Below are 65,318 nucleotides of genomic sequence, written 5' to 3'. Positions count from 1 at the left end.
TCCATCATTGGTGGCTCATTTTGAGGCTTTGTCTGACCTTTAGGGGGAATGTATGCTTCTTTCTTTTGCTGGTTGTTTAAGTACTTTCCTCTTTTTCACTATGCCTTATAGGGGATGTCCTTTTATTTTTTAGTGCATGTCAGTTAGGTGTGTACGCCGATATGACAATATTTCCAATTTGCATTTTTACCAAGAGTGGCCTCACCAGACTTTATTGGATTTATGGCCAAATAAGAGTTTGTGGTAAATTGATGATTGAGCAGTAACAAACATTTAAACTCTACTCAAATTTTGAATGGGATGAACTTCTAAGGGTGTGTTTGGATTGGCAGTGGACAAAATTGATTCTAGAAGAATTGAGTTTGATATAATTGATTTTATTAGAATTGAGTTTAGCATAATTGATTTATGTTTGAATACATTTATGTAAAAGTGAGTGGAACAATAAATTTCAGTATAAAAATCATCCAGAATCAATTCTGGAGTCAAAAGATAAAATTCAATATCAATTTGTGAGGCAAAGAATAATAGCAACCAAAATAAATGGTCTACAATAATAATAATAATCCATACACAGATAATATAACAGAATAAGGCGAGAAAAAGACGAAGGTTTGTTTACCTAGTTCGATCAAACGATCTACTCCGGGGGAGAGAGCAACTCTCTAATTTACTATACTCAAAAAGTTGTTACAAGAGATTACAACTGAGTTACAAGAAAATAACCTTCCCAGCTCCCAAAGAACAAACCCTATTTTTTACCCAAGTGTTTCCCAACCTCTTCAACTCTCAATATAAGAATCACTCAAACCCAAAGTGTTTAGAAGTATTTCTCAATCCCCTTAAATAACTCTCAATATAAGAATCACTGAAATTGGAGAAATTGAAGATGAAGCTTGGAGCTCAGAGAAGGAATAATATGCAGCTTAAGATAGCATTTGTGATGTGTTGTTTGATTGTTGGTCAATTTTATAATTTCATGTAATTTTTAGTGGTCAATAGTTGTATTTTTTGGTTAGCAGTACAATGTATTTTGAATCATCTTGTTATTAATGGAAAGAATTTTTTTTCTGTCAAACAACATTAACTTGTTAATAGCACATACAAAGTGCATAATTCAGACATTACAAGATAGCACCAAAAGTGTGCACAACACTTGACATTACAATAAAAGCACCAAAAGTGTGCATTTTACTTTAGTGTCAAAATAGTACCAAATAGTGTGCATAATTCATTGTCATAACAGGAAACATTACAAAAGACTTTTGCACATCAGAAACAACACTAAGCATAACAAAAAATATTACAAATCATAAATAAATTTCTTCTTTGGAGCCTTCTTAGGTGTACTATTTGGAGTATTCTTAGGAGTAATTTTTGGAGACTTCTTAGCAGTAATCTTTGGAGCCCTACTTGTAGTTTGTGAGGCATTTCCATCTTCTTCTTCTGTCAAGCATAGAGGTTGGTCTGGGTCAGAACCAGGACCTTTGAAAGGTTTTGGTTTTTTAAACCAATTGATTTAGATTCTCTCACTTGACCTCTTTCTCAATGGTTTGATATCATGTTTGATTTGAGCCTTGCCCTTATTTTTGGTAAATGTTGATCCAACACTTGTAGTTGTTTGTATGCTTGTATTCAAGGTTGTCAGAATCGAGTTTTTACCTTGACTCGTTTTACCTAGGTAAAATCGAAACGTAAAATCATAGAGTTTACCTCATATTAAAATTATATTAAATTTATATATACGACATGTATATACTTATATAATATTCTAAATACATTAATTATTTAAAATATTAACTTAATTATAAAGTAAAAATATACTATATCATCATAATAAAGTGTAATATTTACAAACTTGTATCAAATTACAAAAATGGTTCACCAACATAAAATGTAACATCCAAGAGATTATAAAAAAAACAATAGTTTCATAAATTTTTTAAGTTCAAAAAAACAAATATTTTCATCTTCAACTTAATAAAAAGTTTAATCCTTCTACAATGTCATCTTCATTAGAACATTCATATTCGACTTGATCAAATCAATCTCCAAATGTTACAGATTCTTTAATATTATAACCAAGATATGAATGTGAATAAAATTAAAAATCCATAGAGAAAATTTTATGGGTCAAAATATAAAATGTGATTTATAAATTTTGACAAAAAAAGAAAGAAAGTAAAATCAGATCAAAGAGTAAAATCCAATGATTTTACATGATTTTACACGATTTCACCGATTTTAGAAAGATTTAAATCACTTAAAATCATTCCGGAATACGATTTTACATAAAAAGGTTTTTACCTGCGATTTAACACGAAATGTTAACCTAGAAACGTAAAATCTATAGAGTTTAGGTTTTAAATCGAGATTTTAACAACCTTGCTTGTATTGATGTCAGGTACACCAGTTGCCTCATTAACTTCAGCAGTTGCCTCATTAACTGCAACAGTTGCTTCATTCATTGCAACATTTGCATCAGAAGCTGCACATCATCTCAACCTTTTTTGCAACATAGATCAAATTGCAAAATAATATACTAGTTACATTCAAATCCAATCTAATTAACATTACATGAATATTGTAAAATAACATACTAGTCACATACCTTTATTTTCAAGGCATTTGGATCTCGTATATTGCTCTCGCATGACTTTACATCATGTCGAATCTTGTCACACTTAGTGCATCTGTAAGACACATCAGGTAACCTTCTCCTAGCACCTTCCTCACCAGTCTCCCTAATTCTCAATTTCCTTGGTCTACTAGGTCCCTTTTTGTAGCTAGGAGGTATGAGCTATTCACTTTCAACCTCAGGCCACATGTCTTGTCCATTTATATGACTAAGAGCAAAACCATAGCACAAAGCATACTTTTCCATCCATGTCTTCTTCTTCGCTGTTCGCTTCATCTTCTCCAAAACAATAATTTGCAATTTTGAACCCTAACTATTCACGGGGGCAAACATGAATGAGGCTTATACTTATTCCAATGTTTTTTTTTAAAATTCATATAACAATACAGAGCCAGAGCTATTTTTGCCACATAGGCTAATAAGTCAAAACCCATCATCAAATTGAGTAAAAGGATGTGGTGAAAGTAGATTATTTATTTTATAAGGGGGCCTTCATAAAAAAAAACTTCAGAGGGCCAAAATCGAATCTCACTCTAATAACAGAGGGTCGTGTATTTAACGTTTTTTTTCATGATATGCTTCATCGTAGCTGGTTTGTGGAAGAAATAGGTGTTTCTATCACCATTTTTATGCTATTTGATTATGGACTTTTCTTGCCAATATATCTCCTCTTAAGAAAATGTGTTGCAAAAATAAATTAAAGTGTATTATTTTATCGTCATTAATTTAGATAAGAAAATTTGCTCAGAAGTAAAAAATTCATTTATTTTTAGGTACATATATTATAAATATACATTTTTATAGATATGTTTTGAATTTTTTTCTTATAGAGGAAACATTTAAAATGTTAATGGATAATAACTTTAATCACATAAAGTCAATTTGCCAACACTGTACAAAAAAATATTTTATTGTATAAATTTTGTTATAAATATTTTTTATAACTAAATAAACCTTTATTTTGGTCAAGCTAACAAAAAAAATATTAATATTTATAATTTAATTTACAATATTTTTTCTCTTTAACAACAATTGAAAAATGTTGTCAAAACTCTAAAAAATGTTGTATAAAAAAATATTGCTAGAGATAATAAATATTGTAGTGCATATTTTTAAGAGTTAAATATATATCAGGAGTTAAAAACAAAACTCGTTAACATCACAGAGGATTTGAATATTCAACCCTACTTTTAATATATATATATATATATATATATATATATATATATATATATATATATATATATAATTTTTGTAAGTTATAAAAAACATATTCTTGTTTTTTTAGCTCAATTTTTATGAAATTTATATTAATTCTTGGCAGGTAAAGATGGAAGGAAGTAAGACCATCTCCAATGGTGCAACCTATTCTTGAGTTCTTTATGGGTCCCACCAACCATATCATTTCAAAATATTTTATTTAATTTTTATTTTATTGGTGTAATTATAATGGGTCCCACAACTTTACCTCATAAAGTAATTTAATTGGGTACCACAATTTTTTACTAGTTACATTGCAATGCAACTGTACTATGACATGACCAATTGTTTAAGTATTTAATTATTATATTTATGTACAGTTGGAGAACTCAATGGAAAGTACTACCATTGGAGATGCTCTAACAGTAAGAGTAGAGAAAAATGATGACATAAGGAAGAAATGATTGATTGAGTCATGCAAGCAAAACGCATGCGTCAGCATCAATAAGCTAAACAGATAGATACAGACAAGACAACTAGGAGTAGTTTTCTTTATTGATAGTTCTTTCTTCTCTCCCCAAAATCACTTTTACTTACATTTTTAATTATTTGTTGTTTTTGTGTTCCAATTCAATTTTAAAAGTCTGTCTCTTCCATTTGGAGTACATATTTAACTAAAAGAAGAAATTATATTATAATTATGCAATTAGACAATAATATAAAAATTAAATCAAATATTTTTTAAAAGGGAAAATATTTTTTTAAAGGATTATTATAGACAAATATAAAATGTATGAATGAACTGAAAAAAAAAAAAAATTGAACTTTTTGAAAATAAAACATTGAGCCCTTATTAAAACTGGTTAGTTAAATTTTTTAAAAGAGATAACTCATACGGTACACCATCATATACATTATTAACGGTTAATCTCAATAACATGGTTATATGAAAATTTTGTGAATATATATATATATATATATATATATATATATATATATATATATATATATATATATATATATATATATATAATAAAAATTTTACGTGGACTATTATTTTTATTTTTAATTATAATTTTATTTAGATATCATAGAAAGATGAAAAAAAAATTAAAATTTTGCACTAAGCAAGAGTTGAACCAAGGACCCCTCTGGTTAATAAACAATTTACTGGACCATTATATCAATGTATTTGTCTTGATTCATCTTATAGGTAACACTTATATCAATATATTGTTTCATTATTTTTAAATTATTAACAATATTTTATACATTTTGATCTTTAACAAAAAAAAAACCTTTAAGTTAGTCTCATATGTTCAAAATTTAATTGGGCCTAACATTTTGATCTCCTAGGCTATGTTTGGGAGTTTGGAGGGGAGGGGAAGACTTTCGAAAACGATTTTTTAAAAAAATATAGAAAAATATTTGACATTTAAAAAAAAAAAAATTTTGTTTAGAATGATAAAAGAGTCACTATCATTACCAAATTTTTAATTTTCAAAATAGTATAACAACCTAAAAGATATTTGGAAAATTTATGTAAGCCCTCCAAAACCCTTCTTCAATACAATTTTTGAGTTCCCCTATTTTATGGGGTTTTTGGTATTATGAAAAAAATCAAACCCTCCAAAACCCTCCTACCCAAAATCTTTTTATTCTTTTCACTCAATTCTTCATATTTTTCAAAGTCCTTCCCTCTCTTCCCCTCCAAACTCCCAAACATAACCTTACAAAATTTAATTGAGTCATGTTAGTTTTACACGTTCAATCATACATTATAGTACCATCACATTGAAACTAGGCAGCAAAAATTCTACATTACCATCACATACGTTATAGATGTACCATCAAATTTAAAATATTATATTACCTTCAAGATTCATGTCCTACTCCTGAATTTACATAATGGCGGTCAAGATGATATTTTCTTCTACTTTATTTAGTTTGTCTTTAGAATTTTATGGCATCATCATATTATTTTGTTTTAAAATTGTAATTGTTGATACAACGTTCTTTGCAGTTTTATGATACTTTGTTTGTTTTGTTGGTTTTATTTTGGTGATACTAAATGTTTTAGATTTTGAAGTTCTATTTGTTGGTACAATATTTTGGAATTTGATGGTACTATAATATTTTGAATTTGATGGCACATCTATAACGTATGTGATGATAATGTCGAGTTTTTGCTCCATGGTTTCAATGTGATGGTACTATAATATATGATTGAGCGTATGAAACTAACATGACCCAATTAAATTTTGTAAGAGATCAAAATGTTAACCCCAATTAAATTTTGAACACATGGAACTAACTTATGGGTCTTTTGTTTTTGTTAGAGATCAAAATGTATAAAGTATTGTTAATAATAAAAAAATGTATTGATATAAGTGTTATTTGCAAGATAAACCAAGAAAAATATAAGTGGTAGAGCAAACTACTTATTTACTAGGACATATCATATGAGAATGTCATTTTTGTGTGAGAACAAGATAACGAATCTAAAAGTGTTATTTGCGTAAATATTATATGTAATTTAAAAGGGGTTAAATTAGAACTTTTTGGATTTTTCTCGTTCTAACGTAAAAAATTTTAGAAAGTAAATTTGTCGGAAGTGATGATCTGTTTATGTAATATGTTCAAAAATTATAGTGCATAGATTTAAAGAGCATAAAGTAAATAACAAGAATTATCCTGATTCACTTTTTTTAAATGAAGACTAGTTCAATCCCTCTACCGTCTTACATGATTTTCCATTATATTTAGAATTCGTGTACAAGTCACACACCAAGACCTCTCTTACAAACTTTTAACACATACACAAAAAAGTACACCACTTTCTCAATACAAATACTTTCCACCACACACTATGATAAACAAGTAATATACCATAATTTGTTGAGAATCTTGAAGAATTTTGTAGATTGCTTGATTTCTGAAGTCAAACTTGAAATGTGGAATTTTCTTTTGCAATATCACAACTCAAATCAATACCATTTGAATGCTCAAATTATGTTTTTAAACTTTAATGATATTTGAAAATTTGTCAAGTTTCAAAATATTTAAATAATTGACGAATACTTGAAAAGATTGTTTGAATTTCGTAAAATAGAATTTGAAAATTTTAGATTCATTTTCTGATGTAAAATGCTATATATACACTCATACAACCCTTTGTGAATAGAGGCAACTCTTTGAAAATATTCGATGAAGCATTATTATACCTTATACTACTACTGGTTCACAAAAAAGTATATTTTTACTTGTGGTAATCGACTACATATATGTGGCAATCAATTACCACAATTCAACTTTAATTTTTTTTTGAAACTTTTACAATGGTAATCAATTACCAAGGTGTAGTAATTGATTACCACACCATGTTTTTGAAAAATCACACTGTTAACAACTTGTGTCAATGGCTTTTGTGTACAGTCTTTTGAAAATATTTTAGATAAGTTTGTGTGATATTTTTCTGAACTTTAAAGTGGTATAGAATATAATTAAAATATAGAAAAGATAAATATTTTAATTAGCTTTTATGATGATCATTGCAAATCTTCCATTGGTCTTCCATTTTATCAACCTTAATGATGTCTTCTTCTTTTTATTCTTTAATAATTAATTATCTTAATCAAAATCCAGTCAAGTTAGAAGAGATCTTATTCACAACCTCTCCCTTTTTGATAATGACAAATACTATATTTTGACATTTTTGGTTTAAATTGAAAATCTCCTTTTTAATTATATATCTCCTCCTTAATTTCACAATCTTGTAATCTTTGCCATTATGAAAACCAAGTAGATTTAAAAAAACATAAGGCTAACACAATCTTTTCCCCCTTTTAACATTATCAAAAAGAAGAAAAAAAGGCACAACGAGTAGAAAGCAGAGATACAGACAAGAAAGCCAATCGAGTATAACCAACATACAATTTAACATAACACCAACCAAATACCATAAAAATCGTACTCTAGTACCACAAAGTCACAAGTACATGATGATACTATAACAAATGCAACCTAAGATGGGGGTGAACTAGGTGTTTTGGATTTTTTTTGTTTTAACAAAAAATTATTCCCTTTTAATATTTCAGAAATCAAGTTATCAAACTTAGAATAAAAATTGCACGAAATTAAAAGGCAAGAAAGTAGATAACACAAGGATATATCCCACACACACACACACACACACACTGTAACATCCCGATATTTTATATGCAATAGATTTATCGTTTTACTAATTTTATTTTGTAAATAATTTATTTTATGTGTATAGTTATATTTTAATTAATTATTATTATCAATCTATTTTAATTATTTGTTTCCATCCCCTAGTATAATTATTCTGATAACTTAGAAATATTAAAATTATTTTATTTATTTATTTTTATATCTTCTTTATTTAGTTAATTTTATAAATATATTGATTATATTTAATAATTAATATTGTTATATATATGATTCTATTATTGTTATAGTTAAATAATTTTAATGTTAATATTTTAAATAAATATATTTTATATAATAATAAGAGTGGTGAGGTGGAGTTAAAAAAAAAAGAAAAAAAAAAGAAAGAGTAAAAAGAATGAAACGTGGGGTTTATAAAAGTATGATTTAGTTATTAATTTTTTTATAATAATTATAATAATAATAAATAAAGGTAATTAGGTTAAGTAATTTCCTCCATTCCTATAATTAAGTTGACTAGTTCCTCAACTATTTTACTACGTGTAGTTATTCAGTTTCCCCACTTTCTCTCAACTCCCATCTTTAAACTCTCCTAGGCTTCACGTACAAACCCTTACAGAATCAAAAATCTCAGAAAATATTTTCTAATCGCCGGTGAGCCTTGTAACATCAATAATTCTTCAATTTTGTTCCGGTATCGTTCCTGAGAGTGCTTTTTAAAGTTGTTGTTGGAGTAATCATATCGTAGGGCTATTTTCAATTCAGAGGGACACACGTTAAGGTAAGGGCTTTTTCTCATTCAACTCTAAACTAGACTCGAGTTAGGAATTAGCTAAATATTATATGCATAATTTTCATGTTTTATAGACTAATATATACTTTGTTAGGGTTATTGTATAATCAAAATCGAGTATGTAGGACTAAGAAATAATATTGTATATAAGTTTTATAATTAATATACGATTATGTTCGGTTTCTCTTTAATTATATAATTTTCATTACATAATCCCTGGCTATTTGGTGGCTGTACATTGTGGATCTAAAATTGCCCATAACTAATTGTGAGTTGTGTCATATGAGCTTATGATGTGTGTGTTAAATTGGCTATGATGATTTACTTGCGGTGTGGCGTATGCGTACATGCAATAGGATGAAGCTGTATTGGATTAAAGTTATAAAATCATAGTGTAGGAGTAATAATAATACAATATATGAAGTTGATGTATAGTGTATTACAGTATCTAATAAGTTAGAGAGTTAGAGCAAATAGGTTATATATATAGTATGACATATGTAAGTGTGCCTGTTATTAGCGATGGATGTTATCTCTATATGATATTTGGTTATGGTGTATTTTCTATTTTGTGAAAAGGCATAATAAATATTATTTTGAATTTGTGGTGCCTTAGTGGCGGGTAGAACTTCTGTGTGGATGCCTCAGTGGCGGGTAATTATATTATTCATCATGTTTGGCATGACATATGCATTTCTGTGTGGTGCCTTAGTGGCGGGTTATTTTCCTCATTGATATGAGATGAATTCTGTGTGGTGCCTTAGTGGCGGGCTGAATATATCCGGATCATATAGTTTAAGGGCATGCATATTTTGCATCTAATTCTTTGTGGTTGTTGTTGTCGGTGCTGTTAATCTTGAGTTAATTACTTTGTATGCTTTCGGTTATGGTTATACTTCTATATTAATAACTTTGGTGAATTTTTCGTTTATTTATGTCTCTTAGACATGAGATGTGTATCCGTATTTTTCTGATTTGTAACTCTTGTTTAGTTTATTTTTGACGTGGGTAACTGACCCTTACAACAACATTTTAGGTACGAATGTGGAGTTCCAAAGTTATTGATGCTTGCTTGATGCGTGATTGCGGCGGGGAAGGATGGGTTTTCAAAATAAAAATATTGTAGTATTTTATAGTTTGATCATTTTATATTTCAAATTCTTTATTTATTTACTTTCCTTCCAAAGAACTAGAAATGCGGTGATTTTTTTCCGCTTATGAATTCGAACGGTCACAAAGTTTGATTGATTTTATAACCTTTTATTTGATTTAAACAAGTATTTTAATCATTTCTAAGCCATATCTTGGATGAAAATCCGGGGCGTTACAATTGGTATCAGAGCAATAATCCTCGGACAAATATTTTGGGTTGGGATGAGTGTGTGTGACGTTTGCTTTGAATTATATGCGAATGTTTTGATGTCCTTGTTTTTAGACTTGCTATTATTTTTCTCGCTGTTACTAGGAAGATCAATAGTTATTTATTTATAGTCATAATATGTTTTGATTTGTAATTTTGTAATCTATGTGCTTGATAATGTGTTTATTTTTTTAGTTTAAATATAAAAATGTTTGTTATTGTGGACTTGTTTTCATATTTTAGAAAATGTAATTTTGATTTTAACGAAAAAAATATTTTAGTTTACTTGAAGTATATATTTAGGAAAAGTGTGACATTATATTATTTGATTAGTGTTAAGAGCTTAAATGAACCGTTTGCATAAATTTATACAAAAAAAAATATATATAGTTTTCAATTGTGTATTTATATAAAAGGAGTTGAATAATTCTACGGGAGGTTTTTTCAAATGTTTTCTTGATTTAACTCAACCTTCTAATTTTGAGGATATATAGGAAGTAAGAATGTAAAGTCTAAGACTTATATTCTATTATAACAATTTTATTTATGTGGTATAATATTTTAATTTTGCATTATATAAATATTGATTTTATTATCGCTTGACTTTATGTGTTGAAGAAGTTATATTCAAATATTTTAGAATTTTCAGTTTCGAGGACGAAACTATTTTAAGGGGGTAAGAATGTAACATCCCGATATTTTATATGCAATAGATTTATCGTTTTACTAATTTTATTTTGTAAATAATTTATTTTATGTGTATAGTTATATTTTAATTAATTATTATTATCAATCTATTTTAATTATTTGTTTCCATCCCCTAGTATAATTATTCTGATAACTTAGAAATATTAAAATTATTTTATTTATTTATTTTTATATCTTCTTTATTTAGTTAATTTTATAAATATATTGATTATATTTAATAATTAATATTGTTATATATATGATTCTATTATTGTTATAGTTAAATAATTTTAATGTTAATATTTTAAATAAATATATTTTATATAATAATAAGAGTGGTGAGGTGGAGTTAAAAAAAAAAGAAAAAAAAAAGAAAGAGTAAAAAGAATGAAACGTGGGGTTTATAAAAGTATGATTTAGTTATTAATTTTTTTATAATAATTATAATAATAATAAATAAAGGTAATTAGGTTAAGTAATTTCCTCCATTCCTATAATTAAGTTGACTAGTTCCTCAACTATTTTACTACGTGTAGTTATTCAGTTTCCCCACTTTCTCTCAACTCCCATCTTTAAACTCTCCTAGGCTTCACGTACAAACCCTTACAGAATCAAAAATCTCAGAAAATATTTTCTAATCGCCGGTGAGCCTTGTAACATCAATAATTCTTCAATTTTGTTCCGGTATCGTTCCTGAGAGTGCTTTTTAAAGTTGTTGTTGGAGTAATCATATCGTAGGGCTATTTTCAATTCAGAGGGACACACGTTAAGGTAAGGGCTTTTTCTCATTCAACTCTAAACTAGACTCGAGTTAGGAATTAGCTAAATATTATATGCATAATTTTCATGTTTTATAGACTAATATATACTTTGTTAGGGTTATTGTATAATCAAAATCGAGTATGTAGGACTAAGAAATAATATTGTATATAAGTTTTATAATTAATATACGATTATGTTCGGTTTCTCTTTAATTATATAATTTTCATTACATAATCCCTGGCTATTTGGTGGCTGTACATTGTGGATCTAAAATTGCCCATAACTAATTGTGAGTTGTGTCATATGAGCTTATGATGTGTGTGTTAAATTGGCTATGATGATTTACTTGCGGTGTGGCGTATGCGTACATGCAATAGGATGAAGCTGTATTGGATTAAAGTTATAAAATCATAGTGTAGGAGTAATAATAATACAATATATGAAGTTGATGTATAGTGTATTACAGTATCTAATAAGTTAGAGAGTTAGAGCAAATAGGTTATATATATAGTATGACATATGTAAGTGTGCCTGTTATTAGTGATGGATGTTATCTCTATATGATATTTGGTTATGGTGTATTTTCTATTTTGTGAAAAGGCATAATAAATATTATTTTGAATTTGTGGTGCCTTAGTGGCGGGTAGAACTTCTGTGTGGATGCCTCAGTGGCGGGTAATTATATTATTCATCATGTTTGGCATGACATATGCATTTCTGTGTGGTGCCTTAGTGGCGGGTTATTTTCCTCATTGATATGAGATGAATTCTGTGTGGTGCCTTAGTGGCGGGCTGAATATATCCGGATCATATAGTTTAAGGGCATGCATATTTTGCATCTAATTCTTTGTGGTTGTTGTTGTCGGTGCTGTTAATCTTGAGTTAATTACTTTGTATGCTTTCGGTTATGGTTATACTTCTATATTAATAACTTTGGTGAATTTTTCGTTTATTTATGTCTCTTAGACATGAGATGTGTATCCGTATTTTTCTGATTTGTAACTCTTGTTTAGTTTATTTTTGACGTGGGTAACTGACCCTTACAACAACATTTTAGGTACGAATGTGGAGTTCCAAAGTTATTGATGCTTGCTTGATGCGTGATTGCGGCGGGGAAGGATGGGTTTTCAAAATAAAAATATTGTAGTATTTTATAGTTTGATCATTTTATATTTCAAATTCTTTATTTATTTACTTTCCTTCCAAAGAACTAGAAATGCGGTGATTTTTTTCCGCTTATGAATTCGAACGGTCACAAAGTTTGATTGATTTTATAACCTTTTATTTGATTTAAACAAGTATTTTAATCATTTCTAAGCCATATCTTGGATGAAAATCCGGGGCGTTACAATTGGTATCAGAGCAATAATCCTCGGACAAATATTTTGGGTTGGGATGAGTGTGTGTGACGTTTGCTTTGAATTATATGCGAATGTTTTGATGTCCTTGTTTTTAGACTTGCTATTATTTTTCTCGCTGTTACTAGGAAGATCAATAGTTATTTATTTATAGTCATAATATGTTTTGATTTGTAATTTTGTAATCTATGTGCTTGATAATGTGTTTATTTTTTTAGTTTAAATATAAAAATGTTTGTTATTGTGGACTTGTTTTCATATTTTAGAAAATGTAATTTTGATTTTAACGAAAAAAATATTTTAGTTTACTTGAAGTATATATTTAGGAAAAGTGTGACATTATATTATTTGATTAGTGTTAAGAGCTTAAATGAACCGTTTGCATAAATTTATACAAAAAAAAATATATATAGTTTTCAATTGTGTATTTATATAAAAGGAGTTGAATAATTCTACGGGAGGTTTTTTCAAATGTTTTCTTGATTTAACTCAACCTTCTAATTTTGAGGATATATAGGAAGTAAGAATGTAAAGTCTAAGACTTATATTCTATTATAACAATTTTATTTATGTGGTATAATATTTTAATTTTGCATTATATAAATATTGATTTTATTATCGCTTGACTTTATGTGTTGAAGAAGTTATATTCAAATATTTTAGAATTTTCAGTTTCGAGGACGAAACTATTTTAAGGGGGTAAGAATGTAACATCCCGATATTTTATATGCAATAGATTTATCGTTTTACTAATTTTATTTTGTAAATAATTTATTTTATGTGTATAGTTATATTTTAATTAATTATTATTATCAATCTATTTTAATTATTTGTTTCCATCCCCTAGTATAATTATTCTGATAACTTAGAAATATTAAAATTATTTTATTTATTTATTTTTATATCTTCTTTATTTAGTTAATTTTATAAATATATTGATTATATTTAATAATTAATATTGTTATATATATGATTCTATTATTGTTATAGTTAAATAATTTTAATGTTAATATTTTAAATAAATATATTTTATATAATAATAAGAGTGGTGAGGTGGAGTTAAAAAAAAAAGAAAAAAAAAAGAAAGAGTAAAAAGAATGAAACGTGGGGTTTATAAAAGTATGATTTAGTTATTAATTTTTTTATAATAATTATAATAATAATAAATAAAGGTAATTAGGTTAAGTAATTTCCTCCATTCCTATAATTAAGTTGACTAGTTCCTCAACTATTTTACTACGTGTAGTTATTCAGTTTCCCCACTTTCTCTCAACTCCCATCTTTAAACTCTCCTAGGCTTCACGTACAAACCCTTACAGAATCAAAAATCTCAGAAAATATTTTCTAATCGCCGGTGAGCCTTGTAACATCAATAATTCTTCAATTTTGTTCCGGTATCGTTCCTGAGAGTGCTTTTTAAAGTTGTTGTTGGAGTAATCATATCGTAGGGCTATTTTCAATTCAGAGGGACACACGTTAAGGTAAGGGCTTTTTCTCATTCAACTCTAAACTAGACTCGAGTTAGGAATTAGCTAAATATTATATGCATAATTTTCATGTTTTATAGACTAATATATACTTTGTTAGGGTTATTGTATAATCAAAATCGAGTATGTAGGACTAAGAAATAATATTGTATATAAGTTTTATAATTAATATACGATTATGTTCGGTTTCTCTTTAATTATATAATTTTCATTACATAATCCCTGGCTATTTGGTGGCTGTACATTGTGGATCTAAAATTGCCCATAACTAATTGTGAGTTGTGTCATATGAGCTTATGATGTGTGTGTTAAATTGGCTATGATGATTTACTTGCGGTGTGGCGTATGCGTACATGCAATAGGATGAAGCTGTATTGGATTAAAGTTATAAAATCATAGTGTAGGAGTAATAATAATACAATATATGAAGTTGATGTATAGTGTATTACAGTATCTAATAAGTTAGAGAGTTAGAGCAAATATGTTATATATATAGTATGACATATGTAAGTGTGCCTGTTATTAGCGATGGATGTTATCTCTATATGATATTTGGTTATGGTGTATTTTCTATTTTGTGAAAAGGCATAATAAATATTATTTTGAATTTGTGGTGCCTTAGTGGTGGGTAGAACTTCTGTGTGGATGCCTCAGTGGCGGGTAATTATATTATTCATCATGTTTGGCATGACATATGCATTTCTGTGTGGTGCCTTAGTGGCGGGTTATTTTCCTCATTGATATGAGATGAATTCTGTGTGGTGCCTTAGTGGCGGGCTGAATATATCCGGATCATATAGTTTAAGGGCATGCATATTTTGCATCTAATTCTTTGTGGTTGTTGTTGTCGGTGCTGTTAATCTTGAGTTAATTACTTTGTATGCTTTCGGTTATGGTTATACTTCTATATTAATAACTTTGGTGAATTTTTCGTTTATTTATGTCTCTTAGACATGAGATGTGTATCCGTATTTTTCTGATTTGTAACTCTTGTTTAGTTTATTTTTGACGTGGGTAACTGACCCTTACAACAACATTTTAGGTACGAATGTGGAGTTCCAAAGTTATTGATGCTTGCTTGATGCGTGATTGCGGCGGGGAAGGATGGGTTTTCAAAATAAAAATATTGTAGTATTTTATAGTTTGATCATTTTATATTTCAAATTCTTTATTTATTTACTTTCCTTCCAAAGAACTAGAAATGCGGTGATTTTTTTCCGCTTATGAATTCGAACGGTCACAAAGTTTGATTGATTTTATAACCTTTTATTTGATTTAAACAAGTATTTTAATCATTTCTAAGCCATATCTTGGATGAAAATCCGGGGCGTTACACACACTTTATATGATCTTGAATAAATTTGATTTTGACTTGATTCCAAGTAAAACAATTTGTTCTTTTATTTCTCAAAATTACAATCCAAACTAATGTGCATTAAGTAATCAAAATATGGTATGAAAATTTTGAATGATTTAAAAGACATGCACAAATTTTTATAATTTTTAAAGTGTTCTTTCATGCATTTGAATGAAATATGTTTAGGAAGATTATAGATGAAGTTTGATACATATTTCTGAGCATTCAATGTGATATAATGTGAATTATAATGAACCTTTAATCATGATTATTTAGTTGGTTCTTCACTGGGTTATCTTCATCATTGATAATCCTTTGACATCCCACTTTTATTTTTTATCTTCTTTGATAATTTTTTTGTCTTCATTAAAACCAAACTAAGATAGATGATGAACATCTACTTCACACGTATGAACATACAAAAAAATACTAAACTTTTGAAAGAAATGTGAAAAATAAATCTAAGTATTACCAACAAATCGAAATGAACCAACATCAGGACCAAGAATCCCTTCGTATAAATGGTTCCTAGAGGAAGGAAAGACTTCAACCCACTGGACTTATCACGATTGGATGCAACCCTCTAAGAAAGGAGCGCTTCATAAACAAATTTCTATACATAAGAGAGGTAGAAATAGGGCAAGGGTAGAAATATGAGAAATATTATGAAGTTTTTATGATTGTTCTTTCCTTTGAAGATGAAGATTTGAGGATTTGAATACATAGGTTAAAGAGGACTAAGGAAAGAGTAATCGGTTACCAAGAGAATGAAAAATATGAAATGAAAATAAATAAGGGATGAAACTTTAAATATGAGGCCAAAAGTCGTGTTGGTAATCAATTACAAGATGAGTGTAATTGATTACCATTGGGGGTTATGGTAAAAAAAACTCGAAATTTTGCAATTTTTTGGCTATAGTAAATAGTAATCGATTACTAGGCTAATATAATCAATTACCACCCCTCAATTTTCGAAATTTGATTTAGTTTTTCACATTTTCAACCCACATACACATATAAAACTAAATTTTATCATATTTTAATTCCACATAACACATAGTAAGACATATCTAAACATATGTTTGCATGCATAAACACTTTACCATTTTAGAACATATGTGAGAATCAGGATCAATGTAAGTTAATTAAGTTAATGAATTATAAGAATCAAGACTCGTGTATTAATGTCAACAATTATTCAACATATATGAATTATATATCATTTTCATTTAAAATTCCTAATTCTCTTATAGTTTTGTAAAATTGGTTTTTAGCCAAATATTTTGTTAAAATATTTGCTAGTTGGTCATGAGTGTAATTTCTACATCCCCTTTAAGGATATGGTATCTTAATGGTGTTAGATGTCTATGTGTTTGCTCACATGAACACACGAGAAGGATTCCTGAAATCTTCAAAACTCAGGGGATTTACTCACATATACTTCTTCATATATGTATCCGTGGAGAGAAAAAATTACATATGTTTGTAACCCATGCTAAATACATTAATTTTGAAAAAAACACTATATCCAATAATGTAATTATGAAATGTTAAATTATATATTCAAAATATAATGAAACTAACATACTGGAAAAAATATATGTAATACTGAAATGCACTACTGTAACTCTATAAATAGGGCCTGATTTTCCTTATTCCATTACCTTATAACAAATAATTTACATGTTTCCTAAGCTTTCCATAACCATGGAAGAATAGCCTACAATAACGTGAAATTACTAAGAAATCTATCAATCAGTATTTTAAAAACCGGACCGGTCATCGAACCGGTGAGGGTACTGGGTCACTGGTTTATCGATCGAACCACTGGGTCACTGGTCGAACCGCACGACCAAATCGGATTAAACCGGATAACTCGGTTGAATAGACCTGTCATTACATAGGTATAAAACCGGTCGAACCGGATGATTCAGTCTCTAAAAAAATATAACTAGCTTTTAACTTTCTTAAAAATATCATATCATAAATTCACAATTTCATAACTTAAATTCAAATTTTAAACAAAGGTATCACACATAACAAAATAGTAAAAAATTATAAAGTCTAATTACAACATAATCTAAACAAAGTCTAATTACAACATAATCTAATTGAATAGTTTATAACAAAATAACTCCAATATGTACCAAAATTAATTCAAAATAGGATCCTCCTAAAAAGAAAATCAAATAAAATTCAATATGTTTATGCTATTTAAGAAAATTTATTAGCAAAGATAACAAATAGACAATAAAGTTTTTAATTTGTCACTAACGAAAAAAAACTATGTGAGAATGTTATTTAAGTAATACACTACTAAATATATTAAAAAAAAGTTAAAAAAAAAAGTTTAAAAGAAATGTTAAAAAAAAGTTTAAAAAAAAAATTAAAAAAAAATTAAAAAAAAAGCAATTAAACCGCCGGTTTTCCCGATTTTCACCGGTTCCCACCGGTTTGATGGTATACCCGATCTGACTATTGAACCAGACTGGTTACCTGGCCAGTTCCCGGTTCAACCGGTCCGACCGGCCGGTCCGGTTTTTAAAACACTGCTATCAATCCTTTTTATCTCTAGATGTAGGAACATTATTAAATAAACATTTATCTATTTTTGAGGTATGAAGAAAATTTCATAACCTACTAGGCAAGACAACAAACAAATTCATTCTATATCCGAAAATTTCCACTTATTCAATCAATCAAAGTGGACTAATGCAAGATACTTACTACTGTATGTTTATAATGAAAAATACAAAGATGAATATACTTTTTTTAGGGTTAAGTATGTATTTGGTCCCTATAAATATCTTAAATTTTATTTCTAGTCCTTATTAAAAAATAATATATTTTGGTCCCCATAAAATTATTATGCACGTAGTTTTATTTCTTACTGTTAAACCGATGTGTATTTTTGAATAGTTATTTTACAGACAAAAAAGAAACTCAAAATTTGATTTCTAAGTCGAAATTTGCATTACTTTTATCATTATCTTTTGAAATTTAAAATATTCATATTTAATTCTTTTCATTATAAAAATTCTATAATTTGGTAAAAGAATATTTTATAATATTCTAAACACATATATGAAAAAAGTATTCAAAAATTTAAAATTTTAAGAGTAATTAAACAGTTTTTAAAATTTTAAAAAATAGTAGAGACTAAAAGTGCATGCAAAGAAATTTTATAGGACTACAATATGTCATTTTTTTTAATAGAAACTAAAAATGAAATTTAAAATATTTATAGAGATCAAAAGCATACTTAACCCTCCTTTTTAAACATTGGATAATTAAGCCTTAACAAATCACACCAACTATGAAAATAGTGCTTTAAGCACATAAGTGCACAACAAAGTCAGAGGAACAAGATCTAGAAACACAATAAAAAATATTTTAATGTACGTAAGTCGAATAAGAAGGGAAATATAAGTAGGTGAGAACTCCAATAGTAAAAGAAATTTTTTTAACATACAACAATCAGTTCCGTTTTTACAGTCATTTAGATTTGATAGTATGGGTGAACCTCCAATTAATCATGTTCATGTTAGAAATAATAAGCATTAAATATAATTTTATGAACCTACACGTGATAAATTCAAATTGTCAATTAATATCACTATAGTATAAAAGAATACAATTTATTGCTGTAAAAGTTCTCAGCCATTAAAATTAATCTCATTTATTATTAATCATAAAAATAAAAATCATTTATAATTTGGACTTGGATGGATGTTAAAAAATCTCACCTCTGTTGTCACGTTTAAATTTCCAACTCTATCACCTCTCTATCACCTCTCACCCAATACAGCAAAAGTACAAGATCTTTCATTTTCATTTCACAATTTTCAGGGCTAAGATCAACTTAATCGTTATAATACAAGAGATTAAACATGATGAGGAGGGAAATAGTTATACAAATTCTTATATGCTATTTGAATGTGAAAACTTCAAACCATTCGAATATTAACAATTACCAAACAAAGTAAAAATAAAACTCCGCAATTCTAATGTGTTTGTACTAAAGTGTACAATAATTAATTTATGTGGGTGAGCTATATAAGAACAATTTCAACCTCAAGAAGCAACACAAGTTAAAAAATCAGGTTTAAAATGTATAAGTAACAAGAAGTTTAGAACTGCATTGCCGATTGAAACACTATTACAATAAAATCAATATTTAAGGACTCAAAATATAATATTCCATAATTTCCAAAAAAATCAAGAAAATCATAGATAATAATATTTCTAAAAGAGTTCTTGGGCAAGTCTTACCAGTGGCGCAATTCTAGAGCCTTTGCTATTTATAATATTTCTATTTTTGGTAACATTACTATAAATATATATGTTATATTATTTATTATATACTCCCTCCGTCCCAAAATAAGTGTCACATTTACTTTTTAGGTTCATTGAATATTTAATGTATCTAGTCTGTATAGAGACCAGATACATTAAATATTCAATGAATCTAAAAAGTAAATGTGACACTTATTTTGGGACAGAGGGAGTATATTTTTTTAAATTGAGTCATTATAAAAAATTAAGAGTTATAAATGTGATTTCTCGATATAAATTTTACTTCTTCTTTTTCGATGCAGCGTTTCATATTCTTGCAATTTTTCCTTCTCAATGCAACCTTTTACTGTTCCTCTTTCTCGATGCAGCCTTTCTCGATGCAGTGTTTCTTTTCCTTCAAATTTTTTCTTCTCGATGCAACCTTCCAATGAATCTCATCATGAGCAGCCTTCGGATTTAGGGTTTATAAATAGGTAAAAAACCCCTTTGCCAATTCACGCCTCCCTCCTGTTCAGTTCTTGCAATTCGAAATTTGTTGATTTCCTTTTCTCTTTTGCTAATTCACGCCTCCCTCCTTGCAGTTCTTGCAAATTTTGTTTTATTTTTGTCTCAAAGACTTGATTTTGATTGATTATATAAACTTAAAATGCAAATTGTTTATTTTTAGTTTGATTTTTACTATGAGACTCTTATGATTGAAATTTAGGATTTTGTTTATTTGGGCTTTAATTTTAATATAGAAATTTGTTTGATATGTTTGCTTAGATGGATGTTTTGATAATTGTATAAGGTTTTGAATGTTTGGTTATGTTGTACTGTTTATTTTGTAGGAAACAAAACTGAAAGAGGGGACATTAATGCAGAACAATTTTTGATGGGTTTCATGTGTTTTTTGTGGTTGTGGTCAAGTGTTGTCAGGAGGATTTTATGTTGAAGGCTATGAGTTTGTGACAATGCCATCTACGGAGAATCAGAGCTCTTCTACTTCTTCATCGTTTTACTCCTTTGGCCCGTTATTCTGTATTAGGCATGAACAGGTTCATTCTGTGGAAGCAAATCATGAATCAAATTCATGTAATTTGGAGATAAGTATTAATTTACTTAATGTGTTAGTCTATATCAATATTCCTTTTGTTCTTTTTGTTTAATATTTTTTCATTTAACATTAAAAGTTGTAAGGGAGGTTTTGTTCTCTTAACTTTTGTTGTTGTTGTTTTATTCTAACATTTAAAAAATGAAAATGGTAGAGTATTGTATCTGTTTGCTCATCATTCACATACTGGGGCGTTTGCTGTCTCTGCTGTCTCTGTTGTCAGTGGTTATGGATTTAGGACAAAAAACTGTTGGCCAGATTTTCTTCTGGTGACTTTGTTATTTCCAATTATCCAATCACAGATTCTAGAAAACAAAGTCGAGTGAATGTCACCAAGCTTTCTACCTTGTGAGATTCTAGAAAACAAAGTCGAGTGAATGTCACCAAGCTTTCTACCTTGTGAGATTCTAGAAAACGAGTCAAATATCTCGAGGATTCAATGGTACTGATAACTTAAACAAGGTTCCTAGATTCAAAGAGTTTTGGATTCAAAATCATGTTTTTTTTCTTTACTGTTGCCTACAGGGATATGTGATATGGAAATGAAAATCCAGGATCGAATTTCTTGCTTAAGGTGAATGCCTATTTTAAATTATCCTTTTCTCCTGCATTATTCATTTTATTTAAGTTAGCTTGGGAGGGGAGGATGCATGGTTGGTGAAGATTAATAGTTGAACTTGAAAATATTTTATTTTCGAGGTATTTTCTGGTATTCAAGCAATGGTGTAACAATACTATTGGTATTATATCTCATACGGGCTTGCTAGAGTTGCTCTGAAAAGACTTCGGTCATGGTATGTACCATCAATGAAAAAATGTTTTACATTGCTATTATTTCTTGGAAATATTCTGACATATCAATATGTATTGTTTTTATTTATACTAAAGTGATATTAGGGGTATAATAATTAATTCTAGCCTTTAATAATAGTAGATGTTAGTGTTACACTAAAAATTCATATCAGTTACACTTTGAGCAATGATTCAAAAGTCAACCTTTATTTTTCAAAGATCTGAAACGTGTTTTTTTATTATCTTTAACTTTTATTTGTTAAAGCTAGCATGATTAATTACTCATTATCATACAGTTCTTTCTGCAAACAGTATCGGAGACTACCTCCTTCATGCAATACAAAACCTTTTTAAAGACTTGGAAGCACTGGATCGAATGCATAAAGAAGACCTTGACATTATTATGAAGGAAAGATCAGGGAAAAGTTATAGTAGTATGACTAAGGTGAACTCTCATGTTAGGCTGGCATCATCAGTGAGCACCTTCTCTGGTGATCTCTCATGTTAGGCTGGCATCATCAGTGAGCACCTTCTCTGGTGATGGTGGTTTTCTTGGAAAGTGACATAAGAAAAGTCTAATTCTCCTAAACTGTACATTGTTTTACTAACATAGTATGATTCAAGGGGTAGACTTTTCACTAAGGTTTTAATCCTGGTGCACTCTCTCCAATATTGTCTATGTTGTGGAGTAGTCTATTTCAATAAATCAAAACATGACCAATGAGCATTCATTTCGCTAGAGTTGTTGTTTCAAGTTTGTTTGGATTTGTTGAATATTGTTTAAGGTAGTTTCAAATAGAGTAATGTAATTTTCTTTTTCATGACAAATTTATGTCAGCAAATTTATTAAGAGTATTGTAATTTGATCATATAGATGTTGAATGCACTGCTGCTTCTGATTTAGTTTATGTACTTTAATGTCTCTACTGTTTTCAAGGGGTTGAAATTTAGTTTTTAAATTGGCACGTGATTGTTTTCTTCACAAAAGATGAATACAAAAAAAAAAAAAAAGAGTCTTTCCTTGATTAGTGTTAACGAAGTCGGCATGAATTTTTGGATTTCTAGATATATTCCGTAAAGAATGATAAAAGTGTTAATATTTGGAAACATATTTTATTGATGCAATAAATTATTTGTCTAAACAATATATTTGAAATAAAGTTAAGGAGAAATTTTTTCCTTAAAAGGTCAAATGAAATTTTTTTGCCAAAATTAACTATACATAACATAGTACATACTGCTCACAAATCAAATTATACAAGAGTGATCACTGATTAATGAATTAAAATATTTTTTTAAATGAAATATAAATTAGAATTATTGAAATAAAATAACAGAAATATTTATTTACGAATATGACATAAAATTTATTTTTATTTAAAGAAAAGAACTAAAATTTAATTTCTTTAACAATCAAAACATCTATTTATTTAAACTTTAAAAGAATATATTATTTTTAAAAAGAATTATAAATTAAAAGAATACATATAATTGGACACCAATGTTACTTAATATTTTTTAACTTATTTCTTTTTTTTATTATACGAATTTATTTAACCCGTGCTTCACACGGGTATAGACACTAGTATCATTATAAATACAATGAGAGATCATTATCTATCATGTTTCTTAATGTACACAAAAATATACAGAAAAAAACAAAACAATAACCTGCACAAGCTGGTTGAAATGGTGTGCTAACACTTTAAACAGTTACCTTCAAGGTAATGTGTGAACAAAGAGTTTTTGGCCAATCCTAGTTAGTTAATGTTTAGAGATATTAAGTTAGAGGAATTCAAAAAATTTATTATTATATACCTAAACTAAGAAATTTCCATTGGATATAACCTAACCAACATCATAGGTTGGCTTACTCATAAAATTAACATTGGATTGAAATTTTCACCAGAAAATCAAAGAGTAGTTTAGTTGAATATGAATAATACTAGTAGTTAGCGATTGTATTTAAGAAGTATTTATGATGTAAATCTACAACTTAGAGTTAGACTAGTGATTTAGACTGTTTTACAATTAAAATCTTATTCTAATGCACCCGAATTTTAAGATAGTACTCATAAAAACTACAATGAGTGTGTAAATCACAACTTAGACCAAATTAATATAGAGAAGATACTTAGACATTAACAATGTCTACATAATACCTTCTACACAACTGACTAAAAACTTAATGATATATGAAATAAATCATAAAACTCCAGGTTTGACCCACAACATATATGATAGTTCATATAAAGACAAACATCCAAAATAGATAACATTAATGATTTTATATGTGCATATAAGACTCCATATCATAATTTTTTTACCTCTAGTCCTTTATCAACTTTTTTCTTATTAATATTATTTTCAGTCTCATTTCATTTATAACATAGTTAATAAAAAAGATAAACATCACTCATACATTATTATATAAAATGGATATTTTTTGGATTCATGCACATTTTAGATTAAAGATTACTCAATTACTTTATCAGGGATAAGGAGTTAAAACAAATAAATTTATAAAAAAAGGACATGAGAGAGATGCAAGAGCTATATTCTTCAATAATAACTTATTGTACGAGATAAACCATTTCAAAGCAACAAAAGTAACCTCTCATCCACTGTTATTATGATCTATATATGTTGGTGATTTTAGTATCATCAATGCATTTTGGTGTAATGTGATTTACTATAGGCCAATGCAATTATGCGTTAAGTTTGAAACGAGTTAGGGTAGTGCGGAGTGCACGCTCGTCGAGCCAAACGTGTAATTGAATATGAGTAATAGAAACGGGGTTCCAAGGGGCGTAGCCCCTGGCGGGGTGCGGGGCAGCGCCCCGTCGGGGTCCAAGGGGCGGAGCCCCTGGCGGGGTGCGGGGCAGCGCCCTGCCGGGGTCCAAGGGGCAGCGGACATAACAATTCGGTTTGAATAGTTGCACCCGTTGCAACAGACATAACTGTTTCCGAAAAGGTGTGTCCTTTCGTCTCTATTATTGGTCTCCTATATAAGGAGTCTTTTGGTCTCAATTTGGTTTACGAAATTACAGACTTCCTCTCTACATTCTGATATGTTCTCCATTGTCAGAAACAGATTGATTCTTCAAGAATTATCCCCGCAAAGATTTCGTGAACCCAGACAAGTATAGGGTCGAAATACTTTGTTTGGAAAGTGAACAAACACGATTCTTGAAGATATCCAGGATTATCACACTTATATCTAACAATATATAGATATCTAAGCTTAAAAATGACTTACCTTTAATCATCCAGTTTGAGCATTTCGTACTAGAAGTCTAACATTGTCTCCAATTTATAAAAATAAAAACATGTAAAAAAAGCTCACCAATATTTATAATTTGAAAAAACAGGTGAATCAGAATCTCCATTACTTTTGGTTCTAAAACCAAACCATGATTAGTTTAGGCTCAATGTTAGAGAGAATATATAAGACCCTATAATATCATATGTTTCCATCTCAAAAAAGTTGGCTATTGAAATTCCAAATAGTCACCATTCCTTTTAATCATACCACTACTATACAAAAAAAAAACGAAAAAACATGATTAAAAGACCAACAAACAAAACAAATAACGTTACAACTAAATTATTTTTCTTTCTACGTGTTTTTCTCTTTTAGGGTTTAGAGCGCCGTTTCGGCTCCACCTAGATATTGGTTTCATCCCCAAACATGTTTTGGTTTTTTCTCTCGTCTCATCGAGATTTCCCCCTTTTTTTGTTTCTCTGTTGTTGTTTGTGTGTCTTTTGGTGTGCTGTTCTCTTCTGAAGTATGGAGAAATGGAAGGAGTTCGAACTAACAAAAGAAGAAGAAGAAGGAATCACGGCGGAGGTAGAGAAAGCTTGCGAAGATGAAGTTTTTCAAAGAACCCTCGCGGCGAGACTTTGGACTGACAGTCCCTTCTATGCTCGTGCTTTCACAAATACGGTGATTGGAGCTTGGAAATTAAAAAACCCAGTTGAAGTCCAGGTTCTGAGCAGAAACCTTTTTCTTTTTTCGTTTTGCTTCAAAACGAGATCTATAAGGAGTTTTGAGAAATGGGCCTTGGAGTTTTGATAGAAATCTAATGGTGCTGGCTAGAGTATCGGGTGAATAACAACCTTCAGAGCTCAATATGCATTATGGTACTTTCTGGGTTAGGGTATATGAGCTTCCTTTAATGCTCAAATCGGAAGCTATGGCAAAGAAACTAGGAGGTATACTAGGTGAATATAATGAAATGGATCAAAAGGAGGCACATAGGAACGACGGATTCTTGAGGCTAAAGGTGAAGATGGACCTTAAGAAACCGCTCAAAAGGGGGACAATGGTCAGATTCAAAGAGAAGAATTTAAGAGTACACTTTAAATATGAAAGACTGCCAACTTTTTTGTTTTGTTTGTGGAAAAATTGGACACCAGATGAAGGACTGTGAGGAAGTTGGAGATCTGAGTGATGAAGGATTTGAGAATCTGGAAGAACAAGACTTATCTTTTGGAGCGTGGTTACAAGCTTCTCCTTTACCCAGGATCCAGGAAGAACAGAAGAAGAAGGAATCAAACTCAAGCTCGTGCAGTAAGAGCTTGTTTAATCCATCTTCAGGGTAGAGTAGATGCGAGGATAAAGGGAAGGAAAAATAAGGTGATGAGGGAGAGGTTAATCAGAAGGCAAGTAGGCAAACATTGAAGGCATGAGAGAAGGAGGAGAGTCAAAAGGAGGCAGCAAATCCAATAAAGAAACCAGTCTTGGAGATAGAGGCAATGGCAGAGTCTTTTGGTGCAGTTGATATATCAAATACTGGGCAAGGTTCAGGCAAAAGTTCGAAAGAAGGCACAACAAAGAAAAAGAAGTGGACGCGTAGGCAAGGAGTGAGGAAGACAAACCAAGCAGCAACGAAAAAGGTGGAGATTGAATCTGGAAAAAGAAACCTGATAGATGTGATGATCATGGATGGGACTATTGAAGAACATGGAATTATTGAGAAGAGGCTGAAGGGACCAGAAGTTCACATTGAAGATACAACAACTAAACCAGAGGTGGTGTTGAATGTCCAACACCGCCTAGACCAATGAAACTCTTGAGTTGGAACTTCCGGGGTTTAGGGAGTCCCTGGGCAGTTCGAGCCTTGTTAAGGCTCATTCATATAGAAAATCCCGACGTGATGTTCATAATGGAGTCTCGTTTGAAGAAGGAGGAAGTTCAGAATATCAAGTTTAGAAGTGGGTAAAATTCTTGTCTTAGTGTGGATTGCAGAGGGGTGGGAAGGGAAAGAGTTGGAGGTGTAATCCTTTTTTGGAGGGATAATATTCCTTTGAAGATCATTTCTTACTCTAAGAATCATATAGGAGGGTCTGTTGCTGATGAGGTAGATAACCAAGATTGATTTTTTCAGGGGGGTTTATGGTTTTTCTGAGGAGAATAAAAAACAATTCACGTGGCAGCTTTTACAGGACCTGGTTAGGAAGGGAGGTGAAAGAGTTATATGTTTTGGAGATCTCAACGACACGTTGTCTGAACAAGAGAAATTGGGAGGGAACAGCAGAACCTCGTCTCAGCTTTCGTTGGGAAGACAACTATGGAAGATTGTGGCTTAACAGATTTAGGCTTTCAAGGGCACCCTTTCACATGGTCTAATGGCAGAAAAGGAAAAGATAACATTCAATGTCGCTTGGACAGAGCTATTGCGTCTCATAGTTTCCTTAATAGATTTTCACCAATTAGAGTTATTCACTTGCCCAGATATGGTTCGGATCACGCTGCTTTGAGGATTGATTTGGAAGCTGACTCTGGAAACTTAAGCAGGAAAAGGTATCATTTGTTTAGATTTGAAGAGGCGTGGAGCAGAGACAGTAAATGTGAAGAGACCGTGAAGGATTAGTGGAACAGCCTTCCAAGGAATGGAGTGTCAAAAATTGCAGGTATTCAAAGACTTGAAGACATGTTCAAGGAATACAGAATTAGCGAGCTGAAACAAGAGTTGAGAAGGATCAAGGATATCTTGAAATAGGATTCCAATTGGGATGCTCAAGAGGGGGCCATTGCTTCTTACAAAGCTCTTGAAGGTCAAAGGAATAGATTGCTGCAAGCAGAAGAAATCATATGGAGACAAAAAAGTAGGGCCATTTGGTTGCAACACGGTGACAAAAATACAAAATTTTTCCACAAGAAGGCGGAGCAGTGAAGGAAAGTCAATACAATTCACAAGCTGAAAGATGAAAATGGGTTTTGGTGGAGGGGAGAAGAAAATGTGGAAAGGCTTCTAGTCAACTATTTCTCTGATTTGTTCTCTACTTCAAATCCAAGGAACATGGTTGAGGTCTGTGAAGTTGTGCGAGGGAAAGTTAAGGTGGAACATTACATATTGTGCGAAGAACGGTATTTTGCAGAAGAGGTCAAACAGGATCTTTTCCAAATGAATCCCATCAAGGCTCCAGGGCTAGACGGCCTTCCAGCTTTATTTTTCCAAAAATATTGGCATATAGTGGGGCAGGATGTGAGTCAAGTGGTGCTGGACATCTTAAATAACAACAAGGACCCGGGAGACATTAATTGTACTCATATTGTTCTCATTCCAAAGTTCAAAAATCCAGTCACACCCAAGGATTTTAGGCCCATTAGCTTATGTAATGTGGTTATGAAGATTGTCTCGAAGACGATAGCTAACCGTATAAAGACGATGCTGCCATATATTGTAGATGAGGAACAAAGCGGTTTTGTTAGTGGGAGAGTAATTACAGATAATGCTCTTGCGGCCATGGAATGTTTCTACTGGATGAAGAAGAAGAAGAAAGGGAAGAGGGGAGTGATGGCCCTAAAATTAGATATGTCTAAAGCTTATGATAGGTTGGAGTGGTCTTTCGTGGTAGAGGTTCTGCTTCTATGGGCTTTCCTGAGGCTTTAGTTAATCTGATCAAGCGATGCATCTCAACTGTGTCCTATAAAATTCTCATAGATGGGCAGCCAAGTAGTGTCTTTGCTCCTGAGAGGGGTCTTCTCCAAGGAGACCCGCTCTCTCTGTATTTATTTATCTTGTGTGCTGATGTTCTTTCAGGTATGCTGAAGAAGGAGGCGAAGGAGAACAGAATTCACGGTATTAGAGTTACAAGGCAGGCTCCGGTGATTACTGTAACACCCCTTTTTAATACCCCAAAATATTTAACATATAATCAAAGAATAGCATGCATATAATTCAAAAGGGCGTCACATCGATGTTTTAAAAAAAACTAAAAGCCTTTAAAAACTGACAGCATTTATCTATACAACACAATACACCTGGTCATTTTAATAACACTTAATATAAAATCACAATTTAACTTGGATATGCATTTACAGCGGAAAATATGATACTCATGCGATTCATAATGATTCATGTCCCATACCATGATCATACATCGACTAATGGTCTCAATTCAACATAAGATAAAATCAGAATGTTTGGCTTATGAGCCTCTCAAAACGACAAGCAACCAACACAAGTTCACAAGTCATAGCATAATACATGAGCAAATATAACATGAGTTCAATACACCTAATCTACCCAGTGTTACATGACCAGAGCATCGACTCACTACCTAGTCTCCAATAACCAAGGAAGAACCTCCGGCTAGGTCACACGCGGCTACTAAACTCCAGGACCTGCATGTCACCAAACGAGGGCAACATTAAAACAGAAGGGTGAGAATACGAACCATTATGAAGAAAGTATAACGGAATACAATGGTTAAATCAACACTTCAAGTAATTAATCACACTATGTATAACCATGTAGATAATAGTAATCAACCCACATTTCACATGTTATCAAGTATACAACAAACTTAAAGAGTATAATTTTTCAATTCTACTATTATATTCTCAATTTACACACACAACCATAATTATCACATATTCACACATTTAATCAAATATGTATTCAAACCTCACTCGTTTCAATTATCAAACTCATACACATATCACAACTACATCAACTTCACGTATTCAATTATCGCATAATTTTAATGTGACTCAATGCAAGATATGTGACGCTATGCATGTGGTACCGAATTGTGAACCCAAAGTTTCACCGCCTCCCGATTCAATATCTAGAATCTAGGCCACGCTTCCGATCCGGACAAGACCAAAGCCCACCAAAATGTAAACATATAGTTTACCGCTTCCGATTCACTCTAGAATCTAAGCCTCGCTTTTGTTTCAAAGCAAACCACCTTTGTTTCAAGGCACACCATGACATGAATGTATGTACAATGTTAACAAACATATGCAATTAAGATTATCTCATCAATCTTAACTTATCGCATACCCATAATAATTCAACTCTATGAATTATATATCAAATTGTACACAACATTCACAACTCATTGATATCAATCCACATAATAGAAACAATATTCAATTATGATTCACCAAAATACAATTAACACTAGCAAACCATACTATCTCATGTTAATTCATATCGTAACAAAATATAAGAATACACTTCTAAACCAAGTATCAATTCATTAGTATTTGGTCAAAATACAATTACGGTCAACTTTTCAAAATACCGTAAGTTACCGACAACCGAATAATCAATTTCAATACTTATTATAATTCAATCAATTATACTTATTGAAATTAATTCAACTATTAAGTAAATCAACTAATTAATAATTACACTAGTTCCAAGTTTCTAATTCATTTTCTATTCCAAAAACTAATATTTAATATAAAAGATATTTAAATCTACACTATTTTGGCCGGTTCGTAAATATCACATTTTTGACTAAATAATACCACCATGTTAATCTACTAATTAAACTTAACTACCGCGTAAATTTTCATCAAATTCCGGACAACTAATTATACCGCTTAATTCGACTATTTGATCAAACGGGTCTCTTTTGCATTTCAAGTACCCACTCTCTATTTTTCATTACCATTATATAATACAGTTCTATTTCCATTATATTAACCAATTAATAAAACAAACAGTAAAAGAAAATAAAATAGTGGGGAAGGGGTGAATAGTAATGGAGATCCCATCTCTAATATTTCTTTTCCAAAGTGGAGACTCATGTCTCCATTCTATTTCAAATTCATTATTATTTTCTTCATTACCATTAATTCAAACATATAATTATATTGATTATATGACTTATTCACTACACCTAATTTCATTAATTAAGAAGTATACTTATATAGCTCACATGACTTGTATGTTACTCCTAATTTTATTCTAATAGATTCATACAAAGAAATAATGTGCTGCATGAAAAGAAAGGGGAAATTTTGCATATATTGGAGACGCCCATCGTCTTAACTCATTCAGCAAACCATTATGCACTTTTTATTTAATAACTTAGTTAATTAATACTATATTCATCTTCACCATTAATATGTATATATAAATGACTCATCAATCAATGAAATGGCAAGTAAAAGGGGACTACAAAAGAAACACGGCTGTCCCACTCTCTCTTCTACTAGGAGACGGCCGCCATGTGTTGGTGTTGTGCCGTGTTTGGTTTTACGTGTTCTAACCAATCCCTATTTCCATTTTCCTTTTCTCCAATTTTTTAAGTGTATCACACAGTAGCGCGAGTAATAAGGAAGAACAACATCCTATAGATCTAACATTCATAACAAGAATGAAATTTCCAGAAATAACGAATCAGTATCAACAAGCATTTTCATGGATTTAAATAAATAAACTCTAACATGTTAATCTACCCCAAAGACCCAATATACTATCACATAATAATAGGGATTCTCCCCCTTACCTCTTCAATGTCTCCTCCAAACCCTAGCTCCCCTTTGTTCTTCCCCTTTTCTCTTTTCTTCTTTTTCCTCTTTTCTTCCTTTCTCAGCCTCTCTTGTATCAATCCGTGAGAAATGAGAGAAAATTACCTCTCACTAACCAAACCTTTATTAACTATGTCATAGTGGGCCTCAATATAACACCCCCTATTTACTCTTAACTCCAATAAATAAGCCCAATAGAATATAATCTATTCTTATTTCTATTTTAGCTACTAAATTAAATAACACCAATAATTAAATAGACACAAATATACACACCAAGTTAATTAATATATATATCAATTAACACACCAATTAATTAAATAAATAATTAACACACCAAATTAATTAAATAAATAATAAAATAAATATTGCTAAAATCCTCTAATAACTCAATGTCTCATATTTCCGGTCAAATCTTAGTTATTCGAAAAATTCCCAAAACGCTAAATATTAACTCATTAATATTTCTAATACTAAAAATATTAAAATTTTCGATTAAATATCGATCCGCTATCCAGAACTAATACCGACTAAATCGTCCCAAAACGCGAAAATTTCAATAAACATCATAAATGACTAAATTAAGCAAATAATTATTAAAAACACCAAATAATATAATTACTAATATACTTAATAAAAATATTAATAAAAATCGGGATGTTACAATTACACATCTTTTCTTTGCAGATGATAGCCTTCTGTTCGCAAGGGCAACCTGCCAAGAAGCCGATGGTATTATGTCAACCCTCAAGTCCTACGAACTCTCTTCAGGACAAGTGGTGAATCTAGATAAGTCTGAGGTCTCGTTCAGTCAAAATGTGAAGGAAGAAGACAAAGACATGATCCGTACAAGGATGGGAGTAAAGACTGTAGCCTCTCACACTAGATATCTGGGATTACCGGTGATTTTCGGAAGATCTAAGAAGGAGGTCTTCTCGCTTGTTATTGAGAGAGTTTGGAAGAAAATCAAGGGATGGAAAGAGCAATTCTTATCTAGAGCTGGGAAGGAGGTGCTGATAAAAGCAGTGGCTCAGGCGATTCCAACTTATGTGATGAGTTGCTACAAACTGCCAGAAGCTATTTGCAATGAGATCGAGGTTATGTTGGCAAAGTTTTGGTGGGGGTCCGGAGGTGGAGACAGGAAGGTACATTGGATGAGCTGGGAAAAACTGTCAAAACCCAAGGGCAGTAGAGGTATGGGATTTCGTGGTATAAGTGAATTTAATAAGAGTCTCTTAGGTAAACAATATTGGAGGCTCCTGGACTGCGAGAACTCTCTTATGAACAGAGTGATGAAAGGCCGTTACTTTCCCAGGACTGCTGTGGATAAAAGCTGCAGTGGATACGCTCCAAGTTATGCTTGGAGGAGTATTTTAAGTGCACAAGATCTGGTCCACAAGGGAGCTAGGTGGAGAATAGGAAATGGTGCTCAAGTCAAGGTTTTCGAGGATAGGTGGCTGCCATCTAATCAGGGTTTCAAAGTTAAATCCCAAAGAAGATATCTTGCTGAGGATTGTACGGTTTCAGATTTAATTGATGAAGATCTGAAGACTTGGAGAAGGGAGCTCGTTTTCTAGGCTTTTGACCATGAAGAAGCCTGCCAGATCGTTAGCATTACATTGTCTGTGGGTTCTGCTCAGGATAAATTAATCTGGCATTTTGAGAGAAATGGGGAATACTCTGTAAGATCAGCTCATCACCTTTGTATGCAGGCCAGAGAAGCAAAAAGCCCAGGTACGTCTCCCCCCTGCAAGAAACTTTGGCACCATATTTGGAAAGCACCTGTGCATACAAGAGTTAAAAATTTCCTGTGGAGGACAGCAAAGAATATCCTGCCTACCAAACGTAACCTAATGAAGAAAGGCATAAGGTTAGATCCTACTTGTTCTCTGTGTAACATGGATGTAGAAACTGGTAGACACCTTTTTATGGAGTGTGAATTCGCTAGGACTGTGCTTTTCTCTTCTGTTCTGAGTTATAGGATTCCTACAAACTTAGATGTTAATGACTGGATGTTGAGTTTTCTATCTTGTGGGGATGTTTATAGCTCTCAAATTCTCTGCAATGATGTGTATAAAATCTGGAGGTGTAGGAATCTGAAACTGTTCCAATCCAAGGACTCTGCTCATGTGAAGATCGCAGAGGATGCAGTGGCTAGTGTGATGGAATATAACTGCTGGAACCATCAGCGAAGGAGAGAGGAAAGAGGGAACGAGGATTCAGGTGTTAACAGGGAGGGTGTCCATTTTATACATGTTGATGCTAGTATATCTGCTGATGTGTTCATGACTATGGGGTGTATCATCAAAGACCATTATCAAGCCATTTCAGTTGCTGCTTGTAAAAAGGAAAATGTTTCAATTGAGGTTGCAGTGGGAGAGGCTTTGGCTTTAAGATGGGGTCTGACATTGGCAAAGGACTTACACTTGGAGAAGATAGTGATTAAATCAGATGCAAAAGTTGTGGCGGATTGTGTTAATGTTGTGCAAAAGGATGCTGTTCTGGAACCTTTAATTGATAACATTAGAACTCTGTTAGATGTCTTTAAATTTTCTGCTCTGTTATTTCATAGTCGAGTCCATAATACTCAAGCCCATGATTTGGCTAGATTGGCTTATGTTGTAGGTTCAAAAACATGGTGTGGAGTTTACCCCTCTAGGGATATCTCTGCTTTTTCTCATCTTTAATGAAATCTTTTTTCACATAAAAAAAACGTTACAACTAACTTAATTACATAATAATTTACTATTACAAACAAAAAATATCATTAAAAATAACTTAATTATATAATAATTTACCATTTCAAACAAGAAAAAACATGATAAATTATCACATAAGTGAATGAGAGGATGATAATGTCAAAAATGATTGATTATACACTCTAGTCTCTTAAACTACCTACTTTCTAAATTTGGTGATGAAATTGAAAATCATCGATATTGTAAGGCCTTTGGATTGACCAATCTAGTCACTAGTATCTAACATGACCTGAAATTTTCATTTTCATGGATATATTGAAATTTTGTTTCCCTTTCCATTTTATGAAATATGTATTGGTTTCTAAAAGGTGCATGGACTTGGATTGGTCATTTGTTTTGCTTCCACATGATATTAAAACTCAAACAATACATATAAGTTTAATCCACCAAATGACATTTTGCAAATTAAAAATATTTGACTACATGAATTCATGTGCAACATTAGTGCCACTAAAAAAGACAACAATAATAACACTAGTAACAACAACAATGTTACTCGCATTATCATCAATATAACCATTTTGATCAAAAGAGCTAGTTTTTCTTTGTCCTTGAGGATATTTATAACTTTTTGAAGTTGCTTAAATAACTAATTAGCCTCTTGTTTGAAATCAAGGAATTAAAAATACTAACATTAAAAATATAACAAATAAATAAAATAAAATAAAAAACAGAGCCCAGGGAATAAAAGGGAGCCTTAAAAGAATCACCTCTTCACCAGGGTTCTTATCCGGATGGAATCACAATGCCAACTTTTAATAGGCCTCTATGTTTCATGTCGAGGTCATTTACTCCAAACCAAGAACCTAAAAGCTAGTCAAAAAATATTTAGCATGTGATTAGAGTATATAACATATTTACTGGTACTAGGATTTCGAACAACAAGAAAAGTAAAAGGTAAAAACAGAAAGAAAAAAATTCATTAATGGGAAGACTAATAATAATTATAACACTAGGAATCAATGGTTCCACAATGGCTTGAATATGATAGAACTGGGTATTACATATTTTCTATAATGTATACCATTAAAGGGGTAAAAATAACAAACGGAAGAAACCAAACAGTCTAGGATTTTGAGTTGTTGGATTTTGAGAATTTCTTCATACGAACGATTAGGGTGAAAAGAAAAAAATAAAAAAAGGAAATGAGTAACACAAAAGTGGTAGGCGGCTTAACAAATCTAACATAATAATCAAAAACTCACTAAGAAGAGGTGACTATTCACTTTCACGATGTAATGAACCAGAGGAAGAAGTTGGGTAAAATATGGGAGAAAATTTTTATGAGGAAAATTTTCGGTAAAACATTGGGACGGAATTTTGGAATAAAAATTTAGAAATATTGAGAGTGAGGGTGTAACACCCTTCTAACCCCACATTTATTTCTCATATAATTTATGAATTAAATCAAATAAAACCACCACTCAAGGATGTCACACTTCATAGAAAATATCATAATAACAATCATGCTCTATAACACAGGTTGCATCAATTTAGAACATGCATCTGATAATAAATCAACACATCATTTAAAATTTCGCAGTAGAATCACCATCATAATATCATACTTAACTTCTCAAAACTCATAGTATAAAATACTTAACTTCTCAAAATTTCATCACTTTAAAACCATTTTAACAATCAAAACCATCATAAATTTACGTCGACATCAAAAGAACATAACAATCGCAAAACATAGCGTTTCCAATCTGATATTACATATCAGAGCAAGAAACCTCTAATTAACGGAATAAATAATTCACTTCGAAGCTATCCTCAAAGCTTCTAAGAACTACTCATGGTCACATGCGCGTTACCTACGTGGAGGCAACATTCAAACAAAAAGGGTGAGTAATCATAATTTTTTATAAAATACATAAGGAAAAGATTAGTAGTTATAACTACATCATCACATAACAACACATACTATTCGTCAATACTTTATACTCACAGATACATCATAATATCACATGTACATCTTTCATCATCATAATCATCATATATTCACTTAGTTCACAGTTATCGTCACATCACAACATATCAACAAAATTAATACAATGTCACATAGGATGTTAATGGTACACAATTGACTCAATGCATATGGTACTAAAATTTATGAGCATACGGTTCATCACCCTCCAAAGATCCCCACCATAGGATCGATTCACTCTTGGAACCGGAGCACATCACAAAATGCACACAATCCACACAATTGGATTGAGGCTCGTCACAAGTGGACCACCGTCCAAAAATACTATGAATGCATGATGCACAACAACATCATATAAAATTAGATCACGGCTAGTCAAGTGCATCATCATTCACGTAATCATCTTTACGTAGCATGTAAACACATTAAACATGCTAATTACTAAAACATCATCATGGATCACATCAATTACATCATAACAACTTCATAACACATATATAATAACATGACAACACGTGACATTCAAATAATCATTTAAAATATCAAACGAAGTCGGAATCGAACTGGTGAAAATGTTCTGGAAAGCTTAGAGAGTCTATTTTAAGAATATGATTTTCATTGCAGGACTTAATAGATTAACCGAATCAGTTTAATCAAACAACAAAAATACATACTCGCATTGGACAGAATGTTTCGAATGACTTCAAAATGACGCCAAAAATCATATACTTATGAGAAAATTATGAAACTTTTCAGTTGGAAAAACCGACCTTAATCCAAACAGACTCACGAGACTCCAGTTACACTTGAAACAAGCTGACCAATGCATCACCAAAATCGCCTACGTTTCTGGTTTAAAAACCAGAGAACCGCTACTGTTCTAACGCTTCAGATGGGACCTCAAACGGACTTACGGGGCTCAGGATATGCATGAAACAAGTAAATAAATACTCTCTTATGTTTTCCTGTGATTTTCTTACGGGAATTTCATTTCTAAACTCATATTTTTCCAAATTAAACCTATCACAAACATTCCCTAACTTGTTCAAATAGCTTATTTCGAGAATATATTAGTATAAGTCAATTACCTACTATTATTAGGGGTGTTCATTGGTTCGGGTAAATTTGAACCAACCCATAGTGTTTGGGTTGGACATTTTTTCAGTTTGGACAAGAACTAAACTAAATCAATGAAATCCAATGACAATTGGTTTGGGTATCGGATTTTCAATTTTCTATCCGTAAACCCAACCAAAACCAACCATAATTAATTATCATAAAAATTACTATCAAGCATTCAGCTTCAAGAAAAAAAAAAGTGAAATGTCGGATGCGGACAAGTTATTATATTTTAATTTGTTAAATGAGCATAAAGTTATGAAACACATTTATTATCATACTAACTCAAGTGACTAGTTATAGATTCAAAAAAATTTATGTTAAATATTTTTCTTGTTAGATATTTTTGAATCTATTAAAGAAAAATTGCTAGTCTAATATTTACGATTAAACATTATTAGTACTATTTTTTATATTATCATGAAAAATTAATTTCCGTAAACAAGTTACTTTTTTGAAATATTTTTACATTTCTTATCTACCCGAACAATCCAACCCAAACTAACCCGTTGTTTCTCGGTTTGATTCGGTTTGAGCTTTATCGCAAAAATTTGAAAATCCGATCCAAACCAATCCATATAATTTTAATAGGTTCGGATATTGGATTCTCTGAAAACCGAACCAAACCAGCCTGTGAACACCCCTAACTGTTGTTTCACTCTCATCCTATCAATCAACCTCGAATTTTACAAAATCCTCATAACTCTCCAAATTCATCAATATATTAACTCACTATTATTATTATTTGTGTCAGACCATCAATATATAATAACCCTTAACACCAAGGCATACTAATCCAACTCTAAAACATATCATAGTTACTCAAGTAGTAACTCTGACAATTCTAAGGTAACAAATTTCTCTCTTAAACATATCAACATAACTCTAAAATTTATTAGAGATGCTCAAAGGCAAATCTAAAACATATCAAACTACCAATTATACACTCAAAACTCTAAACAACTCGAGACTTATCAATAACAACTCTAAACTCGTCAAACAACCCTAAAGTCATGCTTCCTACGAGACATAAATCATACATAGTCACACATCATATTGCACGAATTTTATCATTAACACACTTAAAGTCACAACCTTCAAACATCAAATTAATGGCATATTAAACATCATAATCAACACATACACCATGTTATTCATCAATAAAACCCTCACATACAACAATTCTACATCTACCTTAACCTCATATCAATAATAATAAACTCGGTTACACCCCTTACCTCAAATTTCTAGCAAGTTGGTCTCCTTCAAGCTCTATGGAAAACTCTTCTCTGAACCCTAGCCTCTTCTTTCACCTTATTCCTCTTTCCTAATTTTCTTCTTATTTTTCCCCTTGGACCCTTTATATGATCTTCCCATTATAGCCTCACTAATCATCCTTATTTTACCATCTTGCCCTTAGCACCTTTACACCTAATTATCTTATTTATTTTATTAATAAACTATATTAAATTATTATTATTATTATTATTATTATTATTATTATTATTCTTAATAACATAAATTAAATTATTAAATCTAAGTAATTCTAGATATCATATATGTCATACTACTATCCCCAGAACACATCATCACACATCATATAATATTCATCATAATTCTCAAATAATTATTAAAATAAATAGTTCTAGATTTTGGGGTGTTACATAGAGTGCTGATTTTCAGGAAAGGTAGTGTTGGATATATTCTTATCTTGCTCAAAGCGGAGATGGTTGGTGAAATTTGTAGTGAGAAGTATAATGAAGCCAGAGGGAAGGCAATTTTTAAAGAACTGTCTAATCTTATTGTCGCACAACGTGTTTTGATGTCACTGCATCGTATGGTATCACTTATGTGTTTTGATGTTTTTTCCAATTTGATAAAGATACTTTTAGTACTTGCATATTTGTAATTTGATTATAGTGTCATGTGCTTGTACCTTACTTGTTTTGTACTTCATTTATAATCGATTCGGCTATTGTTTTGCTATACCAATAAGAAACTTCCTTACTCAGTTAATAAGAGTGTTTAATCCTTCATAATATGTCTTTTTGAGCCTTGATAGTTTCTACTTTGTCATTTCATTAGGCGTAGCTTGAATCAAAAGTTAAAGCTCTTATATCTGCTTTTTCAGGCATTTGATTCGAATCAAGTGTAATACATTATTCGAATCAGAAGCTGTGTGAAAAAATGGGATTTTGCTCTGGAGCATTTTATTCAAATCACATATTGAACATGATTCGAATAACAACCTCTTGTGATTCGAATCAAGTGCAAACATTAATTTGAATCAACAGAAATCTTGAAGCTTTATTTTGGGTTTGCCCGAATTGATTTGAATCACGTTTTTCACTTGATTTGAATCAAAGCTTCAAGACCCATTTTTCATCATGGATTTAAATAGATTTTTCTTTGATGAAAGAAACAAGTGAGTGAAACCTACGGAGAAACCCATATAGACAAATTGTGAATGACTTTGTCTTCTATTCTTAGTGTTTCTATATCCATCACCATAATTCTTTCTCTTCTTCACTAGAATAACATCTTGATTATGAATTTATGTCAAATTCATTCTCCTTTTTGTTGTATCTTTTTTAGTGAAATTTGTTGTTTTGTTGAGTAAATTAGAGTGGAGGAGTTTATTAATCTGGATGTGTTGTTCATGATTAATCAATCTCTTTATAACAATCAAATCCAAGACCCATTCACCTAGAAACTTGAGAGAACCTTGTGTGTGTGTGTGTGTGTGTGTTCTTCATTCACTTTCATCTAAAACTTTTAACTAACATCTGTTAGACGCTGGCCTAAGGATCTAGAGGGGGGGTGAATAGATCTCTCACAGTTTTTCGGAATTAATTGAACTTTAAGCGAAAGCGGTTCTGAATCGACTCGCGTCTATTCCGGACCACTATTGAAACGATTGTATATGTGTTAAAACCACTAAACAGCTTGAGATAAACGATAAGAGAATACCCTATAGAATCAATATGTCGCTCTAATGAAAATCGATTAACTTATATGATGAACGATGTTTGCAATGCAGTAATAGTGAAAGAAGCAAAAACACAAACACTTGGTGATAATGATCAAATTGATGGTGATTCGATGTGTGATGAATTGTGATGTTTATATAAGTTCTTAATTCACGATTTTAACACTCGAATCGTTGATCAATTTGCAATTATAACCAAATATGAACAGAACGTAAATGAAAAGATAAAAGCGACAAGAACACGATATTTGTTTAGGCAGTTCGTCGATCGTCCTCGCTACGACTACGTCTGCCCCCAATTCCCAACTGAAATTGGGAAATCTTCCATTAATGTTGAAATCAGTTTATACAAAGAAGATAACAAAGCGATAAACAATAAACCAAATTTGTCGATCCTTTGAATCTTCTTCCCCCTTAATCTTGAGTCAGATTAAGGTCTTCCAAGAGCTTCACTTTGATCCCTTTCTGCAGTGTCTTGAATTGCTCGAACACTTGTTCTTCAATCTTCACACTCAGCTGGATCCTTGATGAAGCTTCTTGATAAAAACCCCCAAAATTCACCTATCTTGGAGGACAAAACCCTCAGATTTTATTCACCAAAAACCCCACAAATCTTCACCCACTAGGAATCTTCAATTCCGTTCCATGGACGTTATCGAACTCGATCACTAACCATCAACACAAGAATGATTATGTGTAATTGTGTTGGAGATGATGAAGAACGAAGATGAGAAGCCTTTGTGTATCTTTCAGTTGTTGGTGTTAATGGATAATTAACATGGAATGATATATATAGTTGCTGGTATGTTGGAGCAGAGAAAACACATAATTTGGGAAGTTTTCAGCAAATAGGTTGACCTACTTTAGTGCTTAGGTCGACCTAACAGAAGCAGAGTTGCAATTGTCCCAGTTAGGTTGACCTGTTAGGTTGGCCTAAAATCTGTTAGGTTGACCTGCTGAAGGTTTAGGTCGACCTAAAGTCAGTTAGGTTGACCTGTTGAAGGTTTAGGTCGACCTAAAGTCAGTTGTTTCCAGTTAGGTCGACCTGTTGAAGGTTTAGGTCGACCTAAAGTCAGTTGAAATGCATTTTTGTGACTTTTCTTCAGTTTAGGTCGACCTAGGAGTGTGGGTAGGTCGACCTAACAGTGACATGTGTAAATCCCTTCAGTTTAGGTCGACCTGGGAGTGTGGGTAGGTCGACCTAACAGTGACCTTGTCAGTTTTGCTGAGTTTGCTCTGGTTTTGAGTCGACCTAGGGCTTTGCTTGGTCGACCTAACAGATGCAATACCATTTTCTGAGTGATTTGAGCTTCATAATCTTCCATTGTCTTGAGTCATTCATTTATGCTTTTGTATTTGGTTGCTTGTGATGTTTGCCATGAATCAAAAACTCATTTGTGAGTGTATGCTTGTTCTTACAAACTCCCCCTTTTTGATGATGGCAAACATTTGATTAAATGACGAAAGCTCCCTCGGTCTTGTATGCGTAAGCTCCCCCGTACTAAGCTCCCCCGTACTCTCAACTCATCTCCCCCTTTGACAACATCAAAAGAAACCAGGAGAATAGTAGAAGAGAATAACAAAATAATCTAAACAAAACAATGTCTTACATAACACAATAGTAAAGAAATAGAGCATAATATCCAAACATATTTAAAGGTACAAACCAAGCTTAAGTTCAAGTAATAAAAGACATAATAACATGACAGAAATGAGATGCAATGCAATGAAATGAACTAATGCAATGCTCGCTAACGTTTGCCCAAACATGTTAGATGTATGCTTATTCTACTATTTTTATGTCCAAACATGATATGTTATGAGTAATGATGAACAACATATACATGTAAATGAGATAGGTGGAGAAGCATATAAGAAGTCACTGTAAACATGTTAATTGATAGCATATTATAGCATCAATGATATTTTTGGAAGTGAACAACAAACATGTTACCACTTTCTCAATTATAGGTATCTCGTCATCATTTCGTAGAATGAAGTATATTCCTCTAGTCAATGTGGAATGATACTTGATGTGATGATGAACTACCTTCATACTTAGAGGGATGTTAGCTTGAGCATAATCAATATATATAAAGTAAAGGAATAAAATTAAGAAAACAAACGCATTTAGCTCAAATTAGAGATATCTAATATCCCTAATTCCCTATGAATGTTGAAGAACTGCTCCGTTGCAAGAGGTTTGGTGAAGCTGTCAGCTAGTTGCTTCTTGCTCTTCAAGTTTATGGCACTTGTGTTGTCGCACATGATAGGTATACAATCAAGCTTAATACCAAAGTCAAGAAGTTGTTGCTTGAGCCATAATATCTGCGCACAGCAGCTTCCGGCAGCTACATATTCTGCCTCAGTAGTAGATAATGCAACTGATACTTGTTTCTTGCTATGCCAACTTATCAATGAATTTGAGAATAGATGACATGTTCCACTGGTGCTCTTTCTATCGGATTTGCAGCAAGCAAAATCTGAGTCGGAGAATCCTACCAAATAACACTCATTTCCCTTCGGATACCATAGGCCATATGTAGGAGTTCCACGTAGATATCGCAGAATTCTTTTGACAGCTTTTAAGTGAGATTCCTTTGGACAAGATTGATATCTTTCTCATCTTTGTCTAGGTTAGTATTTGTTGCCATAGGTGTGTCAATCTCCTTCGCTTCACTCATTCCAAATCTTTTGAGCAGCTCCATGAGACTCATCTCAAATTCACTCTGCATAAGCTTAGAAAATTCTTTGACAAGTTTTGCATTAGTCGACCCAAATATAATATCATCCATTTGGAATAGTTTGAAGTCTTTTGAACAAGCATAGGCAAGTAAGAGGCGAATAGCTTCGAGACGTGCTACAGGAGCGTATGTCTCTTCATAATCAATACCTTCCTATTGATTGTAACCTTGAGCAACTAATCTAGCTTTGTTTCTAGTGATAACTCCGTTTTCATCAAGTTTGTTACGAAAAACCCATCTAGTACCGATTACTTGATGATCTCCCGGATGAGAGACAAAGTCCCAAACATCATTCCGTTTAAATTGGTTTAATTCTTCTTGCATGGCCATTAGCCAATGCTCATCAAGTAATGCGTCCTTCACGTTTTTCGGTTCAACTTGTGAAACAAAAGCAAAATGATGACAAAAGTTACTTATCTTGGAGCGTGTTGTCACGCCCTTTGAGATGTCCCCTATTATGTTGTCGATTGGATGATCTTTTACATTTGTCCAGGCCTTAGGAAGTTCTTCATTGTTTGAGATGCTTTCTTTTTCAACACTATCATGAGACTCATCTTTCTCTTTCTTAGCATCTTCCTTTGCAACACTTTCACTTTCGTCTTCCTTGTCTTTGACAATTTCTTCAGTGGATGGGCCTGCACTATCAAAAGATATACCTTTCTCGACACATTTTGCATAAGATTCATCAAAAAGAACACATGAACTGACTCTTCAACAATAAGTAGTAACTGAATTGATAGAACCTATATGCCTATATGCCTTACCAGATTGAGAGTAAAAAAATATGCCTTCTTCCAAGTTTTAGCATATAAATGTGGTTTACCCATGTGCCATTAAACATGATCTCTCTTTTCTTAATATGTTCTATTGTGCAGCCAAAATTTGCAAAAGTTACTTTGAAGTCTTTGTCGCACAATTGACTAATACTTAGGAGATTATGTTTAAGACCTTCTACTTAGTAACACATCAGTTATAGTTGTGGTAGACGGGTTACCTACACTTCTTTTACCAAGTATAGCTCCCCGATTGTTGTCTCCATAGGTGACATACCCCTTTTTCTTTGCGTGGAACTTCAACAAAGAGTGATATGTCTCCCGTCATGTGTCTTGAACATCCGCTATCAAGTAACCACAACCTTTCGGCAATGTCAAGACACTTTTCCTGCAAAATTAATTTATAGTGGAAGGTCCCCAATCTTCATTGGGTCCTGGGTGGTGAGTACATAAACTGTTGCATTTAGGCAACCATTGAAATACTCCTTTAGGAACTAAAATCCTCCTAAATTTGCATTTTTCAATGGTATGTCCCTTTTTGCAACAATAGTGACAGGTAATATGATGAGAATATGCTGTTTTGCTAGTTGATACTTTTGGTACAAAAGTGTATTTACTATATAAAGGAGTATACGATCTTTTGAACTTATTCGGATCAAGCGCAAACGTCATTTTTGGTTGTAGAGCCTTATCTAATTTGGCCTTTAGGTCTCTCACTTCTTTTTGCCAAATATGACATGTCTCACAACCAAACCATGATGTAGGATCTTCCTCAATTTTATCCTTTTGAATATCTAGCATAGATTGTTTCAAAGCTTCCATGTCCTTTTCGGTCTTCTCAACTTTTGATTCAAGATATGAAAAAAATTTCTTATTTGAGGCCAAAAGTTTAAAAGCTTCAATTGCATCTCTATGTAGTTCTTCAAAGGCTAATTTTAATTGAGCATGAGATACCTTATCTACAAGTTCAGGTTTAAGATGACTTACACGTTTCTTTTTCTTGTGTTGATGAGCCGTAAGACATAAGTTTGCCAATTCTTCTTCATCGCTTGATGAGTCTTCACTAGATGAATCACTTTCCCATGCTATGTAGGCTCTTCTAGATTTTTTGTGACCTTTGCTTTGGTTCTTCTCTTTCTCCTTCTCAAGGTATGGACAATCCGGTTTGTAGTGACCGACTTTGCCACAATTGAAGCAAGGACCTTTGATTTTTCCTTTGTTATTGTCATCTTGTTTGAACTTGTTTGATTGCTTTCTATAGTTGATCAACCCTTTGTCAGAATGTTTTGCTCCATTTTTCTTTAGGTATTTGTGGTATCTTCGCACAAACAGTTCCATTTCCTCATCATCGGAGTCTTCATCATCACTTGTATCACTATCCTCTAGCTCTTGTCTTGAGGTCTTGGAGCTTGAAGCTTTTAGAGCTATTGACTTCTTCTCTACCTCTTTCTCCATGTTCTTCTCTTTCTTTGCCCTTTTCTCATGCATGTCAAGGCATTTAAGGTGTTGTTCATGTTCCTCTAGTTTACCAAAGAGAGTGGTAATGTCTAAGGTGTTTAGATCATTTGCTTCCTTTATTGCTGTAACCTTGGGTTGCCATTCCCTGTTCAAACATCTTAAGATTTTGTTAGTAGCAACTGCATTGGAAACAGGTCTATCAAGAGAATTTAAACGATTTTTCAAGTGAACGAATCTCTTCTGCATGTTTTCGATGGATTCACCATCTTCCATGTGGAAGAGTTCGAATTCTTGAGTTAACGTATTGATTCTAGCTAGTTTGACATCATCCGTTCCCTCGTGGGCAACTTGCAATGTGTCCCACATAGCTTTAGCGGATCTACAATGGGAAACGCGATAGTATTCATCAACTCCTAGAGCTGAGATTAGAATGTTTCTCGCTTTCCAATCGTATCCATATCTCTTTTCATCGTCAGCATCCCAAGTATTTTCTGGTTTTGGAACAACTGCACCAGCTGCATTTGTCATGGTGATTTGAAATGGACCATTGACAATAGCTGTCCAGATGTTCCTATCAATTGCATTGATGTGGACACACATACAATCCTTCCAATAGCCATAGTTTTCACCGTTGAAAACTGGAGCTCTATTGTGAGCCCCTTTAGGTCCGGAAGCCATCTTTCCAATAAGTGTTTCACGTAGCACGGAATAAACCAGAGCTCTTGATGCCACTTGTTAGACGCTGTCCTAAGGATCTAGAGGGGGGGTGAATAGATCTCTCACAGTTTTTCGGAATTAATTGAACTTTAAGCGAAAGCGGTTCTGAATCGACTCGCGTCTATTCCGGACCACTATTGAAACGATTGTATATGTGTTAAAACCACTAAACAGCTTGAGATAAACGATAAGAGAATACCCTATAGAATCAATATGTCGCTCTAATGAAAATCGATTAACTTCTTATATGATGAACGATGTTTGCAATGCAGTAATAGTGAAAGAAGCAAAAACACAAACACTTGGTGATAATGATCAAATTGATGGTGATTCGATGTGTGATGAATTGTGATGTTTATATAAGTTCTTAATTCACGATTTTAACACTCGAATCGTTGATCAATTTGCAATTATAACCAAATATGAACAGAACGTAAATGAAAAGATAAAAGCGACAAGAACACGATATTTGTTTAGGCAGTTCGTCGATCGTCCTCGCTACGACTACGTCTGCCCCTAATTCCAAACTGAAATTGGGAAATCTTCCATTAATGTTGAAAGCAGTTTATACAAAGAAGATAACAAAGCGATAAACAATAAACCAAATTTGTCGATCCTTTGAATCTTCTTCCCCCTTAATCTTGAGTCAGATTAAGGTCTTCCAAGAGATTCACTTTGATCCCTTTCTGCAGTGTCTTGAATTGCTCGAACACTTGTTCTTCAATCTTCACACTCAGCTGGATCCTTGATGAAGCTTCTTGATAAAACCCCCCAAAATTCACCTATCTTGGACAAAACCCTCAGATTTTATTCACCAAAAACCCCACAAATCTTCACCCACTAGGAATCTTCAATTCCGTTCCATGGACGTTATCGAACTCGATCACTAACCCTCAACACAAGAATGATTATGTGTAATTGTGTTGGAGATGATGAAGAACGAAGATGAGAAGCCTTTGTGTATCTTTCAGTTGTTGGTGTTAATGAATAATTAACATGGAATGATATATATAGCTGCTGGTATGTTGGAGCAGAGAAAACACATAATTTGGGAAGTTTTCAGCAAATAGGTTGACCTACTTTAGTGCTTAGGTCGACCTAACAGAAGCAGAGTTGCAATTGTCCCAGTTAGGTTGACCTGTTAGGTTGGCCTAAAATCTGTTAGGTTGACCTGCTGAAGGTTTAGGTCGACCTAAAGTCAGTTAGGTACACCTGTTGAAGGTTTAGGTCGACCTAAAGTCAGTTGTTTCCAGTTAGGTCGACCTGTTGAAGGTTTAGGTCGACCTAAAGTAAGTTGAAATGCATTTTTGTGACTTTTCTTCAGTTTAGGTCGACCTAGGAGTGTGGGTAGGTCGACCTAACAGGGACATGTGTAAATCCCTTCAGTTTAGGTCGACCTGGGAGTGTGGGTAGGTCGACCTAACAGTGACCTTGTCAGTTTTGCTGAGTTTGCTCTGGTTTTGAGTCAACCTAGGGCTTTGCTTGGTCGACCTAACAGATGCAATACCATTTTCTGAGTGATTTGAGCTTCATAATCTTCCATTTTCTTGAGTCATTCATTTATGCTTTTGTATTTGGTTGCTTGTGATGTTTGCCATGAATCAAAAACTCATTTGTGAGTGTATGCTTGTTCTTACAACATCTTGTGTTTGTAGAGTGATTGTGAGATATTTCGGCAGTGTTCATCATCTTCTTACTTAGTCTTGTTCCATGTTTTAGGACCTTCATCTCTAGAGATTGAATGTTGAAAGAGACTAGTGGTACATTAGGCTATCTAACATTTTTGTGTGAAGTTTACTGTTTGTAATAGGTGCAAGTATAATTTCTTGAATGTCGTTTGGTGTTTGTTTTTATTCATCAAGAATAGAGTTTCCATTATACTCCAAGAAATACTTTGGCGAGATTTAGTATCAATTGACCGTAAGGCGGGGATGAAAGTTGTCCATCTTTGGTGGAGCTAGAGAAAGATTGCTCGTAAACAAATTTGGGAGTTGTTTAATCATCGCTTGGCTATGGAAATGGCTTAGACAAAAGACCAGTGGAATCAAGTGGATTTCCACATATGAATACTTGGATCATAATTATTATGGATAGCGAGGTTATTGGATCAAGGTCTTTTAGAGATATTGTTTTTGTTAAAAATTGAGTGTTTGCATCAACATAGGGAATTATCGTTTGATAGTTCGTTGCAACCAAAATGTTTGTAATCAAACTTATCAAAATAATGAAAGATCGTGATTATTTTTTAATGATTTTCAACACCATTGAAGAGTGGAGTGGGCAATGCAAGGACGAATACCGAACCACTATATATCTTTGTGTATCTTTTCTTCTACCCTTAACTCTTTTAATTTTCTAGTATTCATTATTTTGTTATTGAATTATTACATCACTTCATTGATTGTATGTCACATAAGTTAGACTTTGCTTATAGAAATTTAATGTATAAGCTTAGGTCTGTGGTGTATCAATCTTATTGAAGTATCATGCATTCAGTTGTGTCTTGACATAACATATATGCTAATAGTTTTGAAATAGTTTCGTCTAAATCTAATTGAGTTGACTTGTGATTGACTTGCATTAGAAGAAATAAAGTGTATAGTGAACATCACGTATTATTTCATATGGTTTAATTGATTGAGATGCTTTCAAGCTCTCTTATTTTTCTGTTTTGCTTTTGTGCTTCTTAAAACCTGTGATTTCGGACATGCGACCTAAAATATTTTTGAAATTGTCTTAAAGGGAAAAGGCTTCATTCACCCCCCTTCTATAACTCTTTGTGTCCATATTCTTACCCAACATGATGTGATTCCATTAATGAGATATGTGCTTATTCTTCATTTTCACAATTTGAAGATGAACTTACTTCATTCTCTTCTCATACAATATATGCTTTCTTTGGTCTTGCGTCCTTCTTTCCTTTAAAGTCATTTTTCTTTTGGAGATATAGACACTCGGCCTTGATGTGCCCTTGTTTTTCAAATTCAAAGCAAGTGAAGTTTTGATTTGACATTGGTGTTTCTTTCTTCTTCACAAATTTATTTCCTTGACCAAATCTCACTGTCTTGTCTTTCTTTAAGAACTTTCCAAACTTCTTTACTATATGAGTTATGTTGTCATCTTCTTCTGAACTATCTTCTTATTGATTAAAATTTGACTCAACCTTCAAGGAGATATTTTTACGTCTCTTTTCATATTCTTCATGTTGTTCCAATCGATCAAGTTCTAACTGATATTTTTGTAACTTTCCAAATAGTGTTTCCTATATCATTTTTGATAGGATTTTATTTTTAAAAAAATGACTAAAACATTTGGTTTTCATGATATTTTCAATGATCTTAGAACTTTTAAGTTTAATTAATTGTTGTTGTGAATTCAATGCCAAGAACAAAGTATAAAACAAGGAAGAATAAAGGACAAGGAAGAAGAGGAGAACACAAATATTGGTTATAACTGCTATTCTTTTACTTTCTCTTAAAACAAGATTACAAGTTTACAAGAATAACAAATAACCTCTCTCACCGTAAATTAGGATTTGCAGCTTAGCAATGATGAGAGACTAGTATGCTATTTATAATAAAACCTAACATACTAACTAATGGACTTTTTCCACAAGGCCCATTACACAAGCCAACTTAATAAACAAGCTAACTTAACAAATTAGGGTTTAAACACTAAAACCTAATTTAACATGCTAACAACCCTAGCATCTTCGACACAAGCATGTGAACAACCTTCGACTTCATGCTTAACCCTGTCGAACCAAGAAGCTACCCTTCGGCCATACTAGAGTTCGATCCAATATTTCACAAATCTCCACCTTGGATCTAACTCTACAACATCAAGGGAACAAACTAGATTTCTTCATGCAGCTTTAGCAACTGCATACAGTGGAAAAAACTTGCAACTCAGTAATGTCTTGGTGATCATATCAGCAGCATTGTCTTCAGTCGAAACCTTCAGCACTTGGACTTCTCCACGCTCGATTACTCCTCTGACGAAATGCAGCCCCACATCAATGTGCTTAGTTCGCTCATGATAGGCTGAATTCTTCGACATGTGTATTGCACTTTGACTATCACATTTAACAGTGATACCTCGACCTTGAAGTTTCAGCTCCTTCGCAAAACCTTCAAGCCACAATGCTTCTTTCACAGCTTCAGTTAATGCAATATACTCCGCTTCAGTGGTTGATAGAGCAACAACCTTTTGAAGTGTTGCTTTCCAACTAATTGTTGTGTCAAACATAGTGAAAATATATCCAGAAATAGATTTTCTGGAATCCATACAACCTGCATAATCAGAGTCGACATATCCTCCAATTGCTGCTTTACCATCTTCACCCAAGGCTCCACCATAAATTAGGACTCTTTTCAGAGACCCATTTATGTACCTTAAAATCCACTTCAATGCTTGCCAGTGAGCCTTTCCAGGATTCGCCATGTACCTGCTTACAAGACTTACTGCGTATGCTATGTCGGGTCTAGTACAGACCATAGCATACATCAAAAAACCAACTATATTAGCATATGGGGTGCTATTCATATAGGCTCTTTCCACATCAGTACTGGGACACTGATCAATACTCAGCTTGAATTGAGGGTTTGTTGGAGTCACAACTGGCTTCGAATTCGACATACCAAACTTTTCAAGAATCTTCCGTAGGTATGCCTCTTGAGATAAACATAACTTAGACTTCTTTCTATCTCTTCGAATGTCAATTCCAAGAATTCTGGAAGCAGCTCTCAGATCCTTCATATCGAACTCCTTATTGAGTTCAACCTTCACCCTCGTCACATCTTCAACATTGTTGCTTGCTATGAGAATATCATCCACATAAAGCAACAAAATAACAAATGAATTACTAGGTCGAAATCTGAAGTAAACGCAGTGGTCGAATTGACTTCTAATGAAACTTATGCGTGCCATGAACTTGTCGAATCTCCTATTCCATTGTCGAGGAGATTGTTTCAGCCCATACAAAGATCTCTTTAACTTGCACACATAATCTTCCTTCCCCTTTTCGACATACCCTTCAGGTTGCCTCATCAGGATTGTTTCATCTAGATCACCATACAAGAACGCAGTCTTCACATCCATCTGTTCCAATTCAAGATCGAACTGTGCTACCATGGAAAGTAACATTCGAATGGACCTATGCTTCACAACAGGAGAAAACACATCATTGAAGTCGACACCTTCTTTCTGAGTTAAACCCTTTGCAACTAACCTTGCCTTGTATCTTTTCGACGTCACTCCTTCAATTCCTTCCTTAACTTTGAAAATCAATTTACAGCTGACTAACCTTGCCCCAACAGGTTTCTTGATCAGTTCCCAAGTATGATTATCATGAAGAGATTTCATCTCATCATCCATGGCCTTCAGCCATTCAGTCTTATTTCGACTCCTCATAACTTCCTTGTAGTCTCTAGGTTCTTCGTCTAGAACCTCACTTGCAGAGATTAAGGCATAAGCTATAAGATCTGCATACCCAAGCCTCTGAGGTGCCTTTATGACTCTTCTCGACCTATCTCTCGACAATAGGTAGTCATCGTCAGTTTCCTCAACTTCCTCAGCATCTTCTGCTTCTTCTTTGACTTCATCAGGGATATGCAATTCAGCATCAACATGCTCCACCTCAACAGGAATTTCTACCTGTTCCAGCTCTTCGTCAGATGTTTCTGTACTTCGACCAACATCATCAGTTTTCTTAAAAGCCATTTTAGCTTCATTGAAAACAACATCTCGACTGGTGATACACCTCCTGTGACCTGGCTCTAGGCACCATAGCCTATAAGCTTTGACTCCTTCTGGGTATCCCATGAACATGCATTTCAGAGCTCTAGGTTCGACCTTGTCTTGCCTAATGTGAGCATAGGCTACGCAGCCAAATACTCTCAGTTTGTCGAGATCTGGTGGATGTCCCAGCCAAACTTCTTCAGGTGTCTTCATATCTAACGCTATCGAAGGACATCTGTTTATCACATATGTTGCTGTCGAAACAGCCTCAGCCCAGAACACCTTCGTTAACCCCGCACTAGTCAACATGCATCTGACTCTCTCCAAAATAGTTCGATTAAACCTTTCAGCCAAACCATTTTGCTGTGAAGTACCTGCAGTAGTTCTATGCCTTGCAATACCAGAGGCAGCACAAAAACTGTCGAATGCCTCATTGCAAATTTCAAGGCCATTGTCGGTTCTCATCCTCTTGACCTTTCTGCCAGTCTGATTTTCAACCAGAGTCTTCCAACTTTTGAAATTCTCAAAAGTTTCATCCTTAGTCTTCTGGATGAATACCCATAATTTTCTGGAATAATCATCTACTATGGATAGAAAATACCTTGCTCCTGAATGTGATGGACACCCTGCAGGCCCCCAAAGATCAGCATGGATGTAATCAAGGGATCCATGTGTTCTTTGTTTGCCTTTGTTGAACTTCACCCTGCAAGATTTTCCAAGTTCACAGGGTTCACAAAACTTCAGCTTTTCGACTTTGTCTCCACCAAGCAGATTTTGTTTCCCTAATTCGACCAGACCCCTTTCACTGACATGGCCCAATCTCATGTGCCAGATTTCTGTTTTCGACAAAGGTTTCGTGGATGCAACATTTGTCGAACCACTTACAACTTCAGCCTCAAGGGTATACAAGCCTTGTTTCTTCACGCCTCTCAAGACTTCCTTCGAACCCTTCATGACTCTTAGGATACTTTTCTCTCCTTGGAAAACATATCCTTTCTTGTCGAATTCACCAAGAGAAAGCAGATTTCTCTTCAAATCGGGAACATACCTGACTTCAATCAACAACCTTATTGACTCATCATGGAGCTTGAATCTCACAGATCCAACACCTGCAATCTTGCAAGCCTTGTTGTTTCCCAGCAATACTGATCCACCATCTTGATCACATAATTCCTCGAACAAATCTTTGTTTGGAGTCATGTGCCAAGTGCAACCTGAATCCATAATCCACTCCTTCTTAGAGTCACTGCTTGAAACCACAAGAACATCAGATGATTCGAAATCATCTTGAACAATGGCAGCGTTGCCATTATCCTTACCTCCATGATGTTAGAACAAGATTTGTTCTGATCAATTATCTTAGTTTTGATGATAACAATAATATGAATTTTGCTTAAGATAATATGGTACTCTAATCCAATGCAATTTCCTTTTCAGGAAATATATAAAGAGTATGCATAATTCAGCGCTCAGAAGCTTTGTCTCAAAGGGTTCAGCATGCAACATCAGAACATGGTCTGGCAAGACATCAGAAGATGGTCGAAGCAGAATCAGAACATGGGTCTATGGAAGCATCAGAAGAACATGAGATCAGAAGCACTGAAGTTCTGATGGTATCACGCTCAGAAGCACTTCAAGGTCAGAAGATCAGAAGATGCTTTGCACCAAGCTGTTTGACTCTGATGATATTCAAACGTTGTATTCACAAACATCAGATCAGAAGGAAGTACATGTGGCAGGCTACGCTGACTGACAAAAGGAACGTTAAAAGCTATTAAAGGCAACGTCAGTAGACACAGCGTGAACAAGGCTCGAGGTAGTTGACAAAAGCATATAACATTAAATGCGATGCTGTACGGAACACGCAAAGCATTAAATGCACTCAACGGTCATCTTCTCCAACGCCTATAAATATGAAGTTCTGATGAGAAGCAAGGTTAACGATTCTGAACAAAACAACTCATATTAACTTGCTGAAACTCTGTTCTATTCAAAGCTCAGAATCTTCATCTTCATCAAAGCTCACTACATTGCTGTTGTAATATATTAGTGAGATTAAGCTTAAACGTTAAGAGAAATATCACAGTTTGTGATTATAGCTTTTAAGAAGCAATTGTAATACTCTTAGAATTGATTACATTAAGTTGTAAGTAACTAGAGTGATCGTGTGGATCAGAATACTCTAGGAAGTCTTAGAGGTTATCTAAGAAGGTTGTAACTAGAGTGATCGTGTGGATCAGAATACTCTAGAAAGTCTTAGAGGGTATCTAAGCAGTTGTTCCTGGAGTGATCAGTGTGTGATCAGAAGACTCTGGAAGACTTAGTTGCTGACTAAGTGGAAAATCATTGTAATCCGTGCGATTAGTGGATTAAATCCTCAGTTGAGGTAAATCATCTCTGCGGGGGTGGACTGGAGTAGTTTAGTTAACAACGAACCAGGATAAAAATAACTGTGCAATTTATTTTTATCGGTCAAGTTTTTAAAGCTACACTTATTCAAACCCCCCCTTTCTAAGTGTTTTTCTATCCTTCACATGATATTTCAGGCGTTCAGGGCACACCTTTCTTGTGTGACCCTCCTTCTTACAATGGTAGCATCGAATGCCAGATGCTTCGCCACTGTAAGACTTCGACTGGCTTTTGCTTTTCTTCTTGTCGAACTTACCATCCTTTCGTAAGAGTTTTCCTTTAACGGCCAAACCTTCGCCAACAGTCGAAGGTTTATGCTCCTTTCGTTCATTCAAGTCCTTAGAGTACAAGGCTGATTGAACTTCTTCAAACGTCAGGGACTCCCTTCCATACAAGAAAGTTTCTTTGAAGTGAGCATGTGATCGAGGCAAAGAACACAATAGTAACAGCGCTTGATCTTCATCGTCGATCTTCACATCAATATTTTCAAGATCAAGAATCAGCTTGTTGAACATATCCAACTGCTCAGCCAATACTTTGTCTTCAATCATCTTGAATGAATACAAAGCTTGCTTCAGGTAGAGTCGATTTACCAGCGATTTGGTCATATACAAACTTTCAAGTTTCACCCATAACCCTGATGCCGTCGTCTCCTTTGATACCTGCCGGAGAACCTTATCACCAAGGCTCAACAAAATTGCGCTGTGTGCTTTCTCGATCATATTCGTCTTCTCCGTTGCCGTCAATTTTGCATTCATGGCTGCCTCTCCCTTCAACGCTTCCAAACAACCCTGCTGAACCAGTAGGGCTTTCATCTTCAAGCGCCACAGACCGAAATCATTCACTCCGGTGAACTTTTCAATCTCATACTTTGTTGAAGGCATCTTCTCCACGCTCACCGCACCAATTTGTTGTGAATTCAATGCCAAGAACAAAGTATAAAACAAGGAAGAATAAAGGACAAGGAAGAAGAGGAGAACACAAATATTGGTTATAACTGCTATTCTTTTACTTTCTCTTAAAACAAGATTACAAGTTTACAAGAATAACAAATAACCTCTCTCACCCTAAATTAGGATTTGCAGCTTAGCAATGATGAGAGACTAGTATGCTATTTATAATAAAACCTAACATACTAACTAATGGACTTTTTCCACAAGGCCCATTACACAAGCCAACTTAATAAACAAGCTAACTTAACAAATTAGGGTTTAAACACTAAAACCTAATTTAACATGCTAACAACCCTAGCATCTTCGACACAAGCATGTGAACAACCTTCGACTTCATGCTTAACCCTGTCGAACCAAGAAGCTACCCTTCGGCCATACTAGAGTTCGATCCAATATTTCACAATTGTTAGTAAAGGTTTTCCAAGAACAGTTGATTTGTTAAGTGGGTGAATCTCTTTTGCACATATAGAATTTTCTCTCGTGGTAACATTCTAAAAATTTCGTACTCTTGGAAAGGGGTGTTTAATGTAGACCTTTTTACTTCTTCCGTACCTTCATGTGTTGTATCTAAGGTATCACATATCTCTTTAGCGATTTTGCAATTTGATACTCTAAAGAATTTATTCATTCCTATGGCTGATGCTAGAATGTTATTTTCCTTTTTGTCATACTAAATTTTATTTTATCATCTTTAATCCATCCATTTTTAGCCTTAGATTGTTCTACACCATTAGTACTAGTAGTAGGTATGAAAGGTCATTCTTCAACATTCCAAATTTCTACACCATGAGATTCAAAGAACAATTGCATTCTTATTTTCCAAAAATCATAACATTCGCTGATTAGGTAATATGGTTTATTTATACTAGAGCCTTCTCCTAATAATGATTTAATGGAAGCCATGTATCCTGAATCTAGGAGAAATTTACCAAACTATTGCTCTAATGCCAATAGAAAGTAATAGATGCAACTTAAGAGGGGCCGGGGTCAATTAAGATTGTTGGAATTTTCTCGATTTAACGCAAAATTTGTGAGAATGTAATTTGTTAGAAGAGAAGTTTTGTTTATGTAATATGTTCAGAAAAATAGAGTGCGGTAAATTAAAACGCGGAAAGTAAATAACACACAAGAATTATCCTGGTTCACATTCTCCAAATGAAGGCTAGTCTAATCCCTCTACCGCCTTAGAGGATTTTCCACTATGTTTATAGTTTTTGTACAAGTCTCACAGCAAGACCTCTATTGCAAACTTCTAATACATACACGAGAAAGTACACCACTTTCGTAATACAAGTACTTTTCACCATGCATTATGATGAACAAGTAATATACTACACTTTGTTGAGAATCCTGGAGAGTTTTGGCTTGATTTTCGAATTCATACTTGAAATATAGATTTTTCTTTTACAATATCACAACTAAAAATTAATACCACTTGAACACTCATATTCTGTTTTGAAAATTTGATGATATTTGAAAATTTGTCAAGTTTCAACATATTTGAATAAATGATGAAAACTTGAAAAGATTGTTTGAATTATGTAAAATAGAATTTCAAAATGGTTGGATTTATTTTCTGATGTAAAATATTGTATATACACTCATAGATCCCTTTGTGAATAGAGGAAACTCTTTGAAAAGGTTTTATGAAGCATTGTCATCTCTTACATTACTGTTGGTTCATGAAAAAGTGTATTTTTACATACCGAGTTCTTTTAAAAAGTTCCATGAAGCATTGTCATGTCTTACACAACTGGCAGTCGATTACCATACTGAGTATTTTTTTTTTTGAAAATTCACATTGTTAACAATTTGGATTAGTGGCTTTTATGCACAATCTTTTGAAAACATCTTAGGTCAGTTTTAATGATGTTTTTCTAAACTTTAAAGTGGTATAAAAGATGAACTAAAACATGTAAAATATAAACAATTTTATTAATTTTTTCGGTTTGGGGTCAGTTCTGACATCAAGTGGTTCCAGCCCCCTCCCGATCACAGTTGTGAGGGTTCGAACCGCGATTCTCTCTACTAAGTCTAGCGCCAATCACCATTAGACCAACTAAAAATTTATAACCTTTATGATGATCATTGCAAATCTTGCATTGGTCTTCTATTTGATCAACCTTAGGGCCCGTTTGTTTTGGCTTTTTTTAAAAATGTTTTTTATAGTGTTACAAAATTTTGTAAAAAAATTTTTTACAAAGAAACTTTTTATAGAAGCTTCAAATGAAAATTTTGTTTGAATAGTTTTTCTTAAAATGTGATTTTAGGTATTTCATCTATTTATGGAAAAAAATTTGGATATCAAAATTTCAAAAAATCACTTAATTTTGAAGCTATTTCAAATAGATTTTCATAAAAATCATTTTTGAAATACAACTTTTTGAAAAAGTTGTGATTTTGACTAAGTTTTGGTCTTCAATAATCTATGTTTATATTCTAGGATGTCAAAATTAGTGTTACATTTTAGAAAAAACGAATATAAAAAAATTGTAATATTTTGAAAAACGGTTTTGGAAAATCTATTTTAAAAAATACAAAGAAAAAATCAATTTTTTTAAAGCTGAAACAAACAGACCCTTAATATGATGTCTTATTCTTTTTTTTCTTCAATATATGATTGCCTTCATCAAAATCCTACCAAGCTATTAGAGATTTTCTTCACAATTGACATCCTTCTTGGTTAATTATATCAAATGCTCACTGTGATGGTGCCTATGTGAATAATTTTGAAAATTCTTCCTTGTGGTTTCATTTTTAGGAACAATTTGAAACATTTCTTGGGAGTTTCTATTGAACTATTAGGTTGGTCTAACTCTCTTATTGTCGAGGTTTCAGGGGTAATGAGATGAATTGAGTTTAGCTAAATGCAAAGCTTAGAACAACCTTTGGCATGAAACACATTCTAAGGAATTAGTGTTAGCCATCTAACCTCTTTTTGTAGTGCTTTGGCACGTTTGAAACATATGGTACAATTGTTTAAAAAAAAAAAAAAAAATTTATTTCTCACATTTTCAAATAAAATAATAGTTGTGCAAAAAGTCTTGCTAACGTGGACCTCCATTCTAATAATCTGATTCTCCTTAACTCCCTTTCTCTTAGATTTAAGAGCCGATTTTGTAAAAATTAGACTATATTTATCTTTTTTTCTATATTTATTTCTCATTGAGAGATTTCGGCCTAATATTCTTCTTTTGTAGCTTTTCTTTGGTAATCGCCTGGCTTGGCTTTATTAAAAAAAAAAACATATCATACTGTTGCTTTAAGTTTTTAAAATCTCAAATACATATAATATAATATATATATATATATATATATATATATATATATATATATATATATATATATATATATATATATATGTCTCTTCAAAACACTCTTTTCTAAAATCTCTCTCAAATAAACTATTATTGGTGTGCTAATTGATTTTTTTTTTTTAATTTTAAACAATTCAATCTTTCAATTAAGATATATAGGTTTTAATTTTTTTTTTGTTTGGATAGGATATTAAGAAGATTAATTTTTAAACTTTTAGGCTCATTTTTATTAATTTTAAAAAAATTTGTGCCAAATTTAAAATTTCAAAAATAGGAATCAATTTGCATATTTTGAAAAGGGACTAATTTGTAAATTGTAAAAATTATTAAGAACTATTTTTGAAATTTTGAGGGTCAATTTGAGATTTTCAAATAATAGGGGACCAACTTAAATTTTTTGAAAGATTAATAGTAACTAATTTGACATTCATAATATATAGAACGAGAAAGGATTTTCAATTTTTTGAGAAATTCCTAAAATTTAAATTGAAGAAAACACTTTATAAATTTTTATTATTTTCATAATGTTCTATATTTAAGTGGGTCAGATTAGGGGTGATCAAAACCAAACCAATCCAATAGAAAACCGCAAACCAAACCAAACCGAAACCGCAAAAAACCGCATTTGGTTTGGATTAGTTTGGGTCAGTTTTGACAAAACCGCACGGTTCGGTTTGGTTTGCGGTTTGTATTTTGTAAACCGAACCAAACCGAATCAAACCGCACTATGTTACAACCTAAATTTTACTAACTCACATCCAACCCAAACTTAAACTTATTATACATTAGCATTATGATTACGAACAATTTTCTCATCCTTACACATATAATTTCAGTCCCGATCTTCTAAAATCTCTAATAACATTATCGCACCTTCTTTGCCACATATATATTCCCTCTTCTTCTATAATCTCTACTCTCTTATATTCTTTCTTTTCCACCTTCTCATTTTTATGTAAATGTTCCGTATTTCAGTTTCGTTTTTATCGCATATCTTCTTCTCTAATCTCTCAACACTTTTTTTCTTTTTCACTTTCACTAATCTTTCGTCTCTTCTATTTTTTTGTTTCGTTATAATAATTTTTATATTATTTTATGCTATTATTTTATGTTTAATATTCCACTTTTGTCTAATTTAATTTTTACATATTAAATGAAAAATTGTTGTCAAAATATGACAAGTTTTGTTGTTATTTGATAGTGTATGAATGTATAAATACAAAATTATGTTATCATCATCTATATGCATATGTATGGCTCAATAAAATATTTGTAAAAAACCGAACCAACCGAACCGAACCAAACCGCATTAGTTTGATTTGGTTTGGTTCGGATTTTTTTTAAAAGCCAACCGAACCAAACCAAACCGCACTATTTTTTCTCTTGCGGTTCGGATGATTTTTTTCGTCAAAACCGCCCAAACCGCACCGCGAGCACCCCTAGGTCAGATAACTCAACTCATATGTACTAGTTGAGTTAAAAGGATGTAAATTATTAAATTATTAATTTAGGATTTGATCATTGAATATAATATTTATTTATATTTATGTAAATATGTTGTTGTTATATACTATAAATTAAAAACTTTTTAAAAAAGACAATTTTTTATATTTAATTATCTAAAAATTAATTTTTCATTTGGTGAAGTCATTTACAATTTCCTTATAAATTTACTTTTCTACATTAAAATTTCTCGTCAAAACACACTCTTAATATTTTTCATCTCAAATCTCAAGGACCAAAACATTGGTCACTCTTTTGTAAATAAATCTTAAGCATTATTTAGTAAATGAGTAGAACATAATATAACTCTTATATTCGACGTATGGTAAAAAATGTTTAAAAAGTATGATTTAAACGAGGAAGATATATTTTTTGAAAATTATTAAAATAAAAATAATGGAAATAATATTATATCTCATTTAAACAGTCATTTTAAATATTTCTTTTTTACATTTATAAGAAAACTCACTTTACGTGATTATACATATATATTTGTCTAACATGTTCAAATTGCATATAATACATATAATTTGATTGTCTCTATTTTTCATTAATAGTTCATATTTTCCACTTTTATAAAAAGAATAAAGAGAAATTATGTGTAGAATAATTTGTTAAATACATAACTACCCTGAGTTAATTTTTAATTGCATTTTTTTATTACTAAGTGGTTAGATGAGCCGAGGTAGGGATGATAATTTGGCTCATACTCTATGGGTATTCGCAAAAATTGTCCACAACAGGTAGGGTAAAAACCCGCAAAATGAATACGGGTACTGGTAATTACCCATTAAAATAAGCTGGGTATGGATGCGGGCAAGGATATCTTACTACCCATCCACCCCATACCCGTATTACATGTCTATATAATATCATTTATATTATTATATAAAAAGTACATGTTTATCAAATTTTAAAAAATATATCGCTATTAAACTATTACACATTTTAATAAAAGTGTTTATTTATTTCTTAACTCAACAATAACATTCATAATTTTTTTTTAATATTGTTAACAAAACTTAAAATTATGTGATATTTAGTAATTAATCGATTTAATTTTACTACAAACGCGGGTAAACGGGTATTGTGAGATATTGGATTGAACTCTAGTATGGTCGAAGGGTAGCTTCTTGGTTCGACAAGATTAAGCATGAAGTCGAAGGTTGCTCACATGCTTGTGTCGAAGATGCTAGGGTTGTTAGCATGTTAAATTAGATTTTAGTGTTTAAACCCTAATTTGTTAAGTTAGCTTGTTTATTAAGTTAGCTTGTGTAATGGGCCTTGTGGAAAAAGCCCATTAGTTAGTATGTTAGATTTTATTATAAATAACATACTAGTCTCTCATCATTGCTAAACAGCAAACCCTAATTTAGGGTGAGAGAGGTTATTGGTTATTCTTGTAAACTTGTAATCTTGTTTCCCAAGAGAAAGTAAAAGAATAGCAGTTATAACCAATTCTTGTGTTCTTGTTATCTTCCCTAATTCCCTATTATATTTTGTTCTTGACATCGTTTTTCACAACAAATTGGTGCGGTGAGCGTGGAGAAGATGCCTTCAACAAAGTATGAGATTGAAAAGTTCACCGGAGTGAATGATTTCGGTCTGTGGCGCCTGAAGATGAAAGCCCTACTGGTTCAGCAGGGTTGCTTGGAAGCATTGAAGAGAGAGGCAGCCATGAATGCAGAATTGACGGCAGCGGAGAAGACGAATATGATCGAGAAAGCACACAACACAATTTTGTTAAGCCTTGGTGATAAGGTGCTCCAGCAGGTATCAAAGGAGACGACGGCATCAGGGTTATGGGTGAAACTTGAAAGTTTGTATATGACCAAATCGTTGGTAAATCGACTCTACCTGAAGCAAGATTTGTATTCATTCAAGATGATTGAAGACAAAGTGTTGGCTGAGCAGTTGGATATGTTCAACAAGCTGATTCTTGATCTTGAAAATATTGATGTGAAGATCGATGATGAAGATTAAGCGTTGTTACTATTGTGTTCTTTGCCTCAATCACATGCTCACTTCAAAGAAACTCTCTTGTATGGAAGGGAGTCCCTGACGTTTGAAGAAGTTCAATCAGCCTTGTATTCTAAGGACTTGAATGAACGAAAGGAGCATAAACCTTCGACTGTTGGTGAAGGTTTGGCCGTTAAAGGAAAATTCTTGTGAAAGGATGGTAAGTTCAACAAGAAGAAGGGCAAAAGTCAGTCGAAGTCTTATAGTGGCGAAGCATATGGTATTCGATGCTATCATTGTAAGAAGGAGGGTCACACGAGAAAGGTGTGCCCTAAACGCCTGAAAGATCATGGAGGTAAGGATAATGGCAATGCAGCCATTGTTCAAGATGATTTTGAATCATCTGATATGATGTTCTTGTGGTTTCAAGCAGTGACTCGAGAAGAGAGTGGATTATGGATTCAGGTTACACTTGGCACATGACTCCAAACAAAGACTTGTTCGAGGAATTATGCGATCAAGATGGTGGATCAGTATTGCTGGGAAACAACAAGGCTTGCAAAATTGCAGGTGTTGGATCTGTGAGATTCAAGCTCCATGATGAGTCAGTAAGGTTGTTGACTGAAGTCAGGTATGTTTCTCTTGGTGAATTCGACAAGAAAGGATATGTTTTCCAAGGAGAGAAAAGTACCCTAAGAGTCATGAAGGGGTCGAAGGAAGTCTTGAGAGGCGTGAAGAAACAAGGCTTGTATACTCTTGAGGCTGAAGTTGTAAGTGGTTCGACAAATGTTGCATCCACGAAACCTTTGTCGAAGACAGAAATCTGGCACATGAGATTGGGCCATGTCAGTGAAAGAGGTCTGGTCGAATTAGGGAAACAAAATCTACTTAGTTGAGATATAGTCGAAAAGCTGAAGTTTTGTGAACCCTGTGTACTTGGAAAATCTTGTAGAGTTAAGTTCATCAAAGGCAAACAAAGAACGCATGGATCCCTTGATTACATCCATGCTGATCTTTGGGGGCCTGCAAGGTGTCCATCACATTCAGGAGCAAGGTATTTTCTATCCATAGTTGATGATTATTCCAGGAAGTTATGGGTATTCATTCAGAAGACTAAGGATGAAACTTTTGAGAATTTCAAAAGTTGGAAGACTCTAGTAGAAAATCAGACTGGCAGGAAGATCAAGAGGCTGAGAACCGATAATGGCCTTGAATTTTGCAATGAGGCGTTCGACAGTTTTTGTGCGGGCTCTGGTATTGCAAGGCACAGAACTACTACAGGTACTCCACAGCAAAATGGTTTGGCTGAAAGGTTTAATCGAACTATTTTGGAGAGATTCATATGCATGTTGACTAGTGTGAGGTTAAAGAAGGTGTTATGGGCTGAGGCTGTTTCGACAGCAACATATCTGATAAATAGATGTCCTTCGACAGCTTTAGATATGAAGACACCTGAAGAAGTTTGGTCGGGACATCCATCAGATCTCGACAAACTGAGAGTATTTGGTTGCATAGCCTATGCTCACATTAGGCAAGACAAGGTCGAACCTAGAGCTCTGAAATGCATGTTCATGGGATACCCTGAAGGAGTCAAAGCTTATAGGCTATGATGCCTAGAGCCAGGTCATAGGAGGTGTATCATCAGTCGAGATGTAGTTTTCAATGAAGCTGAAATGACTTTTAAGAAAACTCATGATGTTGGTTGAAGTACAGAAACATCTGACGAAGAGCTGGAATAGGTAAAGATTCCTATTGAGGTGGAGCATGTTGATGCTGAATTGCATATCCCTGATGAAGTCGAAGAAGAAGCAGAAGATGCTGAGGAAATTGAGGAAACTGTTGATGACTACCTATTTTCAAGAGATAGGTCGAGAATAGCCATCAAGCCACCTCAGAGACTTGGGTATGAAGATCTTATAGCTTATGCCTTAATCTCTGCAAGTGAGGTTCTAGACGAAGAACCTAGAGACTACAAGGAAGCTATGAGGAGTCGAAATAAGCCTGAATGGCTGAAGGCCATGGATGATGAGATGAAATCTCTTCATGATATTCATACATGGGAACTGATCAAGAAACCTGCTAGGGCAAGGTTAGTCAGCTGTAGATGGATTTTCAAAGTTAAGGAAGGAATTGAAGGAGTGACGTCGAAAAGATACAAGGCAAGGTTAGTTGCAAGGGGTTTCACTCAGAAATAAGGTGTCGAATTCAATGATGTGTTTTCTCCTGTTATGAAGCATAAATCCATTCGAATGTTGCTTGCCATGGTGGCACAATTCAACTTTGAATTGGAACAGATGGATGTGAAGACTGCGTTCTTGTATGGTGATCTAGATGAAACAATCCTGATGAGGCAACCTGAAGGGTATGTTGAAAAGGGGAAGGAAGATCATGTGTGCAAGCTAAAGAGATCTTTATATGGACTGAAACAATCTCCTCGACAGTGGAATAGGAGATTCGACAAGTTCATGGCACGCATAAGTTTCATTAGAAGTCAGTTCGACCACTGTGTTTACTTCAGATTTCGACCTGGTAATTCATTTGTTATTTTGTTTCTTTATGTGGATGATATTCTCATAGCAAGCAACAATGTCGAAGATGTAATGAGGGTGAAGGCTAAACTCAATAAGGAGTTTAGTATGAAGGATCTGGGAGCTGCTTCCAGGATTCTTGGAATTGACATTCGAAGAGATAGAAAGAAGTCGAAGTTATGCTTATCTCAAGAGGCATATCTATGAAAGATTCTCGAAAGGTTTGGTATGTCGAATTCGAAGCCAGTTGTGACTCCGACAAACCCTCAATTCAAGCTGAGTATTGATCAGTGTCCCAGTACTGATGTTGAAAGAGCCTATATGAATAGCATCCCATATGCTAATATAGTTGGTTCTTTGATGTATGATATGGTCTATACTAGACCTGATATAGCATATGCAGTAAGTCTTGTAAGAAGGTACATGGCGAATCCTGGAAAGGCTCACTGGCAAGCATTGAAGTGGATTTTAAGGTACATAAATGAGTCTCTGAACAGAGTCCTAGTTTATGGTGGATCCTTGGGTGAAGATAGTAAAGCAGCAATTGAAGGATATGTTGACTCTGATTATGCAGGTTGTATGGATTCCAGAAAATCTATTTCTGGATATGTTTTCACTATGTTTGGCAC

At 32.9% G+C, this 65,318-nt stretch overlaps 2 protein-coding genes and 1 long non-coding RNA gene across 4 annotated transcripts; all 3 read left to right on the top strand.

The window, feature by feature from the left end:
- The first annotated feature begins 20,438 nt into the window (after positions 1 to 20,438).
- On the top strand, positions 20,439 to 22,842 carry LOC131641967 (uncharacterized). Of its 2 annotated transcripts, none has more exons than XR_009295690.1 (5): positions 20,439 to 20,602; positions 20,960 to 21,664; positions 21,748 to 21,796; positions 21,922 to 22,016; positions 22,327 to 22,842. It is a non-coding gene; the product is annotated as an uncharacterized LOC131641967 (long non-coding RNA). The 2 variants fall into 2 exon arrangements; XR_009295689.1 differs by having other exon boundaries at positions 22,311 to 22,842.
- Positions 22,843 to 27,587: 4,745 nt separating this feature from the next.
- On the top strand, positions 27,588 to 27,890 carry LOC131641969 (uncharacterized). Its single transcript, XM_058912254.1, has one exon. The coding sequence runs from the start codon at positions 27,588 to 27,590 to the stop codon at positions 27,888 to 27,890; it is 303 nt and encodes a 100-aa protein (XP_058768237.1).
- A 4,639-nt stretch (positions 27,891 to 32,529) lies between these two features.
- Positions 32,530 to 33,369, top strand: LOC131641968 (uncharacterized mitochondrial protein AtMg00310-like). The gene has a single exon (XM_058912253.1). The coding sequence runs from the start codon at positions 32,530 to 32,532 to the stop codon at positions 33,367 to 33,369; it is 840 nt and encodes a 279-aa protein (XP_058768236.1).
- The last annotated feature ends 31,949 nt before the right edge of the window (positions 33,370 to 65,318 follow it).

The sequence above is a fragment of the Vicia villosa genome, unplaced genomic scaffold (genome assembly GCF_029867415.1).
Source record: "Vicia villosa cultivar HV-30 ecotype Madison, WI unplaced genomic scaffold, Vvil1.0 ctg.004328F_1_1, whole genome shotgun sequence".
NCBI classification, from domain to species: Eukaryota; Viridiplantae; Streptophyta; class Magnoliopsida; order Fabales; family Fabaceae; genus Vicia; species Vicia villosa.
The sequence above is the reverse complement of the archived record's forward strand: the minus strand, read 5'-3'. Positions and strand labels throughout refer to the sequence as shown.

What these genes read in the sequence shown, in the direction of transcription:
- LOC131641969 (XM_058912254.1), top strand. Translation starts at nt 27,588, where the DNA reads ATGGAAGATTGTGGCTTAACAGATTTAGGCTTTCAAGGGCACCCTTTC.
- LOC131641968 (XM_058912253.1), top strand. Translation starts at nt 32,530, where the DNA reads ATGTCAACCCTCAAGTCCTACGAACTCTCTTCAGGACAAGTGGTGAAT.